Raw genomic sequence first — 67,137 nt, 5'->3', positions numbered from 1 at the left:
CCGCCAGCGCCTCCTGGTGGATGCTGCAGTGTGTCCATCGCACCTCTGGTGCGATCTCTTAAATCCGAGCTGCTACTCCGCTGTGGCGGCCAGTCATAGCCCTTGCGTCATCTGTGCACACTCCAACACACTTTTTCCATTCAAGTCCATTCTCTTGCACAAACGTGTCTAGGAGCTGGAATATGTGCTCAGCTGTTGTTCTGGTGTCCAGTAGTTGACAGAACAGAAAGTCTTCCTGAGCTGCACCATCATGTTCATATCTGACATAAACCATCAAATTGGCGAAATCTGCAACATCAGTAGTCTCGTCCAGCTTGATGCAATAATAGCTACTACTTTTAATGGGCTCAATCAATGTATTTTTAACATCCTCTGCCATCTCTACTATTCACCGTGACACAGTGTCATTTGAAAGGGACACCAAATTTAACTGTTTGGCAGCCTTCTCGCCACACATCATTTCTGTCATTAATTTTGCGAGTGGGAGACAAAGTTTTTCGCCAATTGTGTGTGGCTTACCGGCTTTTGCAATGCGGAGGCTTGCACAATACGAGGCTTCCTGGGCCTTCGCTATGGGTGTACAGCTGGGTTGGATCATTGACTTGCACTTATTCAGTAGATCACATTTTCTTGTAAAGAATTCCGCTGGCTTGTCTTGCAGGTGGGCGTGTTTAGTTGTAAGGTGCCGTTGGAGGTGCGATGGTTTCATAGAATTATTACTTAACACTTCACCACAAATCACGGACTGTGGGCTGGGCTCATTATCTGTCCCACTGCAGCTGAATCCAAATTTAATTTAACCCTGGTTGTATTTCTGAACTGGTTTGTGTCTCTTTTTTATGGACTCACTTGCGCTGTTGCTGATGGAGTCACTCGCAGCTACGTTAGCAGCGTTAGCACTGGGCGGCCTTTGTGGCTGCGCTTGCACTCGCTTGACTGTCCTCCTCCTCATTCACTTGTTCCCTTTCACTGGTAATGTTCTCCTCTGTACCTCCCTTCCGTATACCTCCCGTTTTGAGCCACGTTTTTAGAATAATTCAGCTTTCTTCTTTCTTTCATAGCTTGCTTGCAACGTTCTCATCGTTCGCGGGTAGTATGGTCGTCATAGCAACGCCAAAAAAAAAAAATGTGTTTCTAAATCTAAAAACAACAATAGCCTATTAGAACTTATTCAAACCACAGTTTCAATTATCTCAAGCTTATTTCATTCCTTGTAGTATTTTGATAGTATGATTTATTTTTTAATTAATGTTATTCAATCAAGCCTCAAACTGATGGCACTTGTCCCTATAGATGAGGGTAACACCTACGTCACTTCCGGGCAAAAATGCCGTCCCGTCCACTTTTGGGGGAAAACAACGCTGTCATTTGAATGGCGGTCAATACAAATTCTGAAGTTTTTGCCAATCCGATCAAATCCTGCCAATCCTGTCTAATCAGCATCTTGATATGCCACACCTGTGAGGTGGGATGGATTATCTCGTCAAAGGAGAAGTGCTCACTATCACAGATTTTTTCAGATTTGTGAACAATATTTGAGAGAAATGGTTATTTTGTGTATATAGAACATGTTTTACATCTTTGAGTTCATCTCATGAAAAATGGGAGCAAAAACAAAAGTGTTGCGTTTATATTTTTGTTCAGTGTACATATTTTGATATTTGAATCCTTATTTTTTTCAGCACAGATGTTTTGTTTTCAGATTCAAAACAATGATTTTTTCAGTTTCAAATCTTGTTTTTTCAGGTTTCACATTGCTTTTCACCTTCAGATTTTTTTTTTTCGCTTTCAAAGTTTTGGCCCTGATATTGCTTGGGGGGTCGGGGCTTACCAAAGAGTAGTTTGGCATCCTGAGTGACAGGCCTCCCTCTGTCATGTTGCCTTCATGGATGTTAGAAAACTGAGACCAGCGTCAAAGTTCCGTTAAGCGAGCTGTTGAGCATCGTAGTTGGCAACAATCAAGTACAAATAAACTGTGTTAGAATGTGAAATTACGTATCCGCAACGAGCCAGCAGGTTGTTCTGGTGGACCTGACGCCATCCCCCGCTGTCTCACGGAGAGATACCGCAGGTCATTCCTTCCTGCAGCGGTCAGACTATAGAACCAGCACAGCCCCTAGTAGACCCCGCACAAAACAACACAGACTATAACACCTCTTGTTGATAAATACCAACTATGTGCAATATTTGCCGTATGTGCAATATATATATGCCGTTAAAAACTGTGCAATACCTGGCTGCTAAATCCGCAGAACTGTCACAGGGTGTGTATTATGTAAAACGTGTAACTTTAAAAATATATATAATTTTTTTTTTTATCTTTAATACTTTTTGTATGCATGCTTTAGGTACAGCCTGTCCTCCTACAAAAAACGACCAAATAGGTCGATTGTTTAAGCAGTGTTGATCACGATATTACGACCCATAGCCACGTAGCTTTCCCATTATTCATTTCTAGCAGCAGTTTATTACAACCTTTTGTCACGTTTTGTCACGATCGTAATCCCGTGAACTTTAACCTTGCGCATCAATAAAAGTGCGACGAGCCAAGAAGATGAAGATGAAGAAGAAGATGAAGAAGAAGAAGGATTGTTAAAGAGCGTCAGAGCTTTACAAGTGGTAAATCTGATTTCTGTATTTCATTTGATTTGTTTACGCTTTTAATTAATCCTGTCGTTTTTCTACTAATCATGTTTAACCACGATATTTCAGTTTTACGTTTTAGGGCTGGCCCGTGGCATAGGCAGTATAGGCGAATGCATGTTGTTAGCAATAGAGCTCCTGCGGATGATGTCACATATGCTGGTCACGTGATGAGAAACGAAGGGGGCAGCCATTTTGGCAGTAATCGCGTCAGTAAATTCATTGGCAGGCACTGGCAGACTGTCGAGGATGGTGGATAACTGCTGTGCACCAGGTTGCACAAATAGGCGTGGGAAGAAGAAAGGTGTATCTTATTATCGCATTCCAAAAGACGCGGAGAGGAGGGAAAAGTGGATCGCAGCGATTAAAAGAGCCAGGAGCCGTCTGAACAAGACTGAAAGATGGGACCCCCCGGCCGTTTGCTTTCGCTTATGCAGTGATCACTTCATATCAGGTGGGTGAAGGAATACAGTACAATGCTACAAAAAGTTTCTGGTCAGTTTAATTTTTACCGAAGTAGAATCTAGCACCCAGTTATTATAGCTAACGGACTCTGTGATGTCCCTTTTTAACTCAACAAGTGTGGCTCTGGTGCAGCCTAGCCAGTTAGCTTGTAGCAAGCTAGTGGTAAACAAACCCGTGTTGAAAATATTCCTCGGGACTCGGGGAGAGCAGCTCTCCCCGAGTCCCGCTGTGCAGTTGCAGTGGGCTCCCAGCACAACCCCGTCGTTCCTGACCACCACCCATGGCTTTAGTTGACTTTCATTAAGCCTTTGGGAGTGATTAACCTATATGTGAAATTCAAAAATAGATAAATAAAGGTTAAAAACGCCAGCCACTTTGGTTGAGTACGTTCAAAAATACAAACTAGTTTCAGACGCACTGCAGTAGCTATCCAAGCTAATAAACAAACATGCTAACGTGACACTGCCGTAGCTAGACAAGCTAATAAACAAACAATGCTAACGTGACACTGCCTATCAAACTGGAATAATTTGATACTTACCCTTGCAGTGATGATGCCGAAGTTTTTGGATGTAAGACTCCACAGTTGAATGTTGTTTACGAAGCCGGACTGACACCATTTGTAAGCCTCCAAGCTTTTGTAAGCTCTGAGGGAGTCTCCTGAGTACACTGATGGAAAGCTTACAAGATAGCTGTGGATGTCCGCGTAGCGCAAGTCGGGTACATCGTCTTCAGAGCAGGAGGTTATGCTCTTGAAAAGCACACCGGGTGCATTATATGGGTCGCTTATATTTAATCTTTCTAATTTTGTACGATAAAGCCGAATTTCACTTGAATTAAAATGAGATGTATACTCGCACGGTAGGAAAACGCTGGCGCCGGTCGTCATGTTTACTGCCAAAATGGTGGCTGATAACCAAAAGTCACGTGACCGCAGGAGCTCTATAGCATGGCTGTAAAGGTTAGCGCTTAGCGCTTAGCTTATATGCGCTAACGGATATGTATTGCAATATAAGAAGGTTCGTCTACAACAAGTTGTAGGGAGAGTTTTCCCCTTCGCACAAAAGGAGCTAAAATCTTGTCTAAAAACAAAACCCTTGGTAGCACGTGACATAACACATAACAATGGCAAAAGTATGTATATTCAGCTAACCAGACCAGGACATGATATGAACGTAAACAATGCGAAAGGAAATGGCACTTTAATAATAATAATAATAATAGTTGACATTTACATGGCGCTTTTTATAATGCACACACTTTTTCTTTCTTCGAAATGTCACCTAACATGTTGCATTAATGATAGTTAGGGTAAGTTCAACACTTGAATATCATCAGGTCATAGTTGTTTTACTACTTTAAACATTCGCTAATTCAACTTAAGTTTTGTGAAAGCATCACATCTAGTTAAAAAGAGAAATATATTTCCCTGTAATTACTGATTTACCTGGGACTTGATTGATTTTGGTGCCTGTAGTTTTATTTTGGCGAATGCTTATTTATGAAGCAACAATTAAATTACATGGTAGCACAGCTAATCTGAGTTCATCTGTTTGGTTTTTTTCAGGTCATCTATCAATTCAATTATATGAAGTAGCCTATTATCATAAAAAAATCAACGGTTCTTTTCAGAGCCATATTCCTCTTCCTACTCTCTTTCACCCCTCTCGTTTTCTTGTCTTTTGTTTTGTTTTTCTCCCTCCCTGTATGTCAGTTCATCCTTTGTTTGTTGTTGCCCTTTTTATCCTCACTTAAAAATGTCATCCAAGCAACTGAATGAATGGCTAGAGATAGGGAATGCCCTCGCAGATGAGTTGGCAAATAAGGCAAGTACAACATTATCCAAAAATGTATTATAACATTTACTCAAATGATAACAGACACACACATTACAAAGATGTGTGTGCAACAATTAAGGGAAATATATAATCTCTTTTATATATTTATATATTAAGATACCAAAGAAACCAAAGAAACCGAAGATACAGAAGATACCAAAGAAAATAACGCAAGGATCAAATGTTTCCTGGAGGAAGAGGGACCTGGATGGGAACATTATAGCCCAACATTGGAATAAGAATCGATCTGGTCTGTAAAATATAATCTAGTTCTAGTGTTTCATTAAGTTTTAATGTCGTTGGTCGGTCCTCAATAATGTTTCCCATATCATCGTACTTTGTTTTATGCAGTTAAACCTTCCAGCTCTCAGAAGTCCCCAGAGGTCGAGGAGACACATGAGATTCCTCTACAGGTCCCAAGTCTTGGTATGCACAATGAATTCTTAAATTATCCTTCAACTTGAAATGTAGGTAATTGTTTGTAGTATGTAATAGCTTTGTTCATGATACATTGTAAAGTGAAAAGCCATGTATGGAATATCTTTTTTAAATTAAACTAAATTCCATGATTTGTTTTATATTTTGTTATTTTAGATCAACATCTTCAGACACTGAGAAACCTGTTGGGTTCTCTCACTGTCCCTGCATCATCAGAAGAAACACCCACTGCATCAACATGGACCCAAAGACAGTTGAAACGTGAACAAAAATTCAGAGCTGCAATGCCAGAGCTCCTTAATTTGAAATTGGCTGCAGAGATTGTCACTACACGTTCCTGTCTCCAATGCAAAACTGCTGATGCTGTGGTCCGGTGCTTGGACTGTGTTCCACCAGGAACTCCCTTTCTTTGTCCGGCATGTGACCCTATTATCCATGGTAAACATGTCTTCCATGACAGGGAAGCCATGTTTGATGGGTTTTACAGACCTATTCCTCCCACATCCTTAGTGGTTGTGGATGAAAGTGGCCAATATGGACTCTGTGAACAAGGTGGGTTCAAATAAGGTATTACATATTCCCTTACCATGGTTTCCTAATGTGCACTACATATACAGCGGCATTATTTTCACCATGTCGGAAGTTTGCTTTAATAGTTAAAATGTCTCAATTTGTATTGACTACATTTCCTAACATGTCCTAACATGCATATGAATCTCTGAAATTGTCTTTGCTGCAGTGTGTCTGCTTCCAATTCCTCCGCCATCCCAAATCTGCTTCTATGGTCCAAGCCAAGATTTCACCATCATCCCAGGAAAGCAGACCGTGTTGGTGACTATCAATGGTTTGTTGCCACCAGAAGACGATCAAGCAGAAATACAGGATTACTATTATACTTTTGTCCTACATTGCATAGATAGCTGTCAAATTGCACATTTATATTTTTTCTCAGGTCCATACAACGTTCGTCTGCCTTCTGTGTGCTGCCCAATTTGTTCCGCCAAATGGTCCCCGAGCATAGGTGACTTGCTGGGATACAAATACTGGCCAGTAACCGACAGCTGCAAAATTATTTTTAAGTTTGATGTGTTCACATCATTCGAGCAAATGAAATTGGCCAGCCCAGCATTATCCCAGCAAGTATTTATAAAAATGCTTGAACATCGATCGTTTTCCACAGGAAGGGTAAGAATAAAATGTGGTTTTCAAGATTTTTGAATACCAAACTTTTAATTAACCAAATGAATACCATTCTTTTTTCCAGACAGGCAGAATCTGTAGCGATATCTTCCACAGAGTCTTTCGGGAGTTTGCCTTCTGTAATTACAGACAAGAAGATCTATGCCTGGTGGAGCCCTTTAAATGCCCAGCATGCACACCTGACATGCTGGCTATTGCTGTAGATGGCAATAGAAAGCATTATCGCTTCAAGAAGTCCAGAGGGTCAGTGAAATCATATTCTCATTTTAGTTGTTGTTTTATTGACTAAGCTGAATGTCTTTGCTGAAATGTCTAACTTTCCCCAACTCTGCAATTTCTTTTTCCAAAGTTTGTAGACCATCAGAAAACAATGGTTGGTGTGAAATTACACATAATTATATAAATCCAATTCATAAACATTATTATATATGACGCCTGTAAAGTTAACTCAACTTTAAAATGTTAAATGGTTGACGTTAGTTGGATATGTTGGAGCTAAGAACCAGTTTTGGATATAATCGCTTCATGAAAAATGTATTAAATTGCCCAGGAACCTTTTTCTATGCCTTCCTCTGCCCTATTCCATGCCCATCAATATAAAGGATGTACTTTTATTTTTACCTTTTTACAAGAAGTCAGTAAACTTTTCACTAATGTTAAATAATGGTGGCAAAAGACTTTACACAGAATTACAGATCAAATTCACAAAGACCTTTTCCACATTTATGAAAATGTTATGGCAAAAGCAAATTGGCCACATTAAATAGAGGACACAATCAAACTTATGTATGTATGATAATGTTGCTTACAATGTCTTTCTCGAATTTCGCAGGACAGATGAACCGTCTCTATTTGATGGACTGTTCATTGCCCAGGACAGTAAAGTGTCTGCCTTTGTCGACAAAATCAGGAGCCAGATGACGATTGTAAGAATCTATTCAATCCCCTAACCCTTTATTTATTTATCTTAGCACAGGGTTAAATGTAACAGATTGTGTCTATTTCAGAAAAGTGGTCGTGATGTTTGTGGACCGGCAACATTCACAGCTTGCAGAGAAACCTCACACAAGTCCAGGGCCAAGGTGGACGAGGAAGGACTGCAAATAGCTGTGTGCAGACATGGCATCTTGCTACAAGGCCTAAATCACTACCGTGGTGAAATATATGCCTACCCAATGTTCCTGCAGAAGGAGCTGGCTGAAGTTGCGAATGCAACATTCTTTTGTATGGATGTTGCCTGCAGGTAGTTATAACTATTGCAAAATTGGAAGTGTTTGTGGGAAACGTGTTATCTATTTAATTCTTGCACATCCAGTAGATGTAAAGCAAAAAAAACATTCATTTGGATAAATGCTGATGTTGGTTACAAGGATTGTACTGGTAATTTTAAGGACCTGGTTTATCTTTTTACTATTATGCCATCATGCAACTGGAAGAGCTAATTGATTTTGTCATTACAGGTACTGGCCTTATTTGGAGAAGATGGCAGCAAAGTTGCCTGAGCTCCAACCACTTACAGAGATGAAACCTTTTCTCTCTGTAATGCACGCCAAGGCCCACACAGGCAAATGCGAGGTACAGTATGCAAATTAAACATTTGTGTCACTAGATTCAAATGTTTTAGAAATTGTAGTGCACATAAGAATATCATGTAGTATATTCTATTCAAGCCTGTGGAATAATTGTAATAGTTACAAATGTTGACAAAATTGTTACAAAACAGACTGTCACAAGGATAGGCTTCCAAAACCCATTATGTTTATTTTAGTAAATATATCCGCACTGTAGAAATAATGAATGAATAGAGCTTCAAATAACTGCAGTTGTGACATTGTAGTTCAAAGCATAATTCAATATCAGAACATTTTAACTTTCTGAAATTGCTCCTGACACTGATGATAACTAAAGATGTACAGTACAAGAAATTATAATATTGAACTAAATAGCTAGATCTCATTGTTTATGATTCTGAGCAGGTGAAGTGGGGTGGCAGAAGCCAGGAAGGTGCTGGAAATACTGTCGGCGAGGAAGTGGAACAGGTTAACAGCTTCCTCTCAAGGGCAGCTCTGACAACAAAATACATGACCAAATCAGGTTGGTAGAGGAAAACAAATAGTTTTAAGTAGTGCCACATTGTAAAGCTCATATGAATGTTCATGTTTTTGTGTTTACAGCTAGAGCAGATATGATAACCGTGCTGGCTATGCAATGGAACCACAGGAAGGTGGAGAATCTCCACAAGACACTCTCAAAGAGATTTGTCAAAGTAAGACGTCCATGCTGCATTTCAAAATGTATATTAAGACTATCCGAGTTTGTTGTTGTAGTAATTTAACACCATCCTTAGCTACATGTTGTTGAATTGAATGTATTCTGCAATCATTTCATTATGATGGTGCTGCCATGGCACACTGTTCTGCCAAGAGAGTCTCTGTTCTGTTTGTTTTTAATAAAGCACTATAGGTTGATTCATCTGAATTTCTGGATAATAATAATAATAATAATAATAATGTTAATCCTGCTTGATCTTGAAAAAAAAAGGAAACTAAGGTGATACTTGCCAACCTTGAAGAGAAGGTGTTTAGCATTTCATGTTGTTGTCTGGTCAGTTAATGTGCATAAAGGAATTCAGTAAAAAACAACCTTCTCAACCAACTGGAACGCATATTCACTTTTTCCTTTGAAACATTCTAACCAGACTACACAGAGAGCACAAACTGAAGTGGACAATCTTGAGAGTCTCAAGCAAGAGCTGAACATCTCCCTGGAGGACACGGAGCAGTGGGTGTTGGAGGTCAAGCAATGGGCAGCCACTGGTATGTTATATGATCACTGTGGTATAGATTTGGTTCCATATTTCCAAACATTTGGCTTCATGTTTTATGATTACACCTTGTTGTTTCTGTTTTCAAGAGAAACATGGAGCCCAGAGTAGCCAAGAGGAGCTCCAGAGAGAAATAGATGAAATTATTTATTCCCTCCGAAGAAAGAAACACGACCTCTATCGACAAAATGGTATTTATTATTACGTTATCTAGAAACAATATTTGTTTCTTGTTGTTGTTGTTTGTATTATTAATATTAGTTTATTTGTATTTTGTTTTACTTTACAGACAGCAACCAAACAAGGCAACGCAAACGGAGAAGACTGACAGAGCTCAAGAAGAAACTCAGAGAGAGGATACTGCAGTACAACACCATTGATGCCTGTTCAGAGAAAATTGACACAGAAGCAGCATGCGGTCTGTCTGAGGATGTCATTCTGCCCTGGGAGGCGCAAGGAGATGGTAAGAAACAACTTGTTTTTGTTTGCCCTAGATATTCCATAAATTCAGTTGAAGTACTAGAATACAATCACCAATGTAACACAGAGCTATCAACATAGGTGTCACAAATCATCATGATCACAACAAATCATTTTAAAATAATTATATTGAAAGGTCTGTATGATGTTGCCCTATCAAGTCTTAATAGTCTAGTCTCACTGGGACAGGCATATCTATGGAAACAGTAAAACCCTTCCTGACCACCCTGAACTGCATACTAATGTTGAATCTCAAGACATACTGAATGTAATTCTGCCAACATAGACAGAATTGAAAAAATTCAGCAAGCGGCGAGGTTGAATTTTTTTTTACCAGATTTTAAGGTTTTGGTCAATTTAATTAAAAAAGATTGAATACAAACTGATATTATTTGTTTTATTAGCCTTACCATTGTGGTTGTTATATTTTGTGTTTTTTCCATTATAGTGGTGAACCTGCGCACAAAGAGGCGACTTTTTGACCAGGTTATGCTGGTCAGGCGTATGGAAGAGGAGAAAGTCATCATTGTGAAGGAGATGACCCAGCATTGTCAAAATCTGAGGCAGGCACTGGACAAACTGGACCGCCTCCTTCATCAGACAAAAGACGACATCAGGAACCAAAGTATGTTCCACAAATACCGATTTATAATATTTGCCACTGCCCCCCTCCCAGTGTCAAATGTCTATCACTGAATAGCATCTGTAATGATTGCATTTTTTCTGAATCACAAATCTTTTTAGCTAATATACAGCCTCGGAGTTAAACATTCAAATTGCTTATATGGAACCAACATCAATCAATTAAAAGTTGCCTTACATAGACTGTCATTTTGTCTTTTTATTTTAGTTTCTCCAAGCGATATAACAGAAGAGGGATACAGGGGACTGCACTGCTGTATTTTACACCATCAATATCTTCTGGAGCAGAAACTGAGCAGAGTCACCAGCACCTACAGCTGTATTGGCTCGGACTCGTCTTTTCTCATGATGGAGGAAGACATTGAAGACGGTAATGAGGACGACGAACAGGACGGTGATGAGGACGGTGATGAGGACAACGAACAAGACGGTGATGAGGACGGTGATGAGGACAACGAACAAGACGGTGATGAGGACGGTGATGAGGAAAACTAACAGGACGGTGATAAGGACAACAAACAGGACAACGAACAGGACTTAACAAGTCTATTGTGTTGTATGCATGTCAACGTATTAAAACGAGTATTACGATTGAATGGCTTGTTTATTACCTTTTTTTTTATATGATCCTGCTTTGCATTTACTATGTCTGGTATCCAAGTAAATGCCATTAGCAGTTATCAGTCACCTTCAGATCCGAGTTACCTCGAGGGCCAGAGGTTCCCCACCCCTGGTATAAGGTTTTGGTGATCATCCTTATTATCATCATGTCATTTAATCATGATCTGTTTAATTAGCCAATGCTTACATCCAAAGAATGTGTCTAGACTTTACTCCTACAGACACACACTAACAATACAAATTGAGCTAAGTAATACACTCACGAGCCACTTAATTAGGTACACCTTGCTAGGATGGGTTGGACCCCCATCTGCTTTCAGAACTGCGTTAAGTCTTCATGGCATAGATTAAACAAGGTACTGGAAGCATTCCTCAGAGATTTCACTCAATATTGACCTGATCGCATCACAGTTTCTGCAGATTTGTCGGCTGCACATCCATGACGCAAATCTCTCGTTCACCATATCCCAATGGTGCACTGTAGGATTTGGATCTGATGACTGTGGACTGTGACATTTGAGTAAAATTCATTGTCATGTTCAAGAAACCAGTTGGAGAATATTTGAGCTTTGTGACAAGGTGAGTTATCCTGCTGGAAGTAGCCATCAGAAGATTGGTACACTGTTGTCATAAAGGCATGGACATGGTCAGCACAACCCGGTATCACGGCAAGACGTGAACATGTGACGATTTACCATGATGGGAGACGTGAAGCTGTCACGATTTCGTCCCTTCAAACGTGACATTTACACAGTATTGTTAACGTGGCCCAACCAGTGGAGATATACCCGGAAATGCCAAGCAAATGCTACCCCGACGGTCGGTTGTTATTATTATCAATATTAATATAATAATGATTTCATTTGTAATAGTCACACTCAATTTCGCTAATTTTCTGTTGCCCCAGCTGGTCGGTACCTCTTTTAGCAGATACAAAGGCTATATTCATTTATTAAATCGATGTGTGTGGATGTGGAATTAACGGACGTGACGTTGCACGATTGCGTTACCAGGCAACAGCTTCGGTTCATGTTAATTTATAAACTCTTCAACTCGAACCGTAGTTATATTTTAAAACATTTTAGAAAGCCTCATGAAATATTTTAATGTACATTTTAAATTAAATGTGAAGGAATGTGTGTATAACAAAATACATCCGTCAAAAACAATACCGGAAACAGACGTAGGCAAGATCCTCGGTTATGGCTAGAAAGGATCCTTCTATTGTAAATATGACGTCACGTTCTCGTTGTAACTCTCGTTGTAATCGGAGCGGCTCGGAAACACATCTACAGCAGTAACATGATGCAACATACACATTAATGCAGCAGCAATATTAATAGAGAAACATCAGACATAATAGTAAAACACTGCAAGGGAACATTTTATTGCACCAGGAGCTATCTTGGGACTTTTACTGCGACAACGTTGACTTGCCTGTGAATAAAAAATAAACCATAGTGTTGGTGATCTACAGTGTTGTCATTCTTCTTTGAACACCAGCAAGACCGCTTTTCAACGATCACACTCCCTGTCATTGACATAATTAATAGATAGTTTAGCTTCTCACCATCATTTGCTGTGGCCAACTGATGTTAACGATCCTAACTGAAAGGCTGCCTGCCAAACGTAAACATTCAGCCACGTGACATTCAGCCGAACTCTCGCGAGAGTTTTACACAAGACGGATCCTTTCTAGCCATAACCAAGATCCTCAGCTCGGTGATTCATGGTTTAGCCGCAATGCACGTTGGGAAATGGTGTTTATGCGATGTGAAATCCGAAAACATTTAAAAAAAAAAAAAATAATACTTTATTCCGAGTTTGCTTGCTTTTCTCTTTGGAGCTAATCACATAACGGCATTGTAATACATGGTTCGGCTGCATTACATATTACATATCTGCCGTAGTTATCTATCTGTAACCGGCTGTGTCTGACTCTGCGTTGTGTTGTGTAGAAAGACGACGACCCAGACGTGTAGCTTCATTCAGGATGTACATTTATTTTCACTCCTGACGAAACAGCGACAGAAAGAAAACATTTCTCCAGTCAGTACTCTCTTTAACGTGCCCCTCTCCCACAGAGATCAGTATCAAAAGGGCATAACGTAAAAAGTAACACAACATACCTGACGAAACAGCGACAGAAAGAAAACATTTCTCCAGTCAGTACTCTCTTTAACGTGCCCCTATACAAATTAAACAACACAGAAATACATTGTGAACACCCGTGAGACACTACAACAAAAATAAGTAATAAAAAGTAACTTAAATTGCATAAAGTCGACACTAAAACACGGAAATTGCTTCTGGCTGAAGAGCCGCCTACCTCTCCCACAGAGATCAGTATCAAAAGGGGAGAACGATGCATGAACCCCGCGAAAAAAAGGGGAACAGTGTCACATACATAAGGAACGTAGGGGTACACGCTAAAATTATAGTTCCACATACTGATGTGAGTCCTACTGCGTCAGGTATTAACACAAGATGAAACAAGAATAAACACAGATTTTGTGTAATTATATAGACATATTTACATAATATATTATATACAAATGAGACATAACTGTCCCTGTTACACTCACCCCGCTAGAATTATGCAAAATTCTGGGTCGCAAAACAATCCACATATAAACACACTGGCCATTACAACAAGCAACAAAACCATATGAAACAGCAATAAGAGCTTCCTACCTAAAGGATAAGAGAATGAGGGACTCGCTTGGGCCCAGCAAGAACCCACAGTACTCTACAGACAAGGTGAGGTGCAGTTTACACCCCACACCCTGGCCAAACGATATGGATGAGCGAAAAATAAAAAAAGGCTCAATACAGCAGTATATCACCAGAGCACAAATAATGACTAACACGCCACATTTCACACATTAATAACAGCACGCGGCCTTATCTCAACCCTCAAGAAGGGACTCAAGTTGTGCCATGGACTCAATGAAGCGGCGCACAGGTCTAATGACTCTGCCGAATCGTGAGGTAACCTGGCCATCTACATGTGATGCTTGACGCTTATTGGCAGGGGGCCGTTGTGGCAGAGGAGCTGGGAAAGCCATTGGGGTCTCTACAGCAGTTGCAGGGTCACTAGAAACGGGGGTGACCAACACAGAAGGAGGTGGTGGGTGGTCTGGATGAACAGAGTCATCAACAGGGGACTGCTCAAGGACCCATGAGGCGGTGCGGCCATCCTCCCCGTCAACATCCGAGAGGGAACCAGCTAGGGATGGCCCAGCTGTTGCAGCTGCTGTGTCTAACTCGGACACCTCTGTCCCATGCCAATCAGATGCTGGAGCGGTATCGGTCATGCTAGGGGTAGGTGCGGGCACAGGAGCATCATCTTCACCATCCGAGGCCTCCTCCAGCGGAAGGAAGTTGACTTGCAGCAGCAGGTTTCGGTGAACAACACGCTCATGTCCCTCTGGATCCCTGATCCGATAGATATGGAGGGCTGGTTTTGAGGCCACCACAGTGTGCACAACAGGCATCCACTTGTCAGAAAGCTTGCATTTTCCCTTGGCGCCTTTGTTCGCCAGCAGCACCTGGTCACCGACAGACAGAGGTTGGCCCCTGACCCGTTTGTTATACTGGTCACTCTGATGTCTCTGCTCCGCTGTGCAGTTTTTCTGGGCCAGTGCCATGGCACAGTGCAGGTCTTCCAAGAGGGATTTCACGTAGGCATTGTAGTCACACACAGTCACATCATGAAGTACATTCCTGAACAGAAGGTCCACTGGCAGCCTTGGGATTCTCCCGAACATCAAATAGAAGGGCGCGAACCCAGTGGTCTCATGGACAGTGCAATTGTACACGAAAGTCATTGTCTGTATTATCTGCGGCCACTTCTGTTTGGAGCGAAGTGGTAGAGACCTCAACATGTTGCCCAGGGTGCGGTTGAACCTCTCTGTGCCGCCGTTCCCCATAGGGTGGTAAGGTGTGGTGTGGGACTTGTCAACCCCTGACAACTGCAAGAGCTCAGCAATCAGCTCACTTTCAAAGTTTGCTCCCTGGTCAGAATGAAGGCGCTGAGGGAAGCCATAAACACAGAAAAAGTTGTCCCACAGCTTCTTGGCTACTCTCTTAGCTGTCTGATCCTGGCAGGGGAAAGCATGTGCCAACTTTGTATAGTGATCGGTGATCACAAGAACATCCACAGACTTGTTGTGACGGTCTTCAGCTGACCAGAAGTCGATGCACACAAGCTCCAGAGGGGCAGAGGTCTTAATGCTCTCCAGTGGGGCTCTTGCGGAAGGTTCAGGAGTCTTGCTGAGAACACATCTGTGGCAGTGCTTCACATGATTGCGGACATCCTTCTCCATGTCGTACCAGAAGAAACGCTGGCGGGCCAGAGACAGTGTGCGGGGCTGACCTTGATGGCCAGCATGGTCGTGAACACCAGATAATGCATCTGCCTTTAGCGACTCCGGCACCACGAACTGGGACCTCTTCTGTCTAGTCAAGGGATCTTTCGTGACCCTGTAGAGGACGCCATTCAGAAGAGTCAGTTTATCCCACTGCTTCAAGACTCTCAGAGTCGGCTGACTCTCATTGTAGCGTTCCCGTCTGGAAGGCCTGCGCTTCCTGTCGACATAGAGAGCGACCCTGGAAATTACTGGGTCCTGTTGCTGGTGTGACTGCAGCTCAGAAAGAGATAGGGAATGCAACGTGTCCTGGCCAGGTGGTTCAAAGGTGGTGAGGTGATCAACCAGGGAGGCTGCACGCTCCCTAGGAGCAGAGTCCCACTCGTCCAAGGAGGAAAGAAGAGAAGAGACCTCATCCTCAGACATTGAACCTTCAATGGCGTCAGAGTGAGATGGACCCTCCAGTGACTGTGGTTGGCAGGTTAGGCGGAAGGCATCTTGCACAGACCCATCACTGACGTCACAGACCTGGTCCAGTAGCTCCAAGTAGGGTTCACGCAGCAACCGTTCCCTCAAAGGTTTCACGAAAGGGTCTCTGCTGAGGGCATCCGCCACCACGTTCAACCTGCCGGGAATATGTTTGATTTCGAAGGAATACGGAGCCAACTTAGCAACCCACCGCTGCTCACAGGCGTCAAGTTTCGGCTTGGTCATGATATATGTGAGAGGATTGTTATCTGACCAGACGGTGAATCTGTGACCCTTGAGCCAGTGGCTAAACTTCTCACAAACCGCCCACTTTAGAGCCAAGAACTCCAGTCTGTGTGCAGGATAATTGAGCTGGCTGCGACTGAGAGTTTTGCTTGCAAAGGCGATGGGTCTTGCCTTCTCCTCACCAGCAGAAATTTGGGACAGTACAGCACCCAGACCATCAAGGGAAGCATCGGTGGAGAGGATGAAAGGCCTATCAAAGTCTGGGTGTGCCAGCACCACGCTGTTGAGGAGTGCGTGTCTCAGATCATCAAATGCCTTCTCACAGGCAGGGGTCCAATCCTGAGGAGTCAGTTCTCGAAAGGTGCCAGCTCTTCTCCGACCGAAAGAGCCCTTGGCTTTCCTCTTCTGCCCTGCAGTTAAGGCGTAGAGTGGCTTTGCGATGGAAGAACAGCCAGGAATGAAGTGTTGATAATACAGCACCATCCCGAGGAAAGACCTGACCTTCCGCTGAGATGGGGTGCAACCGTCGTCGTTCATGAGATCCTCCTTCCCGAAAGCTGAGATGACCCTCACCTTCTCTTGGTCGACTGAGACGCCACTGCTGTCTATCACGTGACCCAGAAACCCCACAGTCCTGCGAAGGAAGTAGCACTTCTTCTGAGACAGCTTCAGGTTGTTGGCTCTGAGCCGCGAGAAGACAGTCTCCAGCCGTTTCAGGGCTTCCTCCTCGGATGGAGCAAAGACAAGCAGGTCGTCCAAATAACAGAGGAGGCTGGAGAAGTTCAAATCACCAAACACACTCATCATCATCCGCATAAAGGACGCGGGACTGTTGCAAAGACCTTGGGGAAGTCTGTTGTACTCATACAGGCCTAAGGGTGTTGTGAATGCCGAGTACTTCCTGTCAGACTCATGGAGGGGGATGTTGTAGAACCCCGATGTGAGATCCATGGTGCTGAAAAAGGCGTTTCCACCAAGGGCAGCAAGACAGTCGGCCTGGTGAGGCAGCGGGTGGGCGTCCTTGACGGTCTTGGCATTAAGCCAGCGAAAGTCAGTGCAGATCCTTAACTCTCCTGACTTCTTCCAGACAAGGACCAGCGGTGATGCATACTCACTGACTGATTTACTGATGATGCCTTTCAACTCCATCTCAGACAGCACCTCTCTCAGTTTGTGATAGTGTGCTGGAGGGACACGGCGATAGGGTAGCCTGAAGGGGTGATCATCAGTGAGATGAATCCGGTGGACGAACTCTTTCGCTTCCCCACAGTCCAGCTTGTCTTTGGAGAAGACATCCTGGTAAGTGAGCAACAGTTCAGAGAGTCTCTTTTTCCATTCATCTGACACCGCACAGCCTTCGAGGTCGATGTCTGCCAATCCACAGTCTTTAAGCTGCTGAGTGTGGGTAGAGCTGGCATCTGAGTTGGGAGGAGGGTCAGCTGCCTGACTGGTCTGTGGCCTATTCACACCCTGAGAGAGGGGAAGGTCTTCCATCGCGACACAAGTAAACACATCGGCCACTTTAGCATTGCGGCGTAGTGTCACGGGACTCTTGGTTGGGTTAAGGACCTTCATAGGGACCCAACGATCTCCCCACATGGGTGCCACAACCCGTCCCACAATAATGTCTTTGGGAGCTGAACGGGAGGAGGTGGGCTCCACAATGACAGTGCTCCCAGGGGACACAGGAACACTGCCAGGTAGCTTTCCCCACACCAGATACTCCTTCTGTGGTGCTAGAGTGATAGCTTGCCGTAGCTTGACCGTGCCAACCTTGTCAGGCAGTTCAGGACCAGACCAACGAGTGATGCAGCTGAGCAACTGAAGAAACTGCTCACAGTCGGGGTCTGAGGTGTTGGACTGGATGAGCTCCCAGTACTTCTCATCAGACTTCATCCTCTGTAATATGGGCCTGATGACGTTGCTACCAATAATGAGTTCGTCTCTCTGCCCTGGGACAAGGAAAGTTGGCACAATGAATTTAGAACCGTAAACCTCAATCTCCAGGTCATAGATACATCTGGGTTGTGTCATAAGGCCACCACAGCCAACTAGGACCACCTTCTCTGGCACAGGCTGAGGACAAGGGAGGACACCAGCAGCTCTAAGATTGGACTCTGCCTCTTCGCTGAGTGTGCATGACATGCTCCCTGAATCAAGCATCCCCCTTAAAGTTGACTGACCCCCTACTAACACTGGGGTATAAAACAAGTCATTGGCTCCTTCAACTCTATGTGAACCCACAGCAATCACAGTTTTGTCATCAGGAAGATTACTACAGCAGTTCACATATGTTGATCTTAAGTCATTTTCCTCACTGAGGGTGTCACTAGTGCCGCCCATGCTATCCCTCTCACTGCACGGGCGGGCTAGTTTAAACCAGCATTGGAGGGAGAAGGTGGCATGGCTGAGGAAGGAGAGGCCTGTGGGCACTGATTTCTTATGTGACCAGGACTGAAGCAGTTAAGGCATAATCTGTAAAGCCTGCAGTGTGCATGGGTTGAATGGTCCCTGGAGCCACAAACCTTGCATGGAAAGGACTCAGATGCCTGCTGGTAACGGGGTCGACCATTCTGACGGTGGGCTTGTTGGTGGTTACCTGGCTGATGGTAGTCTGGCCTTTGACTGGTTGTAAGGGAAGCGTTGCACATAGCCAGAACTCTGTCAAACATTGCAACTACCTGTTGAACACCAGCGTCGGTAGTAGGTGGGTTGACGGTGGTAGGGGTTGGGTCAGAGACAGCAGAGAGAGGCAGGGATAAGGGGGACACTTGGGGACTCACCCTAGCATGGTCTGGCTGAGGCTGACTGTAAGCAAGGGCAGTGGCCGGTAGAGAGTTGGGAGGGGGGTCTGGTTGGTGCGCTAATGAGGCCTGAGACATCCCCAGATTGACAGGGCGAAAAGAATCAGTCACAGGGCTCTGACTATAAACTGACAGACCCACCACATTATGAGACTGCGCTGCTGTTTTTCTCACATTTCTCATATGGGCGTCCAGACGCTCCTGAACCTCAGCCGTGGTCCACCGCTCAGGTGCCTTCAGTTGGAATGATATGGCGAGACTGGGGTCAGGACAGTGATTAATGAACATCAAGACCACTTCTGCACTGGGGTCATCTACACATTTACCTCGCCTCCGGAGGCACTCGTCCGCAGCATCTATTGACTTGTTAAGGCGTATCCAATAGTCCATAGCACTTTCACCAGCACGTGTAACAGTGCCGTAAAAATCTTTCATGGGCAAGTTAGAGTATGACAGCTCACTAAAGTTACCCTTTAATATGTCAAACACAGCTGTGGGCAGGTCGGTCGCACTCAAGTCAGGTCGGCTGCGGATTGACACTTTCACCACATCCCTGGCTTTACCTGTTAGTCTTGACATAATCAGATCAAACCTTTCTACGTGAGTGTCACATTTCACTCTATTCAGGTAACATCTCATCATGTCCTCCCATTCATGAATAGAAAATACATCAGCACGATCACCCCTGAAGTAAGGCGGTGCCTTGGTGTCTGACTGCACCACAACCCTCAATTGAGACAAATCAGCCTGGTGGGACGGGCGTGGATTGGTGGGAGACTGAGGCTGGGCAGCACTGGGCTGGTGCATGGTGCTTGATATGTTCTCACCTATCTGTTTAGCCAAACTTGTTATCATTTCCCCAAAAGCTTCAACAGATACTACTTGTGTAAGTTTACGGTCTGGCTGCATAATAGGTGTGGAGCTTGCAGCAGGTGTTAATGTCGGGTTGAAATCACTAGCGAACCCAAATCTTTCACTACCTTTAAGTCGCTGGCCCCTCCCCAACCCAAATGTGACATCATGCCCACTAACATCCATATTGTTAATGACAACAACAAAAAAATCCCACAAAGCAATCAAAACACAGTTTAAAGCCACCCACAAGAGATAAAACACTAAAATAAAATAAAATGATAAAACACAGATAGACAGATATACTCAGTGGTAAGTGTCCTCTCAGACTCAGTGCATCTCTCAATTTGAATATGTACACTGTCCCTTTAACGCACCTGCCGTCGCAGCAAGAGAGGGGGAAAAAAAAAAAAAAAAAAAAAAAGAGGAAAAAAAAAAACACACACTCCAGTCTTTCCTTCTTCCCGCCGGTGGGCAGCAGCTTTACCCCGGGGACCAGACGGCGCTGGTCGCGGATACAACGGGTCGTCACGGCACCAAGTGTAACCGGCTGTGTCTGACTCTGCGTTGTGTTGTGTAGAAAGACGACGACCCAGACGTGTAGCTTCATTCAGGATGTACATTTATTTTCACTCCTGACGAAACAGCGACAGAAAGAAAACATTTCTCCAGTCAGTACTCTCTTTAACGTGCCCCTCTCCCACAGAGATCAGTATCAAAAGGGCATAACGTAAAAAGTAACACAACATACCTGACGAAACAGCGACAGAAAGAAAACATTTCTCCAGTCAGTACTCTCTTTAACGTGCCCCTATACAAATTAAACAACACAGAAATACATTGTGAACACCCGTGAGACACTACAACAAAAATAAGTAATAAAAAGTAACTTAAATTGCATAAAGTCGACACTAAAACACGGAAATTGCTTCTGGCTGAAGAGCCGCCTACCTCTCCCACAGAGATCAGTATCAAAAGGGGAGAACGATGCATGAACCCCGCGAAAAAAAGGGGAACAGTGTCACATACATAAGGAACGTAGGGGTACACGCTAAAATTATAGTTCCACATACTGATGTGAGTCCTACTGCGTCAGGTATTAACACAAGATGAAACAAGAATAAACACAGATTTTGTGTAATTATATAGACATATTTACATAATATATTATATACAAATGAGACATAACTGTCCCTGTTACATATCTATAGAGCCCTGATGAGAAGACTTCTATACAAACAGGAAGAACTGCCGCCAAAACTGAAAACGTGACGTGGATCACAAATATATCAGCCATTTAACAACATCTTAGATTTATTTTCACACAATATGTCTCCTTGCAATATCAACAGTAATTCGGCTGACTTTTATATTGGATCCAATTGGTAGATAGGCAGTATTTACACCATAACGGCGCACAGCTGATAAACGGGCACCTAGTGGTTAAAGCATGTTATTGAATTTTATTATTATTATTAACTAACAGAATAAGAGACCTGACAGGTGATGGTCAGACGTTGACCTGGCTGCACAGTCACAGAAGCTGGCTGTGTCAACTGTTCACACTTCACACCTGTACAAATACAAAAAAAAGTTATATGACAGATTATCCTGTTAAACAGCAGTATAATAAGTGTTGACTCACTTCCAGCTGCCAGCAGCAGCAGCAGCAGCAGAGAGAACATGATGATGATGACTCTCATTTCATTTAATTTCAAACCTTTATTTATACAGGTGTATCCCATTGAGATCATTGATTTCTTTTTCAAGGGAGACCTGCTCAAGTAGGTTCCACACGAAACATAAAAACATAAACAGAACAACAAAAGGACATCATACAGCACCATTTACATAACTATCCACATAAACAGGTACCAATAGCTTCCGATTGAGTAGCATCCAACCGAGCTTTAAAAACATTTAGTGGCACCAGATTGCTCAGTTTCCATTTAATTTGCAGACTATTCCAAGACAGAGGAGCTGCGCATCTAAAAGCTGTCTTCCCTAAGACAGTCCTAGCAGTTGGCACATTTAATAAAACCACAGCATTCGATCTCAGGCAGTAGCCACTTACAATTTTCCGTGAGATCAGGGAGCAGATATAAGATGGAAGTTTCCCTAACATGGCTTTGTATATAAAAATGTACCAGTGACTGAGCCTCCGTACAGTTAGTGAAAGCAAACCAGCCCTTGCATACAGGGTACAGTGATGGGTTAATGCTTTACAGTTTGTCACAAATCTCAGTGCACTGTGATACGCAGCATCTAACTTGACCAGGCAATTGGCAGGTGCATTCATATAGATCAAATCACCATAGTCCAGCACAGGTCAAAAGGTCACAGTGACTAGCCTTTTCCTGGCCTCAAGCAGAGAAACAGGACTTGTTCCTGTAGAAGAAACCTAGCCTAACCCTCAGCTTTTTAAGCAGGTTATTGACATGAAGTTTAGAAATGTGAGACAATCATCAAGCCAGATACCAAGGACTCTGAGAAGACGTGAGCTCCTGATCCCCTTTAATCTCCACTGACAGTCTCTTGTGAAGGCCTTATAACTGTATCACAATGGATATTACTGAGTTTGCATAGAACCAAACGTGTTCACGTGTGAATGTGAACATTAATAGAATATCACCTCCCATCTTCAGAGCAATCTGACTATTATAACATTAGCGTTAAGAAAGCTTAATTAAATATCTGCCTCAACATAAGTAACTGGATCAAAGTCACAGTAGGCCTACAGTCCGCGGCATCACATCATAATGTATCATATATCTCCTTATCTGAGTCAGCTGAGCCGTATCTGGCCGTGCAACACTTACAGTGTCACATACTGTATGCAGAAGTATTATTTTAAGCAACACATTACGAAACACTCGAGTCAAATGTAATTAAAGTCAGATCGTGTCTTAGACGGGGCATATCATAAACCTGTTAATGTACGCATTCAAACACTTTTTCTTTTACCAGCTGTGTTCACCTTGCAGGTGCAGCTATGTGGCTTTTATCCTGGATAAAGTGTTTGAGTCATGGATGTTTAAAGTCTTCATATTTGTCTAATTATATAGTTGACTTTTCATTCAGGAAGTATACGCGCTGCGCTGTCAGTACGCTTCTCCATGTTTGTGATTGGTCGAATGCTCCAAATACTACCCGTTTTATGTGAACGCGCACCTAACTAGATAGGCACGGCTGGCTTGAGCGATCCACTTGATAACCCGTGTCGTAGTGCCGTTTAGCGAGAGGGCGTATGTTTTGGATTAGGCCAACCGGCTAACTCAAACATATCCAGGTTAGGTTGAACCAGTTTCGTGGTATACCCCCCAGGTCTTGTCCTGACTGAGCACAGGCACCTGTAGCCTTGGCTACTGTGCTCTCAGTGTTTTGTCTCCCTGTTCCTGCCTATTGGCGTCAGCTGATAGAGGTGTTGGTTTTATCTTGTTATGCACAATGTTGATTCTTCTCTCAGAACTAGCTAAATATGGGTCTGGGGTAGAGATCTTCAGAATTGGTTTGGCATCTTTTGTGTCAATTCGTGGCACACAACATGTCTTGTGAATAAACCATCAGTTTGCCATCAAAGTTCCTGCTCTCCTCGTGTCTCTCTGACTCCTGTTTCCATTGCTTCAGAAGTTTCCATCGCATATGAAAGATTTTCACATGTTTGTAAATTATTTTGGTTTCAGTGTGTGTGTTTCACATGGGTGAACAGTATATTTATATGTTATGGAATGAAATACAATGTCAGATTAGGGGAAAGTTAGGGGAGTGCATGTTAATGTGTCTGGAGGTGGCGTGTTCCAAAAGTGTTTGGGTTTGTCTGCCGTGTGTGGGCTGCGTTCCATTTCAAATTGCCGCCTGTACAATGTATGCACCAGTCTGTGATATGCCGATGTGCAGGCCCGCCCCTCCATACACGCCGATCACACAGACTGCGTCTGCCTCTCGCCCTCATCTTGTGGAGGGAGCCTCATCTGATGCGCAAATGCGGCGCAATTGAGCGCGCCACAGTTTCTGCTGCGAGGCTCCACTAGCTGTAATCGGCTTGGTGTGTCCAGGGTTTACACACCACCCCCCCGTCGACGCTCGCGAGGGCCTCATCACATCACAGCCCTGCCGATGTGATATAATGTATAGGACCTTTTTCCTCATGGGTGTCATTCACAACAGACCAATCATGACAGTTTTAGAGAATGAGTTTGTATGGATACACTTAAAACATATTTGTATTTGTCTTGGCTTCAGCTCACTGATAACATAAGAACACAAATAGGCACAACACTTACATAGATGTTTTTTTTATATGTATTTTATTACTCCAAAATAGAAAATAAAAAGTCAGCCATATTTAACTGGAAAAGTTTTCCTTTGGCTCCCAGGAATTTTTCCACTTCGCCCCACTGTAAAACAGAAACAGTCAATCAATCAATCAATCAATGTTTATTTATATAGCCCAATATCACAAATGTTACATTTGTCTCAATGGACTTCACAGTTTGTACAGAATATCAGTATGACAATACTGACACAGCAAAAAGTATTACTTTTTGGAATATGTAGTTCTACAGTATGTTGACAATGCTATTTCAAATGAGAAGATATACTAAGTCACTCAAAAATATCATGATGAAAGTGCAGTATAATGTATATATTTATATATAACACGTACATCATATATAATACAAGGTACATTTTTTATTTCAAAGTCAATGTTTCATTTGACCAATTCTTTGAATTTGCTGTCTTATCAATGCCCAAACATACAGCACTAAACTTAGACAACTGCCTGCAAGACTGCACACAGAAATAATACTACTTATTACTACTAACTATACTTATAGTATAATTGTTAAGAACAAATGTAACAAGTCAGTAATTACAAAAGAGATCAAATACCATCCAGCCTCACATATCAATCATTTAACCTTGAGTGATATTGATCAATGATAAACTCTATTGTATATTTTAATTTATATTTCAATGTAGGCTACTTCCCTGCTTATGTGTTACAATCAGACAACGTTTCTAGGGCGCGATGTCTGAATGACGAAGGGCAGAGAACTTGGATGTCTTACTTTATGGCGCAAACGTCTGATAGAGCCATTGATGACATGGCTCCCCACCCCCATGTGATCAACTAAATTCAATTTACTGCTGAGGAACCCAAAATGTTTAAGTTAGTGATCTCAGGGTTGATGAAGTTGGTTGGTAAGACTACTTTGTGGCCCCTGTTCTGCCAGACCCATCAGCTACACTGAAGGAAACTTCAGATTAGATACATACCATCCAGAGCAAGACTGCCACTGCACCAACACCTCGGTATGGCCCTGAGTAAAGAAACACAGATTTTAGGTAAACTTCATTTTTTTCAAATGTCATACATGTAAATACAAAAAGTCCAGTGAAATCAAATGATAATTTGAAATAATAGTAGGTACGATTAACTCAAACATATGAAGGACTGTAACATAGTCAATAGCATTTTCCCCATCAGTTTAATATTTTGGAATACTATTATTATTTAAAAAAATATTTGTACTGCCAAGAATAGGAATTCACCTACAAAGGATTACAAGAAAAAATGTAATATACAAATAAATGGCTGGACATGATGCATTAATGCGACATGAAGCATTACACAAGTACCTCAACCTTAAATTAATAATAAATTATTGTTACTGTAATTTCAATATTTACATTAGCAGTCATGCTTAAGACTGAAACACTCCTTTTAAACAAAGTATACGAAAATCCAATAAGATAAGACTTGGTTCCACGGAAACATTATTGTCATTGTTTATTTATTTAAAAATATTTTCTAAACAAACCTCCCTCATTCGTTCCCTCAGTAGTTTTTTGTAGGGGAAAGTGTCTGACCCTTGATGAATGGGACATTCTGCAAGGAATTAAAAGATGGTAATAAGTTGAAGTTCAGCAATAACCTCCTAAACATTGCCTAACATCACATTGTGCTCAATTAAACTGTTCAAAATGGCACTGAGACTTTTGATACTGCAAAGTCTTAAACAAAACAAAAGGTGGTGTATTCTAATTGTACCGATGATTGTTTTCTCTCTCTTTAACTAATTCAATGTGCAAAATCAAACACAGTTTCAGTCGATGTAAATAAGATAATTACTAATTAACCCGCACATACCATTAATTGCCACTTTATTCCTCGTTGGTCTTCTTTTCTGTGAGGAAGACACTGAGGAGAGAGCAGGAGTCAGGCCGGAGGAGAGAGCAGGAGTCAGGCCGGAGGAGAGAGCAGGAGTCAGCCCGGAGGAGAGAGCAGGAGTCAGCCCGGAGGAGAGAGCAGGAGTCAGGCCGGAGGAGAGAGCAGGAGTCAGCCCGGAGGAGAGAGCAGGAGTCAGGCCGGAGGAGAGAGCAGGAGTCAGGCCGGAGGAGAGAGCAGGAGTCAGGCCGGAGGAGAGAGCAGGAGTCAGGCCGGAGGAGAGAGCAGGAGTCAGCCCGGAGGAGAGAGCAGGAGTCAGCCCGGAGGAGAGAGCAGGAGTCAGGCCGGAGGAGAGAGCAGGAGTCAGCCCGGAGGAGAGAGCAGGAGTCAGGCCGGAGGAGAGAGCAGGAGTCAGCCCGGAGGAGAGAGCAGGAGTCAGGCCGGAGGAGAGAGCAGGAGTCAGGCCGGAGGAGAGAGCAGGAGTCAGGCCGGAGGACACAGGAGTGAGGAAGAGAGTGAACTCAGTGTCAGTCTCGGTGGTAAGAGGTACAGACAAGTCTGATCCTGGGTCTGCGGCCATTTCTGCCTGTGTGGTACAAGGGCCCTCAGGTTCAACTGCCAAAGTCACTATTGAGAAGAAAAAAAAGTAGACGCATGGTGAGTAAATGACCAAGTATAATCCGCCATATACATTTATAATCTGAGTAATTACAGCTAAAAATGAAACAGCGGAACATCAGTGATTCTGTGTTACAATGGCGTTTGTTAGCAACCAGGAAATGACACCACTAAGGACAAACAGATGAGAATGCTGCGTGGGGTCTGGGTGCCGTGTTGGCGGGACGTTGGGGGGCTCGCTGCTCCGCCCTTTGAGGCTCGAGGAGCAGACAGTGTGAGCTGGATTACTGGTGTTGTTTCCTGGTTGCTGTGTGGGGTCTGCGAGACAGCGAGGAACTCAGCCTGAGCGCACACACACACACACACACTCACATCCAGGCTGTGAGTGTGAGTGCGTGTGTGCGTGAGGAGATCCACGGAGCCTCGGCTGAGAAAAGATAAGGCTGAGTGAGTGTGTGTGAGCCGGTACGTCACTATGCCCGTTACGTCACTATACTCAGGAAGATTTTTTTTTGAAAAAGAGCAGCATAGACAGTATTTTCTGTGTTAGAGTTTTACTCGCTACAGGGTGTACTTTGAGGGTTTGTGACTCTGCAGACCGTTTACATGCAGGAAAAGCTTCATAACACACAAGGGGACGGGTAATAACCAGAAAAGCATGACATGGGCCCTTTAACTGACAAAACAAGACATAACGACATATTTGTACTACTTGGTAAACAGTGATTCACATTTTTTTACATTTAAAACCAGATAACTGGGCAACTAATTTACAAAAAATGTTAACAGATAAATTGCTGAAATATAGCATGCAGATTTGTATACTTTACCATTAATAAGGCTTTCGTAAATCCTCTTTATGGTAACAAGTGCATTGTTACCATCTTCTGTCTCGATTTGCCATGGACAGATGCAATCGGCAAAAACCATTTGTGCCTCTCTTGGCAAGAAGGAGGATGGGACGCCGATCTAACATTTTCCATTTGTGGAGCTGGAACACAATGGACACAAAAAAACAAGAAATATTATGTACACAACATCTCTAAACATTTTCACACACCTAAAGCCATTATAACTCCATTTATTTTGCCTAAGTGAAAAATGCACTGATGTGATACGTGTGCACATTGAGGAAGGCACCCCACAATTAACCAGGTGTGATTTTAGACCCCTTTTAGGGGAGCCCCTAAAAAAGAACTGTAAAAAAAAAAAGAAGTTTATCGAGCTCGGGTTCACTTTGAGTTTTTTTTACATGGGCATAGTTATTTTCATATGGGTTAGGGATGCCAGCGATTATTCTATTTTTCGAATATTCGTTACAGTCTCCATAATCGAAAATTATTTTTAAAATTCGATTTTATTTATATATATTTTTATTATTATTTATGTATTTCTTTTTTTTCCTGGCTTAGTTTCAATTCGGCGGCGAATAATCAATTAATATTCGCCAGGGCTGTCCGATTTTGATCATGGTCAGTTTCTGGCATGCCTAATATTTGTCCATTTAATTCTCACATTCAGATATCTGAATAAGCTACATTTAGCTTTGAAACATGTCAGCAAGCTATAACCTATATCATTTCAGGTTCAAAGTTCCGCATTAACAGCACTTCAGATGTAAAGCGGGTGTTACAGGGGAATTTTTAAAGGACTGTTCGAACACGGCTCAAAGTCAGAGACTCTGGTAAGCTTAATGAAAGTGCTTTTAAGGGCCTCTTTATTAATACTAACTCTTTCCAGGTCTTGATTGTCTTTCAAGCACTATATTAATATGGGCTGGTTTTGATTCTGTGACATTCTTGGTTTTACCATTTATTCAAAAATGTATATGATATTTCATTTATTTTACTTTTGGAAACCATAGTCACATAATTATGTGTTTTCTATACTATGAAGTTCCAAAATAAAATATAAAACACCAAAATGCAGGTTTTTTTGTAAGATATAATTAGAAAAACATGTACATTGAAGCTCTGATTCTAGGAATTACCACTGGCCTGAACTATGTTACTTCTGGTTAAGAAATAATGTTTTACTAAAACTGGGTGCTTGCAAGTACAAACACTATCTAACATCAGTTCGAAAAAATGTGTTATGCCTTTACAGCTTTAAATACAACGGTGACAACAATTTTGCTTAACACATTACATGAAGTGCAGTAATCGTGCACTAGTCTGTACTTCTCACATAAACTTACTTAAGAAATTAGGATTATTTTTAAAAAGTAAATGAGGGCGACTGTTGGAAAGTATAAATCAATTCAGGAATTTAACAATTTGTATAAAAAGATTAAGATCAGGGATTATTTACACACTTTTTTATGATAACTGACATCTGCAAGAGAAAAAAGCTTACCAGTAAATGTGTCGAGTCATACACTTTGTTGACACTGTGGTTTTTCTTTTGCGTGGCCTTCCACTCCTGTGCAACCTTTTCTTTTTGCTTGGAGAGTTTCTCTTTGTAGGGTTGGATGGCACCACATTGTTTGCATTTTTTACTTGCTACTCCTATGCTTTGCCTGCATGTCTGGCACACTTTTTGAGTAGGCATCTGTAACAGAAACACAGATAATGTCAGGGAATACCAAAAATAAGAATACTATACAGGACTGTCTCAGAAAATTAGAATATTGTGATAAAATTCTTTATTTTCTGTAATGCAATTAAAAAAACAAAAATGTCATACATTCTGGATTCATTACAAATCAACTGAAATATTGCAAGCCTTTTATTATTTTAATATTGCTGATTATGGCATACAGCTTAAGAAAACTCAAAAATCCTATCTCAAAAAATTAGAATAGTTCCTCAGACCAAGTAAAAAAAAAAGATTTATAACAGCAAAACACAATCAAACATTTGAAAATGTCCATTAATGCACTCAGTACTTGGTTGGGAATCCTTTTGCACGGATTACTGCATCAATGCGGCGTGGCATGGAGGCAATCAGCCTGTGGCATTGCTGAGGTGTTATGGATGCCCAGGATGCTTCAATAGCGGCCTTTAGCTCATTAGCATTGTTGGGTCTGGTGTCTTTCAGCTTCTTCTTCACAATACCCCACATATTCTCTATGGGGTTCAGGTCAGGGGAATTTGCAGGCCAATCGAGGACAGTAATGCCATGGTCAGTACACCAGTTACTGGTGGTTTTGGCACTGTGGGCAGGTGCCAGATCATGCTGGAAAATGAATTCCTCATCTCCATAGAGCTTTTCAGCAGACGGAAGCATGTAGTGCTCTAAAATCTCTTGGTACACAGCTGCATTTACTCTGGGCTTGATGAAACACAGTGGACCAACACCAGCAGCTGACATGGCTCCCCAAACCATCGCTGACTGTGGGAACTTCACACTGGATTTCAAGCAACTTGGATTTTGCTCCTCTCCAGCCTTTCTCCAGACTCTGGCGCCTTGACTTCCAAATGAAATACAAAACTTGCTTTCGTCTGAAAAGAGGACTTTGGACCACTGTGCAACTGTCCAGTGCTTCTTTTCCTTAGCCCAAGTCAGACGCCTCTTCCGTTGTCTTGAGTTCAGAAGTGGCTTGACCATGGGAATACGGCTATTGTAGCCCATTTCCCGGACACGTCTGTGAACAGTGACTTTTGATACCTGGACTCCAGCTTCAGTCCACTGTCTTTGAAGCTCCCCCAAATTCTGGAAGCGACTCTTCTTCACAATGCTGTTAAGGCTGCGGTCATCTCTCTTGGTTGTGCAGCGTTTCCTGCCACATTTCCCCCTTCCAACAGACTTTTTGTGGATGTGCTTTGAAACTGCACTCTGTGAACAGCTTGCTCTTTGAGAAATTTCTTTTTGTGTCTTACCCTCCTGATGGAGGGTGTCAATGACGGTCCTCTGGACAGCAGTCAGATCAGCAGTCTTCCCCATACTTGTTATTTAGTTTACTGAACCAAGCTGAGTGTTTTTCAAGGCTCAGGAAACCCTTGCAGGTGTTTCGAGTTAATTAGACGATTCAAGTGATTCGTTGAACACCCTACTAGTATACTTTTTCATGATATTCTAATATTTAGAGATAGGATATTTGAGTTTTCTTAAGCTGTATGCCATAATCAGCAATATTAAAATAATAAAAGGCTTGCAATATTTCAGTTGATTTGTAATGAATCCAGAATGTATGACATTTTTGTTTTTTTAATTGCATTACAGAAAATAAAGAACTTTATCACAATATTCTAATTTTCTGAGACAGTCCTGTACTACAAATGTTTACAGGATTCATGTATTTTATTATATCGTGAAAAATCTTGTTAAAACAATGAACTCATGTTTTTTTATCTTTTAGATAGGATGAACAAAAATCACAAGAGTAAGGAAAACAATGTTATACAGAGTCAGTCACATGTTTAAAGTGACTGTTATGAACAACCCTAATCTGTCAATATCTGGTTGATCCAAAAGTTGATGCTCCATCATCACAGAAAATAATACTAAAATCATCATTACCAGGGGTGTATTGCTAATTCTATAAGTTCTGCATGTGTGCACGCGCAGTTGTGGCTTGTTTTGAAGCTTATGTAACTACTGTCAATTAACACTCCAGCCAGAATCAACAAAGAATGGTCATTTATTAAGTCTGCATTATTGAATAAATGTGTGATTCTTACAGTAAATGCTGCACACAGCTGCGTGATAGTTAAGTGACCAGTGAAGGACCTTTATAAACTAACTCCCTCCTGCTGAGGTACAAAGGTTACTATATAAAAAGTGTGCACATGTATTTAGTATCCTATCCATGTGAATATGTTTTAAGTGGGGGTGGACCTCATGTCCTCTAGGGGGGTCCGGAGGCCCCCGTGAAGTTAAATGCATCAATCTTGTGCACTTGAGGGCAAAATTAACTAAATCTATGGATACATCTGTCAACACCCATATGAAACTTAACTGTATACATTTCAATAATTAAAAAAATGATAAGAATAATACTTTTTTTAAATGTATCTTTGTGCATATTTAACTATTTACTGTTTTGTTTTTTTATGCATTTGTTGTATGTCCAATAGTATGAATTGTAATGATTTCATCGATGTTTTAGATTCATTCGATTTTTTTTAGGGTGCTGTGTGACGTTGAACCTGCGACCTGCAACCTGTGACCTATGAACCTGTATTTGTATACTACCAAAGGAGCTATTGAACCTAAGAACTTGAATTTCCGACTCCTATTGTGGAACATTACAATAATATAAAAGTGTGCCTTGGAAATATGTATTTCCATATATGGTGACCAAACTGTTTCAGACCCACTGAGATAACTTAGACTAAAGTTAACTGTGTAAACATTACATTAGGTACATTAGCCTCTTAGCCTATCCGTTATCATAGCTAGCTAGCACCAGATGCTAACAACCATCCCCGTTTTAGGTGCCGGAGCGGTGTTCCGACAGTATTACACCCCTGGTCACTCTTCACTTAATAGATGAATAGTATTTAATATAGTTATAAAGAATGTGACGTTTGATAACATTTGGATCAACCGCATGAACCGATGGATCACATAACTTCCATGCTCACGTTAACGTTAGCTGATTCTACTTTTGGCTAATTTAGCTTTGCTATCATTATTCCTAGGTAAACATAGTAATCTTAGTCACTGTACTAGACGACAAAATAAAACAACATAATACATATCCCAAAATGAATATACTTTTGATATCTGACTACTCACGTTTATTAGCTTGTCTGGGAAATAAATGGATGTTGTCTGATGCAGTGACGAGTCCAAAACCCCGGTAAGTTAGCATTTGACCACTTCCGGTTCCCTCGCGTCAGAACCAATGAGATTTCTCCATAGGATTTGGGAAAATAGCTCGAAATAAGGTCTGTGGTCGACACAAATTTAAGAGACGGATCACGTTTTGTTCTACGACAGACAGCCGTGATTTTTGAAGAGTGTACGTGTCTGAAAAACGATGGTTGTTAACTGAAGTTGTCGAGGACGTTGTACGTCATTACGCCGCCTCCCGTTGATTTAAAACGCGCCCGTGGGTCGTAAAGGTATACAGGCTGACGCACCCGTTGATTGAAAACGCTGCTCTGGGTCGTATTAATGGGTCGGAAAACGAGGAAAACAATCGACCTATTTGGTCGTATTAGTTGGAGGACTTGTTGACATTAAGCTGTCTTTGGCTCTTGTCTGCTGTAACAATGTAAATGTATCCCCTGTGGGACTAATAAAGGTATTCTGATTCTGATCGCAAAAACCAAGCCAATACTATGCTGCGTTCATGGAGCTACGTGGAAGTGGGGAAAGACAACGCTTGATTGCGGATACGTGATTTCAGATTCTAGCACAGTTTATTGCTCTTATACCTTGATTGTTGCCAAATATGATGCTCAACAGCTCGCTTAAAGGAACTTTGATGCTGGTATCAGTTTTGTTTACCACCAATCACGGGAGTATTGTGTATAGACAGTGTGTAGTTGTATTTATTGCGCTACCTAACATCCATGAAGGCATCATGACAGAGGGAGGGCTGTCACTCAGGGTTCCAAACTAAGCCCCGCCCCCCGAAGCAATATCAGGGTTATTATTTTACATTTGGATTTCAAAAGAGGCAGGCCTATGATCACTTAGATTAAATAATAACTTAATAGAATTGGATGGATGAAACAATGCCCTCTGACCTGACTGTGGTCATGTGACTCATCAACCACATCCCAAATATGAAACATTCTGCATTTCGCTATCCAGATAATACTGATTGACAAAATCATAAATCATACATTTATAAGAAAGGCACACAAATTAACATCCAAACATAAACATTTCTCAGACCGTTACACGGTGCTAGTGCGACACTTGTGCCTGCTTTTGTGAGCAGAGTCTCTTGATGCGTGGGGGGATAGTGGACAGCGCAACGCGGAGGTCCTGCTCCACTGACAGCCGGGTCCGGGTCTTGTTTTTGACATATGCGAGTGAGGAAAACGCCAGCTCGCACAAGTAGGAGGTTGGAAACTGTAAAAGCACCTTGATGGCACTCTCTGAGAGGGATGGATACTCGTGTCCCACAAGCAGCCAAAATATATCCAGACGTAGTTCCCCGTGCTTCAGTTTCAGGGAGCGGTCCATAGATAGCTCTGCGAGTTCATCCTGAGCTCTGCTGTTTAAACTTGTGGCTGATATTAATGTTATTTTAGACTTCTTTTGCACTGCTGTTCCATCATGTTCTGTCATCCCTTTCTGTGTTGTTGAGGGCTGGGGTGCTTCTTTATTTATTGTCACTACGTAACGGTCCATCTTGAAATTATTTGGCGCAAGGATAAAAAGCTGCTCTGCACACCGTAAACAATGACGGCTGACGTAAATCATGAGAATTTAAGCTGTTTAATATTTCTAAATCTGAGCAACATATGTTTTATTAGCTTATGAACTCCATTGTACATGTAATAAAATAAAGTGTATATGAAGTGAAGTTTATTAAGTGAGAAAAAAATGTGGAACATAAAAATACGTTTTTTTGCGGCACACTTGGACAGTGCTGACGGCACCCCAGTGTGCCGCGGCACACCGGTTGGGAACCACTGGTATAGAGTCCCTAGCTTAAGTGAAGGTATCGAGTCCTCACAAGCTATACTTCCTGGGGGAGTCAAATGGTAGTATTGAGTCTCCATCCATGACTAATCAAAATAAACAGATCCGACGCTCATGGGGCGGGAGGTGCATTATAAGCCAGTGTAGTGTTGGTTGCGGGTATAGAGTCCCTCACGGCAGCTAGCTGAAGGTGCTAGTATAGAGAACCGCAGTGACGCGTCGTAAAACCCGGAAGTAAACTTCTTCCGGTTCCTTCTTGAAAAACCAATGCAAATTCTCCATAGGATTTTGGAAAATAGCTCGAAATAAGGTCTGTGGTTGACACACATTTAAGAGAGGGATCACGTTTTGTTCAGCCGGATAATCTCCACACGTCAACCCTACTTTTATAATTTCTGAATCATAAATCTAGTCGCCAAAAGCGAAATGCTAACGTAATGCTATAAACGAACTACAAGCCACTACAGCAGCAGGGTCGCACGACTTCAACGTCACGCCAACTTAAGATCGTTTCAACTGACTTGCACTGAAACTGCACTTTGAACACTTTAAATTAAATATATTAACATTTTAAACTGTATACCCCGGTTATCTAGGCCCTTTTTGTTTTGATTAATGTATACCACGTTTATCTAGGCCCTTTTTGTTTTGTTTTATGTATACATGTCACACTGTGGGAAACGATATTTCTATATTTCTGGATGTATAACACATGTATAATTTTTGACAATAAAGCTGAATTTGACTTTTGCGTGCTTGCATATTTTAACAAAGCTTTTCATTTTAGCCACACTGAATTTAACTAGAAGTCATGGCTGTGTCAATTACCAGTCTGATATCGTTTTACAAAGATGACAAGAAGAGTGTAGACAGAGGAGAGAACCACGACAAGTCAGGACACGTAACAGTGCAGCCGAGATGAAGGTGTGCTTACCGGTGTTGTCAGGGCTAGCATGAGGGACAAGGTTTACAGTGTCGGTGAGTAGTGATAACAAGAGTACCGTACCTAGAGTTAATTTATTCACATTAATTCCCATCAACAAATCAATTGTATGTGTCACATGAAATCTTTATTAGGCAAGGCAAGTTTATTTATATAGCACTTTTCAACACAAGGCAATTCAAAGTGCTTTACAAAAAATGAAAGACATTAAGAAAATGGCATTTAAAATCAGTCATTAAAAAGAAAAGCTAATAAAATAAACATTAAAAGAAAAAATACATGGATAAAAGTTACAGTGCAGTCTAAGATATGAATAGTTCAATTAAAAGCAGCGACAAAAAGAAAGGTCTTCAGCCTGGATTGAAAAGTAGTAAGAGTTGCAGCGGACCTACAGGTTTCTGGGAGTTTGTTCCAGATATTTGGAGCATAATAACTAAACACTGCTTTACCATGTCTAGTTCTGACTCTGGGGACAGAAAGCTGACCAGTCCCTGAAGACCTGAGAGATCTGGATGGTTCATCATTTAGCAGATGGTCAGAAATGCATTTTGGTCCTAAACCATTCAGTGCTTTATAAACAGCAGCAGTATTTTGAAATCTATTCTTTGAAACACAGGAAGCCAGTGTAAAGACTTCAGAACTGGAGTGATGTGATTCACTTTCTTAGTGTTGGTAAGGACTCGAGCAGCGGTGTTCTGAATCAGCTGCAGCTTTCTAATAGATTTTTTAGTGAGACCTGTGAAGACACCATTGCAGTAGTCCAGTCTACTGAAGATAAAAGTATGGACATATTTTTCCAAATCCTGCTGTGACATTAGTCTTTTAATCCTAGATATGTTCTTTAGGTGATAGTAAGCTGATTTAATAACTGTTTTAATGTGACTGTTGAAACCAATAACTAATTTAACCCGCTGACAAAGGTGACACCTCCGAAGATCGTGACTGGCTGAGGGACAGACTCGGGGGCAGGTTCTCAGGAATTTCTTGGCTTCTCTCCCCCGAGCCAGAAGAGGAACACTACAGCTTGGAAACACTTACTGTTCCTGAAATTATCAAATATGTTGGGCATCAGGGACCTGAGGCAATTGTGGCAAGCATGGCATTGTCTGAAGAGCAACAGAGGGCAATTCAGGTGGCTACCACTGGTCAGCGAACCAACCCAAACTGGCATTTGTTCACGAAAGGAAGGTTGACTGCCAGCAACTTTGGAGCTGTCCTGAGGTCAAAGCGTTGGACTGCTTCCCTTATTGCCAGGGTTCTAGGGCAACAACAGGGTTATGGCTAGAAAGGATCCGTCTAATTTAAATATGACGTCACATTCTCGTTCTAACTCTCGTTGTAATCGGAGCGGCTCGGTTGTAATCGGAGCGGCTCGGAAGCGCAGTCACGTGGCTGAATGTTTACGTTTGGGATGGCGAGAAACTAAACTATATTAAGTATGTAAATACTTGTTAGCGGTCTTGCTGTTGAAAGAAGAATGACAACACTGTAGATCAGCAACACTATGGTTTATTTTGTATTCACAGGCAAGTCAACGTTGTTGCAGTAAAAGTCCCAAGATAGCTCCTGGTGCAATAAAATGTATGTTGCATGTTACTGCTGTAGATGTGTTTACCTCTTTTATATCCCGTTGGGTAGTTTAATCTGCAGCAATGCATCATATTCTATAATATCATCATATATGTGTAGCTTTGTCTCTGTCGTATCTTTCAAAAGTAAAGTGAAACAGCTGTTTTCAGCTTTGTGATGATGCATTTTCCAGCTGATCCAAGAGGCTTTTTAAACACCTTACTTGGCTTAAGAGGGAGGGGAATTTTCTCAACACATAAAGGAACACTTTATCCTTCAGTTTATCACAAACATTACATCAACACATTTGGAGATCCTAATTTGAATCCAGTCTGTAATTTGATATTAAGGTTTTAATAATGAAATGAGGTCATGAATCGAGTTCAAGGTTAAGATCATCTTTATTATCCTATGTACAAAAATGAACATACAACATTAATATAACAGTAATGAATAAAACAAAATAACATTATGCAACTCTGATCTTCTTGCTGATACTTTTCAAAGTTACTTTTACATTTGCTGTACTTCTCCTGCTACTGTTTGCTCTGCTTTCAACTTCTCTTTCAACTCTGCTCTTTACTCTGCTTTCCCTGTTTCCTCTGTTCTCCTCTCCTCATCTTCTCCTCAGACTATCCTCCTTTTGCTTTATCCTCTCCTCTCCTGTTCTCCTCTCCTCATACTCTCCTCCTTTTGCTGTCTCCTCTCCTCTGTTCTCCTCATCTCCTCTCCTCCTCAGACTCTCCTCCTTTTGCTGTTAGATATTTAGACTGTAATGACAGCTTATGATATACTTTTTATAACTACATCAATCACATGCAATGAATTAAAAACGTTGTTTTACTTACCACCTCTTTACAGCTCCATTCATCTCCAAGCTTCCAACATTCACCTGGCGGTGGTGCCTTGGATGAAAACAACTTTTGATATGATACAATACAACAACAATAGTTAACACCTATCCACAGCAATAAGCACAATGAGAAGACTAATGGTCTCTTTTATATCAGTTTCTATTGGAGTGAAATGAACTGTGCCATGTCACATAGGATTGGAATGGATGATTGGCTGTGTTTTGTGAATATAGAGGAGATGGCAAAAGTAAATATACTTTGTTCTTACCTAAAGCATCTATCCTCCTCTTCGTACCCCTGCCTGCTCCTCCCGCATTAGACTCTGGGGACTTAGCTCTTAAAATCTTGTTCAAGCTGTCCACTCTGTAGTTGGATCTCATGACCTCAGCTTTATGACCCACCCGGCCTGAAAAAGGGTGTCTACGATGGCTGGTACTGAGAGGTTTTATGGTCCTCTTCTGCCTTTTGTGTTTGGGGGGCGTGAAGGTGAGAGGAAGACTACTGTCATGTGGGGTGTGTTGCTTTACGTCCTCCAAAAGATCATTTAGTCTTGATATCACTGTACACATGAACGTCTCATCCTGTAGGTGGTATGTGTGCTCAGTAATTTCGCGCAATAAGGTCCCACACTGCTGTCGTTTCCTATCTCTTGAGGACTTTGAGTGGTTACCACTGCTCTGATTACAACGAGAGTTAGAACGACCCCTCTTCTCGATCTTCCCGCGATTTCCCCGCGTCCCGCCCACCCCGACCCTTTCCGATTACAGCCGAGCCGCTCCGATTACAACGAGAGTTAGAACGAGAACGTGACGTCATATTTACATTAGACGGATCCTTTCTAGCCATAACCCAACAACAGGCCCTTGAGGGTGTTTTGTCTGTAGAGTGGGGGACTATGAATGAATGTGAGGGCGTCAGGGCATTCACCACTGCAACCGAGATACAGGTCCATGAGTCAGATTTGTGGCTCTCCCTATCAGGAATGTTGGGGGCATCTTCAGATGGTCTGGTAGGGTCTTCCGCTGTGCTGGAGGTAAAGTGTCCCTACGGAGCCAGGGAAATGACAATTAGTGAAGCATTGCAAATCAAGGGCTTCTGTGTCAGTAAGGAAGGAGAAACATTCAGCCTGCGTGAGGAACATCCTTACTGGCACCAAGTGCAAGGCCAGCTTCACCTCACTGCAAGGAAGAAGAAATACAAAAATTGTGAATTGTTTTTAATTTACATTTACTCGCCTTTGCAATGTTTTGGTTGTTAGAGTGTTAGGTTTCCTGTCAGCTCGTCTGTTGGGAAGATATAAAATATAAGTTTCATGGAAGTCACACCGTCACATATACTGTAAGAGCATTAAGACATACAGTACATAGGCTAAAACAAAACATCTAAAGATATAACCTTGCACTTTGATAAGTCTCGTGAACATTTTCACTATTTTGACATTTTTATAGATGAACATTGAACTAAAGAAATACATGGTAGATTAATCCATATTGAAAATAGGTGTCAGCTGCTACACTAATTATAATAGTTATATTTCTTAATTAAGATAAGATAAGATATTACTGTATTGATCCCAATTTGGGAAATGTTTGTGTTGCAGCAGCATAACAAGAAAAACTAAATACAAGTTATTATATACAAAAGTATGTGAGGGATGGAATATTAAATTGAATATAAATGTAAAATGTACATGTGATTTTACGTCCAAGAGAAGCTATGGAGCCGAGAGTTCTCTGCCAGCCAGAGGTGATTTGTTATTAGTTCAATATGTCAAACTGATTTCCCTGACTACAATCTTTAGTTACATGGTGAAACGTTATGCTGCTTGTACTAATTAGACTTATCATATAAGCCACGCAGGTTTTAATAGGATGTATTCATTATCTTTACTTATGTTGCGGTCTTTTCAGCAGCGCCATCTCTAAAACGGCGATACAGTCATGGGCGCGGGAAGGGAGGTGCTGAGGGCGCTGCAGCACCCCTTAGCGGCAGGCAGGGGGTGCGGAGCTCCCCTGTCTGAATTATTATTTGACGGTTATTGCTGCTCCCGCTGTGCATAATCTGTTTAATATGTAGCCAATAAATTCCACATTGTTGGTAAAATAATATTTTGGCCTGCCCCGAATGTTTTTTCTGTAGCCCCGGACAATTCTACCTCAATAATATAATACATTAACCGTGCTTTACGTGAACCTCATCAAGACACTAGAAAGGACGGCAGGAATGTAATTTCCCGTGTTCAGTGAATACAACAGAGGCAAGACACCAGACCAATCAGAGAGTTGCATGGAAATAAAAGTGTGCTTGTGTCATTCAAGCTCGCGGCTCTGTGTGTGTGCGGAAATAGCGCATTTAGTGTATGTGAGAGAGGGGGAGAGAGAGAGGGACCGGTGCCAGCAGCAGGGACCGTGTTGTTAGCATCTGGTTAGCTAGCTGCACTAACGGACATACGGAGCTGTTTGTTCCACAACAAGCTGGAGGAGAGCTCTCCTCTCAGACTGAGAGGCTCAGGTGAGCTAAAGGACTTTCTGAGTGTTTAGATAGTTAACTTTAGTCTAAGTTATCTCAGTGGGTCTCAAACGGTTTGGTCAAAAATTATTCAAAAGATTATTTCCGCGGCACACCTTCATATGATCATGATAGTTATAAAAATAAATAAGAGAATAAAGGAAAAACAGTTATAAAATACTATATGGCAGTAAAACAAGAATACAGTTTGAAAGGGGAGTGATTTGTAAAATATTCATAAAGAAAAATAACATCTGCTTACAGTTGTGTTTCATCTGGATGTTGAGAGATGTATCCATAGATCTCTTAATGTTGCTCTCAAAGTGCACCAGATTGATGCTTTTAACTTCAATATTAAAAAAAAATCTTCCCGGGGGAGCATCCCCCCGGACCCCCCTAGAGGAGGTGAGGTCCGCTCCCCACTCGTAAAAAATAGCACTTTACCCCTGCCTATATGCCGTGAGCTGATTATCGAGCCTTCATTGTAACAGTCGCGGGTTTACTGTGTGTTTGCGTGTGGGGAATTTTGTGCGTGCTCTATAGTGCCCGTAATAGTGTTCACTGGAGTCCAGCACCTCAGCACCCCCACTCAAAATACCTTCCCGCGCCTCTGGATACAGTCACTACCCATCATTTACATTTCACCGTGACATGGACAAAAATGTAACGTCAGCTTACCTCATGGCGCGAATCCAGACTCTCCTTTGGAAAACATTGGCCGGGAAACGATAGAACAAGCACGTTTCATGCGAAGACCTGTGGCTGCAACCCGGAGCAAAGCAACAAACCATTGCGTAGCTAACTAGTAGCGCTAGCTTTAGCTAACGTTAGCTAACGAAACAAACTGCCGAGTAAAATTGGAGAACACTGGTAATTAATTGTTCTATAATTTGTAAAACTACTGTGTTAAAAACGACAATTTCAAAAATACAGATTCTAATGGTCAGATATAGATATACAGATACTAAAGATAGGCAGGTACTTGCTTTCAAGCAGAACACAGGGGGAAAAAAACTTAGCGGGAGTGTTTACGTGTTCGGCGTAGTGACGTACAACGGCCTCAACAATTTCTGTAGTCCTATTCAGCCACTCGGTAACAACCATCGTTTTTCTGACACGGAAACTCTTCAAAAATCCCCAGTGGGGTCACTGCTGATGTATTTAATGTCGTAGAACAAAACGTGATTTATCTCTTAAATTTGTGTCAACCACAGACCTTATTTCGAGCTATTTTCCAAAACCCTATGGAAAAAATGCATTGCTTTTTGAGGAAGGAACCGGAAGTTCTAAAAATGCTAACTTACTTCCTGGTTTTACGACGCGTCACTGCGGTTCTCTATTGAGTCTGCATCTAAGACTAAATTAAATAACAGATCTGACGCTCATGGGGCGGGAGGTGCGTTATAAGTCTGTTGGGGTTAACTCCCATTCTGTTGAAAGAAATATCGCATCTTAAAAGCTGGACAGACAGTAAGGAGGATATATTTCTTGTGAATAAATAGAATATATTATTTAACATGAAACAGCCTTAGTCAGATAAATAGATACAGAGTCATAATAGAGGGAGAATTTGAACGAGAGGAGCGTGAGTGAAGAGATTACGAGAACAGTGGGTTCAAGCAGAACAATTGAATAAAATGATAGCAGAAGTGTTAATTGTTGAAAGAAGCCCCCCTTCTCCTAAAAAGGCTGAGAGCTACAGCGGGGGAGAGAGGGGGGTGTCAGTATTTGTCTGTGAGAGTCCCCCCCCCCCTTTTCCCTCTCGAGAGCAGCAGCAGCCCGGAGTGTGTCTGCTTGCTTTTTTCTCTAATGCCTGAAGTTGGAGTGAAATACATTGAAAATGAACAGATCAATGTGTGATTTGAAGTGGTAGATATATTGAAATAAATAAGAAACAATGATTTGCTGCTATTTAAACATAGTCTTTGAGAACTGATTGATACCCTTGCATTGCGTTGTGAATTTCATGGTATTTGTCATTAACTAAGGATTATACTTACTTCTACTTCGAGGAAAAATTATATTAAATACAGTAACTTTAGGGGAAAGTGAAAAGAGGTTTACTGAGTATATGAAGTACATTCAAGTTTTATTCAAATTAAATATAATAGCCTTCCACCTAGAATAAGACATGGAAAGAGGAGAATTTGTTAGACATGAAATAACGAACTCACTTGAAGAAATATATATTGTAATGTTATTTAAGAGTTGTATTTATCATATACAGTTACTCTCAGTTGATGGTTGTTTAAAGTAGATAGGAAACTGAAAACGTAAACGATCCACCAGAATGGTGTTTTTAAGTTTATGAAGAAAGAGTAGAAAGTAAAAAGTAGGTTTTTGTAAGTTTGTCAGTCAGAGGGAATCTGTTAAGTTAATGTTTAAGCATGACAGAGGTCCTGCACGAGGTTTTGCTCCAGCCATCCCACACGGTTACATAAAGGGGTGATTTATGAGAAACTTGTGGACAGGAGCCGGCAGCTGCAGGGCGCAGTGAGGGAAAGGAGAGAGACAGAAGAAATAAGATGGTTTGAAAAATGTAGAGAGGGTAAATGTTATATAAAGTTAACTAATATTCTGGAAAAGGTCATATTGTTTTATGAGTAACATAAAATAAGAATATATTTACTAGATATAAGAACAACAGGCTTATCTAGGTTAACAGAAAATTGCTACTAACCAGTTTCAGATGAAACTATCCTGTCTTTGTTCTAAAGAGAACATACGTTGCATTTACAATTAATATTAAGAAAGTTCACAATTGATACCATTAAAGACCGTTTGGGATTAATAGGCCGTGTCTGTCATGGGCATCCGTGCTTAGATGGAATAAAAGTGTTGAGATGTTCTCAAAAATGGGAGTTTTCACAATGCTTTTTAGTTTTTATTGAAACAATCAAGTAATAAGGACAGAAACATTTTCCGTGATGATTTATTTAGGTTTCAGCTTTAGTAATAATGAAGATTACATTTTGTAATAATTCCTTTAAGTGTTCCAAACATATATTCATTAACTGTAGTCCGATTACTTGTTTTGTAAATGTAGCGCTGAATACAGTTAGTTTTGTATTCTGTTACAAATCTAACCATGCTTGTAACACACAACTTAGATAAACAATTTGAAAAGAATAGAATAAGCAAGTAGATAAAAGATGAATCTATAGTGGTTAAGAAAGGTGTCTTTGTTTTGCCTATTAACTTAGAACTGAAGTAATGAAGAATAGGAAGACTGTTACCATTAATGGGTTTAACATTCATATGTTTCAGCATTCCTGACCATATAGACACTCAGCTGTTTTCTTTTGTCACCCGCTGGGGGAGAGATTTACATTGAGTTTTTCTCAGTAGCTGATTTGCTGTGATTACAGCAGCATTGGATAGTTGTGCGCCACCTTTGGGTTGTACTCTGAATCAGTGTGTTGGTGAAAAGTTGCTCATTACAGAAACAGAAGAAGTGTAAAAAGAACGCATCTCTGAGGAGGTATTGACAGTTTGCTTGTGCCTCGTTGTCAAGGCAACAGTGGTGTGAAGAGGTACTGCGGTTTTTGGGGATTTCTGCTGTACAGAGGACAACGTGTGTCTGCTGATTGTATCACATTGATCCAGAGGTCCCTTCCCCCTCAGGACATCCCAATGCCAGAGAGAGTTTCCTTGAAGCCCACTGACCAGGGCCGGTTCTATCTTTTTGAGGGCCCTGCCACTGACTACAGCTGAAGAGGACAATGAATCATTGACTGTTCTCAATATGACAAGATCAAGAGACAGGCTGGTCTCAGTCTGTTCAGACTCTGAAGAAATCATGCAATGATTTTACAGCATAACTGTGCAAGAGTTTATCAGAAGGTGGTGTAGAACGATATGCTTAGTGTTTAGGAAGGGAGGCTGATTGTTTAATGATGGTCTGGAATACTGAACAAATTAAAGTTTAATATCCTTGTTTGGCAAACAAGACATCTGATTATAATGTCACACATGATAATCTTGACATATTAACTAGCTATGGGTAAAACGTGTGGACGTTATACCATTGTCATCATGAACTAAAAATAAATAGGGAAATAGTATCTGGTTAAAGATGAATGGATTTCATATCCTAGAGAGGATTAGTTATGTTGTTGTGCATACTTCACAAGGTATTTACTAATGTATTTTAAAGAACTAAATTCAGAGAGATTGAATTGACTTGATAAATAAGTAATGATAAACAAGTTATATATCCCACGAATTAGTCAATTGGTAAATTCAAAATAGCAGTAAAGGGGAAACTGTTAAAGTAAAATGAGAAAATAATCCTAAAACACACTGAAGGTACTGTGAGATAAAGGGGGAGACATGATGGAAATATGCACCACACTTTAAGCAGTGGGTGTTATATATTCTTCCATTTTTCCATCATATTAACAAATTATTCTTCAAGAGATTTGTATTCATGTGTGAATAAAGTAGTGATCTCATTTGTTACAATATTGATCACCATTAAAAGGATAGTTTTAGGAACCACTCTATAAGCAAAATCTTTATTTGTATGAATAATGTTGAAGGGAGAGCTCGTGGCAAGCCAAGTATAATTCCAATCTATAAAGTATTGATTTCACCATTGTAACACATATTACTAACTTTTTAGGGGGAAGTAACTGTTGTTTGTAGTCCAAAATGTAGTGTTTAAAATTGAGTAAAAGTAGAAACAGCACATTTGATTTTAAAAAAGGAATATAATTGGAAGGAATGTGGGGTCACTGAACCCATCCTGCTGTGGTTTTACTTGCAGCTTCACAGGGAGCGCAAGGCATCAGTTTATGAGTTTGAAAGACATGCTTCTCCACCTTCGAATGGACATCCATTTAATTAGTAATGACCTGACATTTAGAGATGTTAAAAAGTAAAAACATACCTACCATAAGTGATCATTCCTAAATTCAACTACAAACCATTGATGAAATTAGTTGTTTTTGAATCCATAACATTAGTGTGTTTCTTTATCAGAAACATTAGCAGTTCATATTATATGTAGATTTTAAATAGGATCTCAAGGATTTCATTTAAAATAACACAGATGCTTGTCAGAAATTCAGAGCTATTGAAATATATTATTTAGTTCACTTGAAGATGTTGGGGTTTATTTTGTTGACACAGGCCAAGTATTAAGATTCTGAAGCTGCACTGGCAGATAGGAGGTCTGCAACTAATTTAGAAAACCTGTTCACAGACAGCTGTTGTTTTAAGACACCCCACCAACAGGCTCCAAGCGGCCTAACAGTGGTAGGTCAAACACCTGAGGGCCCAGAAACCCTGAGCGTAGACTTGAGGGGTGGGTATCAGATTTCTCCACACAGGTTGCTGACCCCAAAGGGGGACCCGAGGAGCAGGAGGCCGATACAGCGGAGTTCGTCTGGCTGAAGGTCGTCAGGCCTACGTGGCTCAACTCCGGACCCCACTGAGTGACCCAGGCGACATCTCATGCCGTCCGCCTAGAAGGGAAGGGGGACATCTGGTACTACTGGAGCCAGTGTGCGGCGGGGAAACCTCCGGCTAGGACCTTGGAGGACATCAGGACGGACCTGTCTATCGTCAACGAGGACATCCCTACAGCAGACGACTCGGAAGCTGTCATCAGCGGACTGGAGGAGAAGGACCTCGCGGACATCCCTACAGCAGACGACTCGGAAGCGGCTGTCAGCGGGCTGGGGGACTTCTCGAGGCAGCAGAGGAGTCTACTTCTCTCTGATCAAATTCATCAGTTCCACCTTTGAAGGAAAGGCCGCATCTCCCCCTCCCTATCAGCTGCCCTTGTTGGCATATTCCTTTGAGGGGGAGGGGGGCCCGGATGGTTCAACATACAAGGACACTGCTGTCTGGCACTTAGGTTCACACTCTGATAGTTCCTTCACTGACATGAAAAGTTGTGTTCTGTTCCCAAAGGTTTAAGGTTGGGGGACAGACACAGTAGCAAAGCATGACAGTAGTTATGTTTCAAATGTCTTATGTAAGTTGATCTTTTGTTATAAAGATCAAAAGGGGGAATTGAGGGAGTCAGAACGTTTGATATAGTGTATTTCTGGTATATTCATTTTAATGTCACCTCATATACTCATGTGTGTTAAATTTGAAGGGACAAAGTACATTTTTCCTCTTTAAATATAGAGAGGCTTTTCATATATTCCTGAAACAATATCCCATTACTTAGTAATAATAAATATAGCGCAATAGTCTTTTCTTCCACTTTTATGTGTAATCAAAAGGGTGTTTTTTTGGCTATCTGTGGTTGAGAATAATACAAATGACCTTTGACATCTGCTTTGCAGTTCCCAGACCTCTGAAGAGGCCCTGAGTCTCTGGCTTCCTCTGTTAAGTGCTAAAACTATTATTGATTAAGCCAAAGGACATTTTCCTCAAATCTAATGCAGTTAAAGTCCTGTTAATTAGTGATTCATGTCCAGCATGCATTAGTTAAGAAACGATAAGGATGTTGGGGTGTTGAAATGTACGTGCGTTTCCTGCAAGACTCTTATCAGATCAGGGGCCGTATTCACAAAGGATCTTAGGACTAAAAGTAGCTCCTAACTGGCGAATTTAGGAGAAACTCCTAAACATAATGGGCGTGTCAGTCTTACATTTAGGACTCCTAATTGTATTCACTAAGAGCAATTCACAAAGTATTTTAGGCCTAAAAGTAGCACCTAAGTTTAGGAGAGCTTAAAAGTCCTCGAGAGGACTCCTAACTCAGTAAGACCTATTCACAAAGAATCTGAAAATGGCTGTGAGACGAAATGTTTTGGAGACAATGGAAGACTGTGAATTGATCAAGAGATATAGGCTAAATCGTGAGGGTATCAAACTTGTTGTGGAATTAGTGCAGGATGCAATAACATCCCCGACTAACGGGAATAACCCGATTAGTCCGGAAATAAAATGTTTGGCAACACTACGATATTTAGCAACAGGGAAAATGCAACTTTGCAATGCCGACGATTTAGGAATATCGGAACCATCAGTCAGCCGTGCCATAAACCAAACCATCAACGCGCTCTCTAGACCACATATCATCCAACAGTTTATCTGGTTTCCTTTGGACAATCAGCAACTACACAGGATCAAAGCCAACTTCATGGCAATTGCAGGTATGAACGGTGTGGTCGGTTCTATTGACGGGACGCACATAAAAATAATTGCGCCATCAAAAGATGAGGTCGTGTTCGTCAATAGAAAGAAAGTACATTCCATCAACACGCAGATTGTTTTTGATGCAACTTTTAACATTATTGATGTTGTTGCAAAATGGCCTGGATTTACCCATGATTCGCGTATTTTAATGGAGAGCAGTCTGAGGCAGCTTTTTGAGAGGCACCATGTACCCGTTGGGTGTCACTTGCTGGGTGACAGTGGCTATCCCTGCAAGACGTGGCTCTTGACACCCTATCTCAATCCACAACCGGGAGCACAGTTAGAGTATAACATGTAAGTGATTACGCAGATTACGCTTAGTCCGATGCGTAACAAACATCGTATTGGCTCTTTGACGCCTTTTATTTGTTGAATCCATATTTATTATTGTTTACTGTTTTCCTCCATATATTTTAGAGCACACAAAAATACACGAAATGTTGTGGAGAGAGGAATTGGGCAGATGAAACGTAGTTTTCATGTCCTGCACGGCGAAATACAAATAATTGTGCCATCAAAAGATGAGGACGTGTTCGTCAATAGAAAGAAAGTACATTCCATCAACACGCAGATTGTTTTCATTCATCATGATAGGGGGACTTGAACGGCGGTATGGGCTGTTATTGAAAGTCTTTAAGAGCTGGAAATATGCTCATTGGATAATAGTTTGCAGGGTGCTTTTAATTGCCTCCTTGATTTAATGCAATTTACGTATTTTTATTGTTTGCTCTCTCTCTTTAACGTGCATATACAACGTCATTATCGTGGTCTGCACAAACTTGTCATCATGCGTGTATTCTGCTAACTGCACTGTCCATAACTATTTGATAGGAATACATTTCTAGCCTAGGCTATTTCCTTGTTTTTTGGTGATTTAGTGGGCTCGTTTGTGGGATGTTGCGGATGAGTTTCACCGAGACCGCCTGCTCTGAACAACCAATCACCGTACTGACCGCTTCTAAACTCATGCACGAGAATCGACGTAATCCATAGCAACGGCGCGTCACTCTTAGTTCACTCTTAGTGATTTATCCCTAGTATGAGTAGGTCTCAGCGGCTTTGTGAATAACTTTTAAGGAAAAACTCCTACATAAAATGTTTTAGCGAGAGTTAGGAGCACTCCTAGCGGTAAGATAAAATGCTTTGTGAATACGGCCCCAGGAGATGATTGGGTCAAATACAAGTTAGAGAGACAATGGTCCTTCTGATTCTAAAGTAAGCTGACTTTGGGGTGAAGGGAAGTTCAGGGAAGACCTTAGGGCATGGGAACAGTTAACTTCTGTTGGTTGACTGATTATGTGGCTGTCATGGGACGATGGCGTTTGGATATTTACAAATATGGCTTTCATAAAGAAAAAAAGGTGACTGTTGTGTGATAAGATACATGAAAGGATGTGTGTGTGTGTTGAAGATGTTTAGGGGGAATGAGTACGTGTCCTATCAAAGAGTCCTCTGTCATGACTCCAAATCATTGATTTGGGGACTGCCTGAGGGCAGAGGGACAGAAACACACACACACACACACACACACACACACTCATGGCATTTCTTGTTCACCAACACGATTTTTAATCTATTGATTTGTGTTCACCAACACGATTTTCCCCTTTTTTTCGTGTTGCACAGCACGATTTTAAAAGCAATGTATATCTATTGGTAGTCTCTCACGGCATTAGGTGTTATAGGACGACCGGAAGCTGTATGGTTCATAAAAACATGTTCTTACTCAAGCCACAATTATTGCTTTTATTTTAAATCGTATAATTTCTGACTTTTGTTGCCGTCTGTGAGGAAAATAAATGGGGCTGAGAGCCTCAGGATACTGAAATCTGTATTTGTTTTATATTGTTTTCCTTCTAATTTGTTATTCTTTTCAAAATAACACACTGTTATTTACTCAACAATAACACATAATTATCCTTGTTTTTATTTATTGTTTTTTTCCATAATCTCGTGATTTTTTGACGTCCGTCAGGAACTGAATTTCAAAATAAAAATAACCGGAAACAGACGTAGGCCTTTAGGAGTTTAGGATGGCCGAAGACACTACATTACCCATAATCCCCAGCTATCGTTTAGGACTACAGTCCCCGTGATTAATCTTCAAGCTCTGAGATTGGATGTTGGAGTGGCAGTGCACCAAGGTTAGCCTAGCGTCGAACAGCTGTTTGAAATGGAACGAAACCACGCCAGACTATCCAAAACTGGAATTGAACGCCCCCCCACAGAACTACACATGCTGGCTATTGTGTTTCGTAAAATGTTCTATGGGAAGTCTCTACTGAACTTTTTCGTTTTTCCCACAATTAGAAGTTGCCATGACATTGGTGTTATCAAATGTAAAACATATAATTAATAAATGGGTGAAAATCGCTTGTGTCCATAATGCGCAGCATTAATATACCCACATGACATCTCATTGTTACTTTGTAATTCTACTCAACTACAATTCAGAGGTTAACCTGGTATTTTTACTCCACTACACTTATTTGAGTTACTTTGCAGATTCTGATTAATGATGTGAAATATAAACAACCCTTGAATCAGACTTTAGTTACACCCGAGTAAAATTCAGGTAAGGTGATTGTCAAGTGCCAACAATCAGGAGAGATATTTGATAGTTGGTGCTTGAGAAGACTAAACATTTATCTGCAATTGACATGAATGGAAACGAGTAATAAAGTATAGTCATTACTCGTTATTCTCTACAAATAGTTAATTAAATACTGTATAATGGCTATTTTGCACATCCCTTTCAATATTTTCAAAGGTTATTGACATATCATATACACAACTACGGTGTATGCAATGAATGAAAATCTTGGGTCACAGGTTCCTCAACAGCGCATTACAAGACTATCAATATGTGTGTATACCTCCACCATTAAACTGTCATATTCTGTACATTTCTTATACTATCTACATACATAAGAGTATAATTAATATGTATAACATCAGTTAAAATAAGTGCTTCAACATAATTAACATTGCAGGAAAGCAATATATTAGACGTTAAGTACTTTGTCAGGCTTAATATTTATCTGTAGATACCCCCAAAGCTTTTTTCTTATTTAAAAGAAGACCTTAATCTAAAGTATTATTTAATGTTTAAATAAAGGTTAATTCGTTTTTCTGTTTTGCACCTCCTCCTATTAATATCTTTGTACATCCTGCACTAAACTGTTTTATTGTAGAGATCACTAAGAGTATCTTCTTGATATTTTATATTCTATATTAATATCATTGACCTTCTACTTTCCCCCTATGAAAGTATGTACTCTTAATATTTTTTGAATCAAATATAACACATAAAAACAATAATTCAATAACGTGCTTTAACCACTAGGCGGTGCACACAAGATACACACAGCCATAATAACTTTGTATTATTAGTGTAGGACACTTATGTATGTACAACATCTGAAGATGTGTAGTTTTATTCATGTTTTCACATAATTTTACAGCATATTGCTATACTATTTCAGACTCAGTATTTACATTCTTATATTCAAAGTCCTTTTATATCAGCTGTGCACCGTTATGGTGTAAATATAACCTATCTATGAATTAGATGAAATGTAAAAGTCAGCCAAATTACTATTGATACTGCGAGGAGACGTATTGTGTGAAGAGAAATTGAAGATGTTGTTTAATTGTTGATATATTTATGATCCACGTTAAGTATTCAGTTTCGGCGGCATTTCGTCCAGTTTTTCCAAAGGTCTTCTCATCAGGGCTCTATAAATAGAGAACTACGGCAGATCTGTAATATGTAATGCAGCCGAACCGTGTATTACTATGCCGTTATGTGATGACTTTCAAAGAGAAAAGCAAGAACACTCGGAATTAAGTATTATTTTATTATTTTTAAATGTTTTTCCGATTTCATATCATATAAACACCAAATCCCAACATGCATTGCGGCTAAAACATCCGGCGAGCTTAAACCATAGCTGAGGATCTTGGGTAATCGCTCGAAATGCCTAAATCTGTTTCCGGTTATTTTTATTTTGAAATTCAGTTCCTGACGGACGCCAAAAAAGCCAGAGATTATGGAACTAAACAAATAAATAAAAACAAGGATAATTGGGTGTTATTGGTGAGTAAATAACAGTGTGTCATTTTGAAAAGAATAACAAATTAGAAGGAAATTTTTTTTTAAAAAATACAGATTTCAGTATTCTGAGGCTCTGAGCCCCATTTATTTTCCTCACAGACAGCAGCAAAAGTCCGGAATTGTACGATTTAAAATAAAAGCAATAATTGCTTGCTATTGAGTAAGAACATATTTTTATGAACCAAACAGCTTCCGGTCTTCCTATAACTGACTACCAATAGAAAATACATTGCTTTTAAAATCTTGCTGTGCATCACGAAAAAAAGGGGAAAATCGTGTTGGTGAACACGAATCAATAGATTAAAAATCGTGTTGGTGAACACGAAATGCCATGAGACTGGGTTGTGCACACACACACACACACACACACACACACACACACACACACACACACACACACACACACACACACACACACACACACACACACACACACACACACACACACACACACACACACACACACACACACACACACACACACACACACACACACACACAGGAGCGAAACAGATGGAATCAAAAAACTGCTGACTCACTGCCTGGCTAGCCCGCCCAGAAGTGAAACCGCCCAATGGAACACTACCAACTCACTCGCTCAGAAGTGAACTCGCCAATAACAAATAGCTAGGGAAGAGCAAGCGATAAAACTCCTCCCTCACCTGTGTATAAATGTTGTGATGATTTTGTTGATCGGCGCTCTTGTTTCTGACTGGCTGTTGTGGTACGTGTCTCACGCGGTGGTAGAACCTGAGCCCGGAGTACTCTGCAGAGTGCTTCGTGATTAGGTGATTAGGAGATGTATTGTATGTTTTACCATTAAAACAGATTATTGTTTAACCCTTATCCTGGCTGCTTTGAATTTGTCCTTCTTTTGAGAAATCTGCTCATATAGGAACGGCGCGGAGCAGAGGTTCTGCCCCAACAACTGTCAGAGAATAAATCAAATGAATTTCTAGCATGAATATATACCTCTCTTTTTAGCCAACTTCAGGTGTTTCGTCAGGACCTTTCTCGTACTATCTGGAAGGGATGGCATGCTGGCCTCACCTTCAGACTCTTCAGCTTCCTGCATAATGGCATCTAGGTACAGAACATCGTTTTTACAGACAAGAGATATGGACTCAAATTGTGCAGTAACTGTCAGTAAAAGAGGACATATTAGGATAAATATCATGCATATTAGCTTCTGTCATTGTGACAGCAATCAAATTGCCATGATCAAGACTATTTGTTTTATCAAACATTACTTTTTTTTCATCTTCATTTAGCTTACATTGTTCCATGATATAGTGGTCAACTATGCAGGATATAATCCTCCCTCCTTTTTCAGACTCGGACTAGCCCTCAAAATAGTAGTGCAAAACCCAGAGATGGCAGGTTTTGAATACGGCAACGGTTACCCCATATTTGTTTTTTTTATGTCAAATCAATTCTCAAGTTTCAAATAATAAATGCCGTATTAGACTTGCCGTCAGGTAATTAATGCACTGGACTGGTTCTGCATTAAATGGTGTGTGTTGTTCATAATAGCTTAACATAAATGCCATGTTCTCTTGGGAACAGCCCAACAGTTTCTGAAATGATAGAAAATGAACTAACGAGTTAAAAAGCTGAAAATGTGTGATATACCTATGAATATCAACTGATTGGAAAAGTAATACATAAACAGCTCACCTAATGATAAAAATAGTTGGAATAAAATATTGTAGTCACATTTTAAAAACAAACTCCAATGTATTTTTCTTCTGAAAGAGTATGATTTAAAGGTTGAAAATGATGTCCCGTAAACAAAATATATATTGGATATTATACCGTTCACATCTACATGGATCTCATCCAGATTCTTCCCTTTGTATTTGCCTATTCGTCCCTGTTCCAATGCCAGCAGAACCTTGCTTATTTTAGCAAGCTGGAGGGTTCCTTCTGGAAGGCGGTAGTGCTTTCGGTGGACTTCGATGTTATGCCCAAGGAAATCTGCTAACTGGTCAAGTGCTGTTGTCTTGAGATTCAGAACGGTTGAAAGAATAGCAATGTGTTTCCTGAGTTTCGTTGAGGTCAGCGCTTTTGGATTCTTGATATTTGTACATTCACGCACAAACTGCCTGAGGTAATGGACAGAATTTGGCAACGCAAACAAAAATACATTTTCTTTGACACATTCTTCTCGCTTTTTAATCAGTGATTCCCTCATGAGCGGGATGAGGAGTACTGGAACTTTTCTTCCTCTCTTTCCAACTATGGTTATGCAGACAAAATGTTTGCAAAGCTTCTGCTCTAGTGTTGTTAGTGCCAAGTTTACATCCTCATGCGTTTCCGATAAGTCTCTGGATAAATACGCTGAAACGGGCATTCTTGATACTTCTCCTTCTCTCCGGTGGTTGAAGAGGATCACTTGAGCCAGGGTGACTTTGGCCAAGTCTTTCTAGTTAGACTGCGATACCTCTTCTTTTAGGTCCTTCAAGCATTCGAGCTGTTTCTCAGATAAATGAGAATGAAGATTTTGGACGTCTTTTTTGAATGGAAGGAGTAGAGGAGAGTTCCACTTGGACTGTTCAAGTTGAGTTAGCGCTTGGCTTGCAATGTCAAATGTCCAACTTTCTCTGTATAGCTGCGCAAATTCCTCAGCATCTTTGGCAGTTTCTTTATCGTTGGACTTCATCCCTTCAGACTTGAGGAACATGGCCAATGAAAGCAAGCTTTGCCCAACTTTGCGGGCAAGACATGGACGTTGACATTTGCCAGTTTTATCACTAAAACCAGCGAGGCATCTTGCAGCATTTACAACATCACCATACCTGTCAGGCGTAATAAGTTATTTGATTGTCTTCACGGTCGACTTGTTTAGCTGCCAGCAACAGTCGACCCAGCTCCCTCAGTTTTTGTCGGATGTGTTGAAGTTGGCTGGTTACCCTCTCATTCTTCTTGAACTATCTGTAACCAAACTGTAGAATACATCTCTCTTGCTTCAAAGCAATCGTAATCTTGTCTTGATGAACTTCCAGTATGCGTCACTAAATCCATCAGGAGCTGGTTCAGCAAAAGCACATAATGCTTGGACTCTTGATCTGCCTTTAGATCTATTACCTTCGGGTTTGAATTTACAGGATAGAAAATGGCGCCACATAACCTTCCTTGAAAACAAACCATAGCAATAGATACAATGCATACATTCTGTTCCATCAGTATTTCTGCGGGGTTGCTTGTACGGAATACATTTTCCTTCTACGTCCTCCAGAACTTGATTGTTGTGTGCAAGTTCCCTTTATTTCTGATGAAATCTAATTGCAGTCGTCTTTCCTTGGACTTTATTGGGAAACTCATTGCTTTTGCAACTTCCACTTTATCTTTGTGTTTACGTACCAGGTGTCTGGACATTTTTTGAACTTGTAATTCACAATAATAGCAGTGATGTTTTTTTATTATACTTTCTTGATCCATCCTCTTTCTTCATTACTGCATTCACAAATACGGCTGGCTCGTTATCAGGGGGCATTGAGTCACTTGCTTTGTTGGTTGTATGTGACTGCTCCATGTTCCCTTTAGTTACTGCTCTGCTATGTGAGATGTGTTTGCTTTCCCTGGGTGACTGACTGGACTTCTTGATAATTGGTATTTCAATGCTGCCCTCACTGTCTGTGCTTTCTCTGGGATTTGGAAGGTATTCTTCTTCGCTATCTGCCGTAGATACATCTGACTCTGCAGGATCCGTTTGAATCTTGAGAACAAAAAAACATAGTTAATACTCGCCCTCAAAATTATTGTTTATTATAGCTTGCACTGACTACACTTGTTATAATTTAATTCATATTATGAAGGGTTGGCTGAAATTCAGAATACTTTGAGTTGAAGTCATTTTACAGATTTCAATATTCTATTAAATGTTTTCATAACTAATTGGATGTGTCAAATTCAGATGAAAGCGTAAAAGACAACAACCAGTAACACAAAGACACTTTCGGGATTAGTATTGAAAACATTGAACATAATTACAACTTAAATGTAAGCACTACCTACAATTCATTGTCAATATGCATGCCTGGCACTCTAATAAGTGAAACTGTTTACCTTTTAAGAAACCTTTCAGTGACAACATGGAAGAGTAAAAAGTGGCTTACTGGACGGCAACAGGCTCTTCTCTGCCTGAGGGGAGCCCTTACAGACTTTGAGGTCGAAGGGCACTCCAAACCTTCATCTCTCGAAAAATGTGGAACTCTATCCATCTGCAAAACAAAAAAAGGTCATCGAATACTTATCTATTTATGTTTACATTGCAATACAATCAACTGTAAAGGGAGGACCTTTGAAACAGTGCAGAGAAAAAAAATGAATTTGCATTCAAAGTATCTGAGCCTACCAGAATATCTTCTGTTATCCTGAGTTTCGGATTGCCTTCATCACAGTTTGGAATAAAATCTTCGTCCTCTTCATCAGTGTCAGGATAATCCACTAGAGAGTACCCTCTGACAGTAAAAAGCTATATAGAAATAAACACAAAACAGTATGCATTAAAATAGTAAATAAGTTCTCAGTTTCCGCAACAGCACTTTCGGTTAAAACAAATTGCATGGCATGTTCTATTACAGAGGTCTCAAAATGTAATACATAAATCAGTCCATATTTTTCATATCTTTAAAATTACTTGAAATCATTACCGAAGAAAAGTAGATTAACAGACAAAAAACTGACTGTGGAGATAGCTCTATATTACTGAATTGCCTCAGAAGAGTAACGGTCTGTTGTGGATGTTTTGAGGGAAGTCAACCCTAAGGGGAGGCTCTTCTCGTCAACTGCCTCTGGATAATACTGCTCATTCGTCACCTGGAACTTAGATAAAACAAGAATGCACTAAGAAGATAGTAACCATTTATGTTGCGATATTCATGAGATGCTACAGTTAGCTAAATCAAAAACTCTTTCTGAAACTGGATTTGGATCAAAGCAAAGTCCTGGCATTATTCATTTCTGTGGTCTGAACATATCTTAGAATATCATAAAGGGGTTGCAATGGATTGCATTACAATTACCCCTTTCAAACATAAACAAGTTCAGAGGGTGTAAAATTATGCCTACAACAACTTGAGTTTAGAGACTAAAAGGTGTTGCACAAATATTTAGAAATCACTTAATGATATAACCAAACGGGAGGGCCCTATGTGGACAAGACTAGAAGCAAGTGTGTGTGACAGGTTTCTGTAACAAGTCCAATCAAGGCTAAGGTAAACGATCACCGTTTGAAACATGCTTATGCTCAAATAGTATAAACATATGCCTACAACAACTTGAGTTTAGACACTTAAAGGTATTGCAAAGATATTTTTAAATGACTTCAAGTTAAAACCAAACGGGAGGGCCCCATGGGGACAAGACTAGAAACAAGTGTGTGTGACAGGTTTCTGTAATAAATCCCACCAAGGCTAGTCTAAACATATGTAACCAATTCAGTTACCTCAGTCAGATCGTTCCAAATCACCCAATTAGAAATGGGATTAAAGCTGTATCAGAAAAAGAAATCGGAAAAAATGTTCCTATCTTGGTATGGGGACTATATCGTGAAAGGCACAACATAATAAGATTATGGAGACAGATCTATATTACTGAATTACCTTGGTAGAAGAACGGTCTGTTGTGGATGCCTCTGGATAAGACTGCTTCTTTGTCACCTGGAACTTAGATAAAACAAGAATGCACTAGGAAGATAGTAATCATTTATGTTGAAATATTCATGAGCTGCAAACATTAGCTAAATGAAAAGCAAGCAAGGGCGTGCAAGTTTTGTTAAATCTGTCAAGTTCAGCATTTAATTAAATACATCATCAAATAAAGTGTCACTCACCCACTTGCTCAAAGAGGTAGCAGACCAAACTTATAGCAAATCCGATGAATTCTCCAATACCAGTATATTTTGCCACATCTGAACCATCTAAAATGACTTGTTAATCAAACAACAAATTAATTAGGTACTATAATTATTTGGAGGGAAACAAAAACATGTGTTAAATCACGTGTTATGTCCCTAAGGGCAAACAGGCAGAGATGTGGCATCCCATCAAGGACAATGGTTCTCATCTTGCAGTTGGGCGTTTTGTGGTCATTGTTTACAAGCCTACCCAGTGACTTGTCTTTAACCAATGAATCAAGACTTAAATAAATAGAGATTGAATGTTAGTCGTAGAACTTGCATACTTGGATTGGATATAGTGTGGAGCATTGTCAGTTACATTTAAAAGAAAATCATGCAGAAAAAAAGATTATTAGGGCTGCACGATATTGAAAAAAACTGACATTGCGATAATTTTGTTTTCTCCTGTGATATATATTGCGATATGAAAAAGTACAGGAATTGAAGAGAAGACATTTTTTTTGGTCCGCAAACCATCCTGTCTTGAACTTAAATGCTATACAATTGGTATTTTGTTAATTATATTTAACCGGATTAACGATTTTAGTCACGGACTTCTGGATCTTAAGTTATCAGAGCAACAAGCTGAGCTAGCTTGGTTATCCTGCTGTGATCAGAGGCCTGTACTACGAAGCCGGTTCAATATAACCAGGGCCCAGGAGTTCAAAACTTGTAATCCCTATCTGATAGGGGTATAACGGTATACGTACCCGTACCGAAATTATTCGGTATGGGCCCTTCGGTTCGGTACACGTGTGTACCGAACGAATATAATGTTAAACGTAAAAGAAATTGAGAACGTGAACAACTTTTTGGAAGTAATCTCAGGTGCTGCATCGCAGCATTCAGAGTAATTTGCTCACATTGGGTTCAACGCGTCATAGAGCGACTAAGTCATTTCATTGGGCGAGAGGCATACTAGAGAGCTGGTCACAGGGATGCGTTCACATTTTTTGGTAATTTGAGGAACTGTCGAAATGGCGAACGCAGATAAAGTTGAGCTCGAAAATCCTCCAGCATCATTGAAGTCTCCGGTTTGGGAACCTTTTGGTTTCGCAGTTACGTACAAGGATGACTATGGGCATAGATATGTCCCATAATTATTTGTGTGAATATAAAAATAATTTGTGTGTAAATATGTGATTTGTAAATGTAACACACCATCCACAAATGCATTTAAAAGATTTTCAAACTCACAAATACATTTGCAAGTGTAAAACGGATCTGCAAATACGCAAAATATTTTCACAAATAGAAAAAAGATCTGAATATCTCTCAACTTTCGATCAGGCATTTATGAATCCATTTTGTATTTGTCGACCAAAAATGCACTTGTGGATCTCACATTTCTGCTTGTGGATCGTTTTTTTACACACACGGAATTTTGAGACATATTTTCCGCCGGTCTCGGCTAAAATATACTCGCGTCACTCGGTTATTTTCGGAAACCACGTGATGGCCTGCTGATGACGACATTTCCGCATGGCTTCAAAGTAAGAGCATGGTGGTTTGTTTAATGCTCTGTTTTTTTATTATTATGAACAGCGGAACGTTAGATGCATTCTTTATCACCATCATCATCATCATGTTACAGTGATATAGTTAGTTTGTGTTAGTTTATTGGTTTAATTTAGTATATATCGAGCACTTTCGTTGATGTTGAAGTACAGGCTATACGCCACATTCGGGTCCCGGGGGGAGCAGCTGGCAGCGAAGCAGCCCAGATAAAAGTCTTTCTTCATAGTTTGTTGTGTATTCAGTCAAGCGGGTCAAAGTTACAAAGCACTTCACATCTTATTAATCGGCCTAGTTTTACCTTACCAGTGCAGTAATAAAGTAATCTGTAGAAAAGCACCGTATTTAAGTTAGCCTTCATAGTAAGGCTACATTAAATATTATAATATTCATCGTGTCCTTTCTACTGAAGTATTTGAAGTATGAAATTAATGTGTTATAGCAGAAAGTTTAATACAGCGTATTTCTGGTATATTCCTTTTTAAATGTCACCTGATATATAAGAAGTGTGTTGAGTTATGTCTTAAATATATGTGTGTGTTTAATTACTTTATCAGTATCCAGATATGAGTTTGCTTAAATATGTGTGTGTTTAATTACTTTGTATCAAATAATAGCGGTCTGTGTGGCAAGAAGCTGGAGATATGAGAGGTGAAGCCTTTGTGTTTGGAGTGGGATGTGAGCGAGGGGACATCCTTATTTGGACATAGCTCAAATCTCTGGAATGCTGCATGGTAAAAAAAGAGTGTGCGTTACACATGCTTAGGGCAGAGGTGTGTGTGTGTTCATTGCAGTAAATATATGTGCTGTGTGATTACTGTTCAACTATACCTGTGTTTTATTCTTTCATGTTGTGAGTACTAAATTGCTACAACATTGTGGAGTAGTTGGCTTAAACATATGTGCTTAATTACTCTGGATGAAGTAAAAGCAGTTTGCATGGCAGGAGACTAGAGATGTGGGAGATGAGACATCCTTATTCGGACACAGCATGTCAGCATCTGGAAGGCTACAAAGATGTGCGTGCGTTCTGTCAAAGAGTCCTATGTATGTATAATTCTACTACTCCAAAACATTGCTGTAGGACTGATTGAGAGCAGAGGTAATGTTTTCCTTGTTACTATTGATTGTTGTACAACAAAATAATCATTGATCAACTATATATCTGTTATGTGCAACATATAGTGAAACATCCCTATGAGGACACAGGCACGTGTGTGTGTGTGTGTGTGTGTGTGTGTGTGTGTGTGTGTGTGTGTGTGTGTGTGTGTGTGTGTGTGTGTGTGTGTGTGTGTGTGATCCCAGCTATACATTGGTCCTCTGTTAACATCTCCTTGTAAAGAGATGGGGCGAAACAGATGGAATCAACGACTGCTGACTCATTGTCTGGGGTCCCGCCCAGAAGTGAAACCGGCCAATGGAGAACTGCCAACTCACTGGCTAGCTCGCCCAGATGTGAAATCGCCAATAACAAATAACTAGGGAGGAGCATCCGATACAACTCCTCCCGACCGGTGTATAAAGGTTGTGATATTTTGATTATTTTGATGCTCGGCGCCCTTTCTGACTGACCGTCTCCGATATTGGTATCGCACGGTAGTAGAATTGAGCCCAGAGTACTCTGTATATTGTATTGTTGTATTTTACCAATAAAACAGATTATTGTTTAACCATAATTCTGGTGCTTTGAGTTTTCCTTCTTTTAAGACAACTCAAAAGGACACGCGGAGCAGGAGGGGGGCCTCAGAGCCCCCGCCAGAGTGTGACCTCTGCTCCAACACTACTTTATATGCATATATTCCTGTCTATTGCTTTCATTTGTATTTAATGTTATAGTGTTTATACTTGTTTCCACACATTTCAACATTTGGGATGAATTAAGTATATGCCTGCCTGCCTGCAAGCGGCGTATAGCCTGTAGGCTACTTCAACGTCAACGAAAGTGCTCGATATATATATAAACTAATAGTTTATGTTTTGTGAGTACTAGTAGGCTACAGTAAAGTTCAAATACAGATTAGTTCAGTTCATTGAAATGCTGCACCTTAATGTTCATTTTATTATATTTTGTATATTTTTTGTAGTTTAATAATAATTTAAAAAAACAAAAAATATTTTATGTTTTGTGATCATTTGTTTTGCTATACCGAAAACGTACCGAACCGTGACCTAAAAACCGAGGTACTTACCGAAATGTTTGTGAACCGTTACACCCCTACTATCTGATCAGATCTGGATTTTGGATAGTTCAAAAGCAAAAAACAGGATTAGGATCACGTTGATATCCGATCAGATCAGGAAATCCAATCCAAGCTTTAATCCGGATCAAATATTCAAAATGGGTAGTTCAAACCGACAACACATATACAATACTGTACAATTTATTTTTAAATAAGATGGTAAAGTTTGTTAACTGAAATAATACACCATTTTTATCCTTAATGGCAAATCAAATGTTTCATTTTTTGCTCACGTTTGTGGTGGCCTATTTTGTTTTCAACCAAAATGTTGATGACATAAATGTTTATGCTCATAAAAGTGTCACAACAAAGATTGTCAATCACAAATGGAATTTAGATTAAAGAAAAAATATCTTCAACAAAAAAAAAGTCCATCATCTGTCATCACCTTCCAAAAGTAATTGCGGACAATAGCATCTTGCGTTGCACCACCACTCAGTCTCTCATTTAGAGGGAAATCCATAGGTGGGCCTAGATCATCAGCAGGTGCGAGGGGCTCTTGGGGACGTTTGTTTTACCCGAACCACTCTCAGATAGTTGAGGCATGCAAAACGCCTCTTCAGTACTCCATTCAAGCACTCAATGGCACACCTTGTTCTTCCATGGGCGTTGTTGTGGCGCATCTGTGAGGGAGTGTTGGCCATGGGAAAAGGTGTCATCACCCATGGTAGGAGTGGGTAGGCACTGTCGGCTAATATAATTCCATCCGGCCAGTTGGTTTGGAATTCAGTGAACAACCGGCTCTCTCTGAAGATTTGTGCATCATGGACTGAACCAGGCCATCTCACAACACAGTTGGTGATGGCAAGGTCAGCATCTCCCACAAGTTGCAAATTGATGCTGTGCCTCCCTTTCCTGTTGACATATTCCCACTCCCTCTGACGAGGTACTTAAATATGTACATGGGTGCAGTCAATCACCCCAATGGTGTTGGGCATGTCTCCCAGAAGAAAAAATTGCTGCTTCACTTTGGCAATCTGGCCATCAGTGGGAAAAGTCACAAAGTGGTCCAGCAGGTGTTGATGGCAGAACCTCTGTTCCGCGCGTTCCTCTATGAGTTTGTTTTACGAGAAAGAAAAGTAAAAGCAACAGGATAAGGGTTAAACAATAATCTGCTTTAATGGTGGAGCATACAATACATCACAAAACAATTCAAAAGGGGCCCCCCTTCGGGTGCCCCTGCTCTGGTCCTCTCCTGGGAGAGGTCTTACCCCTCGGCCGTATGAAGAAAAGAAGAGAGCGAACCAAAGGAAAACACAGGCTTTCATACTAAAAACACAGGAGGAGGTGTTTGGATGCTTCCCCCAGAGGTCATCTCATTGGGAGAGACCAACACATGGCCTGTCGTACCCAATCAGCGTGACGCAGCAGAAGAAACCCGGAAACAAAAAGTCTCTTTCAGTTTGACGAAAACCGGATACCTTTTGGTGTCTGAAACGAACCTACTCTAAACAACAAGTTTCCTTATCTTATTTCACATCTTGCAGCCAGCACACACACATTCCCCTTTATGGCTCTTTGTCTCTGTGGCCATCTTCCCCCCCCCCCCTCAGTTGTTAAAGCACCTTTCGTTTCACCTACTCTTGGCATCTTTTAAGATATAGTTGGATTATACAAATATCACATGTGAGTTACCTTAATATCCACAATACCGAGGAAAACATTACTGCTATTCTTTATACAAAGTAATTAAACATACACATATATTTATCATGTAGACTTCCCTAATATTTGACATGCTGGAGATCTTAAGAAGAATGTCTCCTCCCCCAGCTCTTCCAATCTACTGGAATGCAGAACTGCTCTCTGTTCATACAGAGTAATAAAACATGTTTAAGCTAATTTCTCCACAATGTTTGTAGCAATTTAGTACCCATACATGAAAGAACAAAACAAAGAAATCCAATAAAACACACACCCTTATCGTTTCTTAAGTAATGCATGCTGGACATGAACCACTAATTAACAGGACTTTAACTAAATTATCTGAAAATGTATCTGGGAATTCCCCTGTTAATTGCAAGGACTATTGATAATTAACAGAGAGACCCTGGGGGCCTCTTCTTGGTATCTGCTAGGCAGAAGTCACTCAATGCAGAAATCACAAGTTTAACACACATTCTATATAAGGTGACATTAAAATGAATATACCAGATTGAACTTTCCTGCCATAACACGTTACTTTAATCCTTCAAATAGTTCAAATAATACTTCACAGGCGAGCCAGTGCATCAGACACAGCTGTCATCACTTCACCCACGGTTGTCCTGTGGACTCCCATGTTGTCAGCTATGACCTGATAGAATGTTCCAAATGCGTAAAAGCGCAGGGCAATGAGGACCTGTTCCTCTACAGTCAGAGCATGAATCCGCAAGGTTCGGCACTGCAGTTGTGGCCTGACCTGATAAGCAATGTATTTGATGTCATCAAGTCCAAATCGAAAACGATTGTACAGTTCTTCTGTTGTGTACTGTTGGGGTCCTCGGTGTGGACCCTTTGGCGGTAACCTCTCCTTCCAGCATGGAAGATGTGAACAATCCTTGCCATGACTGTGTTCTGACTGTTGTTTCAGTCAGTAGGCCTACATCAGTCTCTGAATAACAAGTAATTGCAAATACACACCTGGGGCCGTATTCACAAAGCATTTTATCTTACCGCTTGGAGTGCTCCTAACTCGCGCTAAAACATTTTACGTAGGAGTTTTTTCTTAAAAGTTATTCACAAAGCAGCTGAGACCTACTCATACTAAGGATAAATCACTAAGAGTGAACTAAGAGTGACGCGCCGTTGCTATGGATTACGTCGATTCTCGTGCATGAGTTTAGAAGCGGTCAGTACGGTGATTGGTTGTTCAGAGCAGGCGGTCTCGGTGAAAATCATCCGCAACATCCCACAAACGAGTCCACTAAATCACCGAAAAACAAGGAAATAGCCTAGGCTAGAAATGTATTCCTATCAAATAGTTATGGACAGTGCAGTTAGCAGAATACACGCATGATGACAAGTTTGTGCAGACCACGATAATGACGTTGTATATGCACGTTAAAGAGAGAGAGCAAACAATAAAAATACGTAAATTGCATTAAATCAAGGAGGCAATTAAAAGCACCCTGCAAACTATTATCCAATGAGCATATTTCCAGCACTTAAACACTTTCAATAACAGCCCATACCGCCGTTCAAGTCCCCCTGTCATGATGAATGAAAGTGAAGACAAAGTTAAACGCAAGCGAAAGCCCAATTGGTCCCAGGACCAATTGTTACTGCTGGCCCAGTTTGTGCTAGAGAGGAGGGGAATAATAAAGGGGAAATGTGGCTCAGGAGTGACCAGTAAGAAGAAGCGGGAGGCATGGGAAGAAATAGGCTTAAACATCAATGCTTCCTTCCCTGCGGTGTGTCGCTCTACCGACGACTGCGAAAAGAGGTGGTATGCACTGCAATCACAGTGTAGGTCGGAGATTGACGACTATAAAAGAGCCTTCGCGGCTACAGGTAAGTCCATTATTAACATCGCTTGCATTCATTTGGGAAATGCATTTGCATGATTTAAATGTACAATTAACAAAGGCTACAGTGATATGAAACGTTGTGAATGAAACTGAAATGTAATTTGTTGGAGGAGGATCTGCACCAAAGCCATTGGTCCCAGTTGCATCAGTGGTGTACGCCGTCCTAGGCTCTGACACCAGCATAACTGGCTTTGAGGGTGCAGCTGATCCTGCAGTCGTGTTGCTAATGGAGATTGAGGGGTATGCATGCAATAATGGCAATAAGCTACATGATAAACCTTTCTGTTTAATATTTACAGAAGAATTACAATGTGTTCAACCCACTTCCCAAAAATGTGTTACAAATTATATATATATCTTCCCCACAGGAGAAATCAAGATGAAAGTCCAGCTGCAGCATCACATCACACAGCTCTTCCTCTTCTCCCCCTCCTAGCTCTTCCTCTTCCAGCTGTACCTCCTCCAGCTGCTCTTCCTCTTCCAGCTTTGCCTCCTCTCCCAGGTCTTCCTCTCCCTGCTCTTCCTCTTCAAACTCGCCCTCTTTGTGCACCACCTGCCTCTCCTCTCCCTCCTGCTGCTGGTGCCAGTTCACTAGTGGAGAAGAAATTGAGGATGGAAATGAGGGTTTTAAAAAGGCAAAAAAAGGTCCTCAAAGCGAAAGAGCGGCTATTACAACTCAAGACAGAATATTACAGTCTTAAGATAGAAAAATTTAAAGAAAACATATAAATGTGCATATGAAATAAATGTTATCAACTAGACAAATGTGTGTTGACTGATTTGTGCCAAGGTGTTTACCTAAAATGTGTATTCACAAAGTGATCCCTAAATGCCAGTCCACTCTGCTTCACACGGCCAAATTCATTATCATGTTCATCGCCATCATCATCATCATCTGGCTGTGGAATGTTCCTCCGCTTGCAAAGGTTGTGGAGAATGGCATATACAGTGATGACTGCACTTGCCCTCTCTGGGCTGAGGCGTATTTCGCCGTGCAGGACATGAAAACGACGTTTCATCTGCCCAATTCCTCTCTCCACAACATTTCGTGTATTTTTGTGTGCTCTAAAATATATGGAGGAAAACAGTAAACAATAATAAATATGGATTCAACAAATAAAAGGCGTCAAAGAGCCAATACGATGTTTGTTACGCATCGGACTAAGCGTAATCTGCGTAATCACTTACATGTTATACTTTAACTGTGCTCCCGGTTGTGGATTGAGATAGGGTGTCAAGGGCCACGTCTTGCAGGGATAGCCACTGTCACCCAGCAAGTGACACCCAACGGGTACATGGTGCCTCTCAAAAAGCTGCCTCAGACTGCTCTCCATTAAAATACGCGAATCATGGGTAGATCCAGGCCATTTTGCAACAACATCAAGAATGTTAAAAGTTGCATCAAAAACAATCTGCGTGTTGATGGAATGTACTTTCTTTCTATTGACGAACGCAACCTCATCTTTTGATGGCGCAATTATTTTTATGTGCGTCCCGTCAATAGAACCGACCACACCGTGCATACCTGCAATTGCCATGAAGTTGGCTTTGATCCTGTGTAGTTGTTGATTGTCCAAAGGAAACCGGATAAACTGTTGGATGATATGTGGTCTAGAGAGCGCGTTCTTCTTCTTCTTTCGTGTATCGTCGTCATATGTCCAGCTCAGTGTCACAAAGCCACGCTCTCGTCTCTGGTCCCACTTGGAAGAGGCCAGCCTCTGAAGGAGGTCTGTACAGAGGACAGGTGGTGATTATGTGGTCGGCAGTCTGCTCAGGCTCGCCACACTCGCATACTGCGCTGTCTGCCAGGCCCCACTCCTTCATTGATGATTTGAAACGACCAACCCTAGTACGGAGGCGGTTCAGTAGGGTCCAGTGCCGGCGTGGTAGATGTTCTCCTTCGACTCCATCTCCCGGGTCTTGGATGTGATGGTGCAGACGTGTGAGCTCAGCCGACTCCCATTCCTGCTTCCAGGAAGTTGCTAACCATGCCCTTGTAGACAGGTCCTCAGGGATGGAACCAAGCATCTCTTGTGCTCTCCTGTTGTAGGGGTGACGGGACTTGAGTCTGCTTGGGGTCGCTGCCTTAGTTGTGGTTTCATGCAGGATATGCCAGTCATGTTCTTGGGCTTTCCTTGCAAGTGCAAGGGTAGCGTCCTCTCGTCGGAGGCCGGCCGGGGCAATTCCCGCTAGGACTGGCAGGTAGGACACGGGGTGGGCTTCAGGCAACCAGTTATGATCCGAAGGGCGTTGTTAATGACAGGATCAATCTTCTTCACATGTGGGCTTCTACACCAGACTGGGGCACAATATTCGGCAGCAGAGAACACCAGGGCTTGTGTGGATATTCGTAGCGTCCTGGCGGAGGCACCCCAGGTTGTACCAGCGAGGCGGCGGATAAGCGAGACCCTTGCTGTCACTTTGGCTCTCACTTCTTCCAGGTGTTGTTTATAGGACAATGTCCTGTCCAGCAGAACACCGAGGTACTTGGGGGCTAGTTGGTGCTCCAAACGTTTGTTGTCAATGGACACCGATAGTTCCCTTTTTGCCTCTCTGTTGCACAGGTGGTATGCGGCCGACACAGTCTTCC

The 67,137-nt window shown here is 41.2% G+C and overlaps 1 protein-coding gene and 4 long non-coding RNA genes across 10 annotated transcripts; 2 read left to right on the top strand and 3 right to left on the bottom strand.

Moving 5' to 3' along the window:
* Nucleotides 1–4,319: 4,319 nt before the first annotated feature.
* Nucleotides 4,320–5,759, top strand: LOC307034472. Of its 2 annotated transcripts, XR_013806926.1 has the most exons (4): nt 4,323–4,934; nt 5,064–5,196; nt 5,298–5,372; nt 5,541–5,759. It is a non-coding gene; the product is annotated as an uncharacterized lncRNA (long non-coding RNA). The 2 variants fall into 2 exon arrangements; XR_013806925.1 differs by having other exon boundaries at nt 4,320–4,934; nt 5,064–5,372.
* Nucleotides 5,760–6,434: 675 nt separating this feature from the next.
* On the top strand, nt 6,435–11,126 carry LOC307032268 (uncharacterized protein). Of its 4 annotated transcripts, none has more exons than XM_079670128.1 (11): nt 6,435–6,827; nt 7,422–7,510; nt 7,592–7,827; nt 8,045–8,159; nt 8,558–8,678; nt 8,759–8,850; nt 9,283–9,400; nt 9,498–9,599; nt 9,698–9,871; nt 10,337–10,513; nt 10,739–11,126. In XM_079670128.1, the coding sequence occupies exons 1-11, from the start codon at nt 6,788–6,790 to the stop codon at nt 11,023–11,025; spliced, it is 1,551 nt and encodes a 516-aa protein (XP_079526254.1). In that variant the 5' UTR covers nt 6,435–6,787; the 3' UTR covers nt 11,026–11,126. The 4 variants fall into 4 exon arrangements, with proteins under 4 accessions (XP_079526254.1, XP_079526252.1, XP_079526253.1 ...); XM_079670126.1 differs by having other exon boundaries at nt 7,417–7,510; XM_079670127.1 differs by having other exon boundaries at nt 6,436–6,827; nt 7,417–7,510; nt 8,561–8,678.
* Nucleotides 11,127–26,410: 15,284 nt separating this feature from the next.
* On the bottom strand, nt 26,411–32,734 carry LOC307032278. 2 transcript variants are annotated; one of them, XR_013806209.1, is made up of 4 exons: nt 32,364–32,734; nt 29,037–29,231; nt 27,512–27,672; nt 26,411–27,108 (listed from the first exon to the last, which is right to left on the bottom strand). It is a non-coding gene; the product is annotated as an uncharacterized lncRNA (long non-coding RNA). The 2 variants fall into 2 exon arrangements; XR_013806210.1 differs by having other exon boundaries at nt 26,418–26,690; nt 32,364–32,727.
* A 2,543-nt stretch (nt 32,735–35,277) lies between these two features.
* Nucleotides 35,278–38,316, bottom strand: LOC307034205. The gene is made up of 2 exons (XR_013806815.1): nt 37,864–38,316; nt 35,278–37,646 (listed from the first exon to the last, which is right to left on the bottom strand). It is a non-coding gene; the product is annotated as an uncharacterized lncRNA (long non-coding RNA).
* Nucleotides 38,317–38,369: 53 nt separating this feature from the next.
* Nucleotides 38,370–51,265, bottom strand: LOC307033821. Its single transcript, XR_013806653.1, has 3 exons — nt 40,782–51,265; nt 38,831–38,878; nt 38,370–38,639 (listed from the first exon to the last, which is right to left on the bottom strand). It is a non-coding gene; the product is annotated as an uncharacterized lncRNA (long non-coding RNA).
* Between the last annotated feature and the right edge of the window lie 15,872 nt (nt 51,266–67,137).

The sequence above is a fragment of the Notothenia rossii genome, assembly GCF_949606895.1.
Source record: "Notothenia rossii genome assembly, chromosome: 3".
In the NCBI taxonomy this organism is placed as follows: Eukaryota; Metazoa; Chordata; class Actinopteri; order Perciformes; family Nototheniidae; genus Notothenia; species Notothenia rossii.
This window is presented reverse-complemented; position numbering and strand designations above follow the sequence as displayed.

Excerpts from the sequence above, each read along its gene's own strand:
- LOC307032268 (XM_079670126.1), top strand. The coding sequence starts at position 6,769 with ATGCTGGCTATTGCTGTAGATGGCAATAGAAAGCATTATCGCTTCAAG. Across the intron at positions 6,828-7,416 it reads CGCTTCAAGAAGTCCAGAGG|GACAGATGAACCGTCTCTAT; the intron begins GTCAGTGAAATC and ends CGAATTTCGCAG. Across the intron at positions 9,872-10,336 it reads CTGGGAGGCGCAAGGAGATG|TGGTGAACCTGCGCACAAAG; the intron begins GTAAGAAACAAC and ends TTTCCATTATAG.